At 43.4% G+C, this 72,089-nt stretch overlaps 1 protein-coding gene across 1 annotated transcript; it reads right to left on the bottom strand.

Annotated features, from left to right (window-relative positions):
• Positions 1-40,435: 40,435 nt before the first annotated feature.
• On the bottom strand, positions 40,436-70,557 carry LOC122922922 (G-protein coupled receptor family C group 6 member A-like). The gene is made up of 6 exons (XM_044273691.1): positions 70,460-70,557; positions 61,412-61,709; positions 47,715-48,572; positions 47,277-47,489; positions 44,732-44,849; positions 40,436-41,469 (listed from the first exon to the last, which is right to left on the bottom strand). The coding sequence occupies exons 1-6, from the start codon at positions 70,540-70,542 to the stop codon at positions 40,436-40,438; spliced, it is 2,604 nt and encodes an 867-aa protein (XP_044129626.1). The 5' UTR covers positions 70,543-70,557.
• Positions 70,558-72,089: the final 1,532 nt, after the last annotated feature.

The following is a 72,089-nucleotide window of genomic DNA, read 5'->3' as shown; positions in this document are numbered from 1 at the left end:
GCAAAACTCCATCCTCTGTCAGCCCAAACTCCCTTCTACCTCAGCCAAAACTCCCTCCTCCCTCATCCAAAACTCCCTCCTCCGTCAGGCAAAACTCCATCAGTCCTCCTCCCTCAGACCAAACTCCCTCCTCCGTCAGGCAAAACTCCATCAGTCCTCCTCCCTCAGACCAAACTCCCTCCTCCGTCAGGCTAAACTCCCTCCTACCTCAGACGTCAGCCAAAACTCCCTTGTCCCTCAGACGTCAGACAAAAAATACCTACTCCATCAGCCCTCAGTTGTCATCCCTCAGCCTAAACTCCATCAGCCACCAGGGGTCAGACATCAGGTGTCAGCCCTCAGCCTAAACTCCCTCAGCCGTCAGGGGTCAGACATCAGATGTCAGCCCTCAGCCTAAACTCCCTCAGCCGTCAGGGGTCAGACATCAGGTGTCAGCCCTCAGCCTAAACTCCATCAGTCGTAGTAATAGAATGTAAAATATGTTTACAGCAAGCGCTGGCACCACAGACCATTGTCTTCACACATTATATATATATATATATATATATATATATATATATTATGGACACTAATACCAGGCACCAGTACTGAACACAAGTTTCCTTGGTGTGTATGGAGGAATGCGGTGTTCAGCCACTGACATACACGGGCTTCTCTCCAGCACACGTTACATCAGGCAATAGGTCAGTGCAGGTGGCAAAGGTACAGGTCAGGCAATCTGGATCGGCAACAGGAGAGTCAAGGCAAGCAGGCAGGGATCAAACAGGTAGCAGAGTCCAGGAATACAAGTACGAGTCAGGAATATAAGCGGATATCCGGAACCTTAGCAGGACACAAGGACCTTGACACTGAGGGATCTGGGAAAGGGGCTGAGCCACTTATATATGTGCAGGCGGGGTCACATGATCCAACGCATAAAACACAAGAAGTGATGCGCGCTGGGCTTAAGGAAATGCTGCAGGAAGCAAGCAGCAAGCATGCTATGGCCAGGGCTGAAAGGAAACACTGGCAGCAGATCACAGCTGAACACGGCACCCGGGACCGCGTCGGTAAGCAGGGGAACAGCGGAACAAGCCCCTGAACATCTATATTTACAATAACATAATGGGGGAGATATATCAAGGCTGGCGGATCCATCTGCCAGTCTTGATCTCCCTGCACTGGCGTGAGATGTGACTGATTTGTTAAGAGGCAGAAGCCTCTTAATAAATCAGGCGCACCTCTGCCCGGCTGTGCACCAGAAAGTGAAGTCTATGCCAGCTACAGGCTGGTGAAGACTTCAGCTATAACCTCCACACATGTTATATAACTATAACTGGTAAAGTGCAGAGAACCACAAAAAGCCGCAAAATTATGGTGCACAGACTCTGTGCGCCTTAATTTGCAACTTTTTTACGCCACAATTGTGGCGTAGAAACAATGATAAATGCCCCCCTATGTCTCTTGGAATACAATAATGAAAACTTACATTAGATTAATTGTAGGAGGGAGCTCACCAAACTAAGTCTTGGCACTAAGTACAGAAAAGCCTAGCTATGGTATATGCTAAATATGTTCCAGTGGTTGTGATATGAATTGCAGCCTGTGAATGATTTGGCTAGCATGCTAACATGAACGGACAGGGAAGGGGGTGTGGTTATCTTGACTGCCCCCTTGACTTCAAGCATGACTAGAGAAGCGCATTGGCAGGGGATAAAAGACGGTTTTCTGAGCTTTAGCCGTATCAGCCTTCAGGAAGAAAATTATCATCGGAAACACGCTGCTGGCTACTGTCAGGTACTGCTGGCGGCTTGGGATGGTTTTTTGGAGGTGACAGGTTCCCTTTAATACAGTACCAGCAAAGTCAATGAGGTTAGACAGATATTATGTACATGATCTCATTAGCTTTTTTCCTTAGGTGGGGAAATTGACTTGCTGTGCGAATTTTAAAATCTGTAGTATGGCATATTTTGTACGGTTTTTGTGCCAATTTCAGCAGATTTTCAGCACATAAATCTGCACTGTTTGCAGCCATCCTTAATAACATAACTAATTTTAGTCTTAAGGGTACTTTTGCACTTGCGTCAAAGTTTTCCGGTATTGAGTTCCGTCCTAGGGGCTCAATACCGGAAAAAAAACGGATCACTTTTATCCTAATGCATTCTGAATGGAAAGAAATTTGTTCAGGATACATCAGGATGTCCTCAGTTCAGTCCTTTTACAGTATTTGGACAGAGAAAAAAACGCAGCATTCTGCATTTTTCTCTCTGGCCAAAAATCCTGAACACTTGCCGGAATGCCGGATCTGGATTTTTTTTCCACTGGAATGTATTAGTGCCGATTGCTGCATTGACGGATCTGGTCTTCCGGTCTGCGCATGCACATAGCTTTAAAAATATAAAAAAATAAATAAATACTGGATCAATTTTTCCAGATGACACCGGAGAGATGGATCCGGTATTGCAATGCATTTGTTATACGGATCCGCATCCAGATCCATCTACAAATGGTTTCCGTTTGCATACAGATTGCCGGAATCCAGCAACGCAAGTATGAAAGTACCCTTAAGGAACAATAACATTTTCCCCCCTCTGTGTTTCAGCAGCCAAGTTGTGCAGAATGAGTTTAACCTTTTTTTAAATTAATTTTGGAGTACATATGTTGTATTAAATGACTTTTATTAATTTATTTTTAGGGGAAGATAATAAAAACTATTTTATCATTATTTTGTGGGATTTCTTTTTACAGCATTCACTGTGTGGTATAAGTAATATGATACCTTTATTTTGTGGGTCACTACCATTATGATGATGCCAAATGTATACAGTTTAATATCCAATTTTACTTACGGATGAAACCTCTTGGAACCGAACCCGAGTTCGGAAAATGTTTTTTTACAGTACAAATAAATGTATGAAGCTATTACGCGAAGCCTAACGAGACTTTGCGAAGCAATAACTTCGGCTCATCGGAGCCAATACATTCTAATCCTGTACGGAGCTCCTGCTCCGTACAGTATTAGAGCAAAGTTTTATGCAAATCGACTTTGGATATTTCATCCGAAGTCAATTCGCTCATCCCTAATAATAATCTGTTCTTATATCATTGCAATCCAAGACCCAGAACATTTTTATTTTTCCAACAACATAACCATATGAGGGCTAATATATTAGATATTCCTCTCTAGTGATAATCATTATCACTATTACTGTAGTGTGTAATGGGTATCATTAAGGGGCATTTCTAAAGGCTTACGGACCTTGGTGCAGGAGTTCAACTTAGGTCCCCCATGCCTCTTGACTTCGTTGCAAGGGGCAGGGGAGCTCCTAGCGTTTCTGCTGCTTGAGGCAAAAATTGAAACAGTACCCCACAGGCCTAATTCTGAACCCAACCCCTTCTCTCCATCCTTACTGTTAAAGACATACTTGAAAAACATCACATACAATGCTACAAAACATACAGGTTAATACAGTGGCACATAACTTTTACATCCAGTGATGTCTCCTCTGATATAGACATTCTCTTTCCTCATCTTCTCCATTTGGGCCAGACTGCCATGATGATTTCTTCCAGCCATCTCTTGTCTCTGCAGAGTTTGACAAATAGACATCTTGGTTTCCTACTTTTATATCATCCTCCCCACCTTCTCAACACCCCATCCTACCAATCCCAATGCTGTGTCCGCTGTGCTCCCCAACACTATATAACAGATAATCCCTTTGAAAATGCTAGTACAATGCAGATAGTGCCCCCTTCAATAATTATTGGCACACAGTGCCCTAAAAAATAACTGTACCCAGCAAATAGTGTCCCTGACAAGGGTTGAGCGAACCCGTGGAAGTTCGGGTTCGCCGGGTTCGGTCGAACTTTAGGTCAAAGTTTGCGTTCGGGACCCGAGCTTGACCCGAACTTCACCCAGAACCCAGGCCCCATTTAGGTCAATGGGGACCCGAACTTCACTTTATTATATTCTTAAAACAGAATGCTAAATAAAAAGTCTATTGAGGGGTTAAAAATAAAAATAAAAACTCACCTTATCCACTTGATCGCGCAGCCGGTATGTTCTGTTCTTCAGGACCTGCAAAAGGACCTTGACGTTGACGTACCCGCAGGTCCTGCTGAATGAACGTGAGCGAGGTGATGTACCCGCAGGTCCTGCTGAATGAAGCCAGACCTGCGGTGACATCACTGCACTCACCACATGGTGAGCACAGTGACGTCACCGCAAGTCCTTTTGCAGGTCCTGAAGAAAAGAAGATACTGTCTGAGCGATCAAGTGGATGAGGTGAGTTTTTTATTTTTATTTTTAACCCCTAAATAGACATTTTATTTAGCATTCTGTTTTAAGAATGCTATTATTTACCGTTATAAGCATGTTATAATGGATAATAATAAAATCACCCGCTCACCAGACCCGAACTTCAGTGAAAAAGTCCGGGTTCGGGTCCAGGTAGCAGAACTTGCAAAGTTCGGTACAAACCCGAACTTTGCAGTTTGTGTTCTCTCAACTCTATCCCTGACACTAATAGTGTAAACATAATGTCCCCCAAAAATTATTGTGCCAAGCTGATACTATGCTAGGGTGTCAAGTCAGATGGAATGTTAAAATGTAACTCGTTTCTATTAAGAGTCAACTTGTGTGAACACCAAAATAAATCAGTAATCAACATCTTGGTATGCACATATTTTGTCTGCACATCTTAGCTACATACACTTCAAAATGTAACACCATGGTATGGAACATTCGCAACATTCTGCTTCAGGGAATTTCCATCAGCCAACTTGGTCAGGGGACGCGCTTAATAGGTCTCTATGGCAACATTACGCTGTTCCCTAACGTAAGACATGCGGGGCGTGCTGCAGCTGACAGGGGAATTCCCTCCCAGTGGTCTTGCCTTGGCAGCTGAGCATGGTGTCATGTCATTGAGAGAGAGTGACACTAGCCCCACCCCAAAATGCCCCTATGTGTAATTTAATGTAGGAAGGAGTAAAGAAGGGTGGATTTGTGTAATTTAATGTAGGGAATTTAATGTAGGGAAGGAGTAAAGAAGGGTTATCCCATTTCCTCCCAATTGGTCTGTCAGTGGCCTGGGATAGTTATTGGGAGGCTTCTGATCCGCCCATCTTCTCACAAGTGGTTCACTAGGGGGTGTGATGTAGTGGCAGACGGGCTTGGCCTTTAAAAGAGAGAGAGGAAAACCAGTAATCGCAAAAGTCCCACTAATAGAAAAAAATTATCTGCCAGAATGCGCTTAGTGTTAACAGTGCTCCCAATTGTAATAATGTCACTCATTGTGCCCCAGACGTAATAGTCAGAGTTGAGCCACGCATGACTTTGTTGAATAACTTTGGTAGTTGATTTTTAATGTGGAAAATCACTTTAAAACTTGAAACCGAAACCAATCAGTTCCGCGTGAGTTTGTGTAGTGTCCCACTAGGTAAAGGTGGGCACTGCACAGGTTAATGTGTTCCATTGCATTAAATGTCATGCGTTTGTTTTCCCTGTATTATCTGGGTGTCAGACCTGTCAGGGTGTAGTTTAGCCTCCCAGACGTTAGAGGGAGCTAGAGAGCCCTAGTTATATATAGGAAGGCCCAGACAGGGAAGTGTTAGTTCATTCCAGGGGACTAGAGGAGTCACTTCGTCCACCTGAAGCTCCTGAGGCTAGGATTAGCTCAGTAGAGACACCACAGTTGCAGGACCCAACCTCCTGGGAGAAACCCACAGTCATCCACCTAACAAGAAAGGGCGATCCAGGGTAAGCTAAGTGACCCTGATGGGCAGATGAAACTAGAAAGTGCAGCAAGAATCTAATACCTGAGGAAGACAGTAACCAAGGATTTAAGCCACCCTTTAGGCATCCGGGCGTTGGGAGATAAAGCCAGAGCAGGAGTTCTAGAAAGGACAGTGTACATTGATTCTGAGGAAAGGTACAACCTGCTGCTGAGTGCTTGTGAAGTTACCCTCTGCGTATCTTGCATGACTATTACCTGCCAATTTGTGAATAAGCCTCCTTGTGGAACTGTGATTGAAAGACTGTACTACTACCTGCTGTACAAAGTTGGATTGTTCAGTAAAGTTACGTTTGGTTCACTATTCTACTTGTGTACCTCCATCATTCCAACTACCAACCGGCGTGCCACCGTCCAAAGGCACTGGCGTCACGAATCCAACAGGGACCTTGCCCCAGGCACTCAAAATACCTGTAACATCCAGGGCACCTCATCCACCATCAGGCCTGGTCCCTATATACAGAGTGTGCCCCAGAGGAACCGTGTCTACCTCTCCTTCACTGCCACGCGCCTGCCCAGGGTTCTTCAAAAATAGTGAGTACCCTCGATTGCCCATAACCGTGACCTCACTTCGTCATACCCTGCAGGTCTGGCGTGTTGCATAAATTGGCGTCACGAACAGGATCCGAATATTCCTGCGCCATTGCGGATTTAAAAACTGTGTGCTGAAAATTGTCTTAAAGGAACATGCCCCAATTGTTTTATTGAAAATTGCTGGGCCAAAGTGAACTGTAATAATTGTGGTGTGAAGATTGCATTGTATGGACTATTTTCTGCCGATTTGAGTCACCGCTTGCTGTCAGTGAAAAGACAACCATATTGCCCATTTAACCTGATCGGATTACAAGTGCGCCTCGTGGAGCTGTTTGGCGCGAAAAAGAGGACTTTGGCGCGAAAAGAATCAAGCGGAGCCATCGCCCAGCCGACCAGGAAGAAGAACCCCGCCTACCTGAGTCCCGGAGCTACGAGAGGCCGCGCCTACCTGCTGACGCGGTACGCAGGACATCCGACACCCGTAGCTGCGCATCTCGCGAGACTTGGAGTGAGCACCACCGGAGTAAGTACCGATTTCAAAAACTTTTGCCGGCTTCTCCGCTTACCTTACCGAGAGCTTCCCGACCCCTGCCAGGGCACCGGAGGGACCCCCGCTAGTCACCAACGACTTGTCTGAAAAAAAAAGAGTTAAAGTTACTGCCATAGCCGCTCCGGTCCGCTCCGCTACATTTAAAGGGCCATACCCACCTAGCAACGCCATGTCCGCGGTCGAGGAAATCGCACAGGCAGCCCCAGTCGTGCCTGCCGAAGCACCCGCAGCCGACTCTAGGGCCCCTAGCCTACCGCCCAGCCTGATGCCACTAACCATGCCGTACTATTTCGGGGCCCCCTGGTTCCCACGTTATTCAGGGGAAGCCCACAAGTTAAAAGACTTCAGGGAGCAGATACTGGCCTTGTTCCGGCTTTATCCCATAAATGCTGAGCAGCAAATGGAGATCCTCTTAGCTCAGTTAGAAGGGGCCGCCCGCAGGGAAGTAACGTCATGGCCCTGTTCTGAGAAAAATAGCCTGGAACAGATCTTTGAACGTTTGGGCACCACATTTGAAGCCAGAACGGTGTCAGAAGTTAAAATGCGTTTCTTCAGCAGAAAGCAGCAGCCTGGAGAGTCGCTCCGTGATTTTGCCCTGTCCTTACAGGAGACGCTGAGAGCTGTAGTCCAAGTGGATCCTAAAGAAGCTGAGGACCAGGACCGGACTCTTAGAGAGCAATTCATTGCAGGCATAAGTACTGAGCATTTAAAGGGCCAGCTACGGATGTTGTCAGCTCAACACCCTCACTGTACATTCTTGGATTTTAAAGAATTGGCCATCAGCATACTAGGCCAGAATCCTGCTCCAGGGCCAGCAACCTTCCCTGAACCCCAGGCTTGTCAGCCAAAGACTGTTAATGTGGGGTCTGCAGGAGTCTGTCAAGCCACCCAAGCTCCGGTCACGGATGTGGTGGCCGCATTAATGGAGCAGGTGAACCATCTTACTCTAAGCTTAGAGAAGGTGTGCAAGAAAATAGAGGAGTGGGAGAGACCATTGTTACTAGAAGATGAAGGTCCTTTTCCTCCAAGACTCCCACCTGCATATGGAGATGTATATCCAAAAGAGCCTGATGGGCGACCGAAGTACCGGCCCAGAAGCAGGAAGCAGCCTGTCTGCCACCACTGCAAGAAATATGGACATACTGAATCAATGTGCTGGCAGTTACAACGGGCAACTCCTGAGGCAGAGGACCGCCCCTCGGGAGGTAGAACAGTAGGTCCAAAGGATCCAAGCTGGATGCCTAAGTATGTAGGATCCCGTCCGAAAATTAATATATGTATCAACGGGATACCCTTTGAAGCCCTGTTGGACACTGGGTCACAGGTCACCACCATTCAACGGCCTGCCTTTGACAAGTTCTGGGATCCAAGTCTCCTCACCCAGCCACCAGAGTCCTGGCTAGATATCATCGCTAGCAACGGTAAGCCAGTGAAAGTGCTTGGGTATTGGGAACCTACTCTTCAGGTGGGAGAAGCCACCCTGCCACAGCAAGGCGTCATCGTGGTACAAGCCGGAGATAAACCCTAACCCTAACCCTGTGATCTTAGGGACTAATGTTCTTAAAAAATTGTTACTCCGAAGTGCTTGAAGCATTGAATCAAACCATATCGTCCGCCTCACCTGCTTCCAGAAAACTATTAGCGTGCTGTGCGCTCAACAAAGGTTTGCCAACAAGAAAGGAGAAATTTGCACTGTCCGGATCCGGGATAACCGGCCGGTGATTTTGCCTCCAAATTCCCAGATCATCCTGTGGTGCCGTGCTGTGTTAGGGATCCAGGACCAGGACTATCAAGCCCTAGTGGAACCTATTCCTATTAAGGATCATCCTTTCGTACGAACAGCCAAGAGCATGGTGACCGTGTCTCAAGGTAAAGTGCCTGTTCGTTTAATCAACTTTGGTGATCATCCCGTTACTCTCTTTAAACACTACCCCGTTGCTCAGCTTTTCCAGGTGTCTTTCCAGGATGTGATCCGTCTGCCTGCCGCGGAGGCGTTCCAGACCGCGCAGAACAGCAGCACCCCTACGGCATCCTGGTGGGAAGAACTACATGTGGGGGACGAATCCACCCCAAAGGAGCAAATAGAGGGAGTCCTGAAGCTGGTGAAGGAGCATCACCAGGCTTTCAGCAAACACTCCACAGACTATGGAGAGGTCAGTGTAATCCAACACACCATACCCACTGGCTCTCACCCTCCTATTAAGGAGAGGCACAGACCCATACCACCTACTACCTATCAGTCTGTGAAAGAGATGATACAAGAGATGAAAGACTCTAATATAATCCGGGACAGCCATAGTCCCTGGGCTGCGCCCCTAGTACTTGTGCGGAAAAAAGATGGCAGCATAAGGTTCTGCGTGGATTACAGGAAAATTAATCAAATCACCCACAAAGATGTATATCCATTGCCACGCATTGAAGAGTCCTTGACTGCCCTGGGGTCATCAGCCTATTTCTCCACCTTGGACTTAACCAGTGGGTACTGGCAGGTACCCATGGCCCCGGAAGATCGAGAAAAGACTGCTTTCACTACACCTATGGGCCTGTTTGAATTCAATTATATGCCATTTGGACTGTGTAATGCTCCAGGAACGTTCCAGAGGCTGATGGAACGTTGTTTAGGCCATAGGAATTTTGAGACGGTGCTATTATACCTGGATGACATCATTATATACTCCAAGACGTATTAGGACCATCTAAAGCACCTGGGTGAGGTGTTTCAAGTTCTTACTAAATATGGCCTCAAAATCAAGCCATCCAAGTGCCACCTGCTGAAACCAGCCGTCAAATATCTCGGGCACATTGTCAGTGCCGAAGGAGTACAGCCTGATCCTGACAAACTTGCTGCTGTCCGTAACTGGCCTACTCCCACGACCGTGAAAGATGTGAGAAGCTTTCTCAGTTTTGCAGGGTACTATAGGCGATTCATCCCGCATTTCGCACAAATTGCGGACCCCATCCAGGAACTCTTGAGGGGGCATCTGAAAAAGAGCCCAAAGACTCCTATTCCTGTTGAGTGGAATGAAGAGTGGGAAATTGCCTTCCAACTCCTAAAGAAGAAGTTGACTGAACCCCCTGTTCTGGGTTACCCAGATTATCAAAAACCATTCCACCTCTACACAGATGCCAGTAAAAGAGGCCTGGGGGCCGTGTTGGCTCAAGTGCAAGATAACAAAGAAAGGGTGATTGCCTACGCCAGCAGATCCCTGAAGGGAGCTGCGAAGAACGACCAGAATTACAGTTCTTTTAAGCTGGAGTTTCTTGCCTTAGTGTAGGCTGTGACCGAAAAGTTTAGGGACTATCTTGCTGCCACACCGTTTGTTGCCTTCACAGATAATAATCCCCTGGCGCATCTGAATACAGCCAAATTAGGGGCACTGGAGCAGAGATGGGCCTCCCGCCTGGCCAACTATGATTTTACTGTGAAGTACCGGGCAGGCCGCTCCAATGATAACGCTGATGCTCTGTCACGACTCCCCACTACCGAAGCCCCAGATGAACCGAAAGATGCCTGGGAAGAGGTGGAGATGCCAGCGTTTTATAATAAGTTTACCCAGCAGGATAATATACGTACTGAAGATTCCCCTGCTGCTGATCCTTCCTCATCAGATGGTCCTGAGTCCAGAGGCGATCAAGAAAGATGGTTTAAGCTCCAGTCCGAAAGTAGAGTCCTCGGTGAACTGCTCGACTTCCTTACCAGTGGAAAAGTCCCTGAGAGGATCCGCAGGAAGAGTGCAGACCCAGAGCTAGTGAGACTGTGGAGACATCGCCTTCAACTATTCCTTCAAAAGGGCCTGTTGCTCAGAAGGAGTCTGGATCCAGTGTCCTATGATAGAGTGTATCAAATCCTCCTGCCACGTCGGGATGCCAGCCTGGTGCTGGATATGTATCACAATCAGTCCGGACACTTCGGTGTGCAAAAGACTGAGGCCACCATTCGCAGAAGTTTCTATTGGATCGGGATGAGAGAAGATATTGAGAAATGGTGCCGAGAATGCACTGCCTGTGCTGTGGGGCGGACTGAACGCCATGACCAGAGGGCGCCTCTCCATCCCATCATAAGTAAGGCTCCTTTAGAACTTGTGGCCATTGAGCCGAGTCGCTCAGGGTATACATATGCCATGACTATAATTGATCATTTCACTAAGTTTGTCGTAGCAGTGCCTGTGAAAGACCTGACAGCCAAGACCACAGCGGAGGCATTCTGGAAGCATTTCCTGCTGCCCTACGGTTGCCCAGAAAGGATCCTCACCGATCAAGGGTCTGCGTTTGAGTCACAGCTGTTCCATGAGATGTGCCTGCTACACAACTGCCAGAAGGTCCGGACCACCGCTTATCATCCGCAAGGTAACGGACTCTGTGAGAAGATGAATCATTGAAATGCTGAGAGCAGTACCCCCTGAGACGAGGGGAGATTGGCCTACTCTGTTGCCGCAGCTTATGTACACGTACAACAACAACATCCATTGTTCCACCGGCTACACCCCGTTCTATTTGATGTTCGGCCGACAAGGGAGATTGCCTGCGGACCACTCCCTAGGGGTACAGGTGCCGGATGAGATCAACCCACTGCCCAAGACTGATTGGGTAGTGGAGCACCAAAGGCGTCTTCTTAATGCTAAGGAGATTGTCCAGGAACGGATGGAGATTGTTCGAGAAAGGCAGCAGAAGGACTTTGACCAGACTGCCCATGTGGGACCCCTGGCTCTGGGAGACAAGGTATGGTTGAAAAACAACCACCGGACCAGCAAGTTGGACAGCAAATGGGAAAGGATTCCCTACCTTATTACTGCCATACCCAATGCTGCGGCCCACATTTACCAGGTATCCAGGGAAGGAAAAGGTCCCCAAGTTGTTCACAGGAACCGCCTCAACCCCTGAATAGAAGGAGAACCAGCGGCGGAGGAGATGGAACCTGAGCCTACTGAGGAAGAGTTGCCGGCTCCACCTATGGACGCTATGCAGGCTGTGGAGAACTTAATCCATGATAAAGAGCCGCTCCACTGGGCCCTCACGCCTTGGTTGAATTTATTGGTTCCTGCTCCTGTTCCTGTTAGCCCTCAGCCTCCTGAAGAAGCTCCAGAGGCAATGGGCTCCTCTGACATTCCTGAAGCCAGGCAGGAAGAATCCCTGCCAGTAAGGAGGTCTACCTGTTCTACCAGGGGACATCGACCTGTGAGGTTTGTGGACTACATCATGGGCCCAGGTAGCCCCTCACGGGAAACCCCTGTTTAACCATTACAAGCCTGGGTACGGACTCATGTTGTTCTTTGAGCCTCCAAGGACTTATGTTTATTTATTTTTACATGGACTATCCTGGTTTATTGATACGCTGTGCCAGGTCAGCGCCCCCGTTCCCTTACATTATCCTGAGAGAAGAGAACGACGCCCCTTGTCATCACTCCTTTCAGTGCATTTATTAACTGTTATATTGTTAATGTGGTGAATATTGTATATGCATGTTCTCTGCTGTCTTTCAGGTTGCCGCTCCAGATGGGCGGACCCTCCATGTTGCGCCGAGGACGGGCAACGTTATAGCGTGGGGGTATGTAGTGTCCCACTAGGTAAAGGTGGGCACTGCACAGGTTAATGTGTTCCATTGCATTAAATGTCATGCGTTTGTTTTCCCTGTATTATCTGGGTGTCAGGCCTGTCAGGGTGTAGTTTAGCCTCCCAGACGTTAGAGGGAGCTAGAGAGCCCTAGTTCTACCTCTCCTTCACTGCCACGCGCCTGCCCAGGGTTCTTCAAAAATAGTGAGTACCCTTGATTGCCCATAACCGTGACCTCACTTCGTCATACCCTGCAGGTCTGGCGTGTTGCATTTGTGAATAACTAACTTCGGCTCATCGGGGCCAATATATAATACTGTACGGAGACGAATTTCCGTACAGTATTATTCTGAAGTTTTGAACGAAGCGACTTTGGATTAAGCATCCGAAGCTCACTTTGCTCAACTCTAGTAATAATGCCCTCATACAAGTGCTCATACAAGTAATCAAGTTCTCCCTGACGAAGGAGGGAGTTCTGGATGATGTCTGAGGATGTCCTAAAATGTATGCCGTAGTATTCATATACTGGTAAGGTTAAAGGCACACTTGGTAGCATTGCTGTACTTTTTTTTTAACACAGACAGCAAAGAGTGCCTTTGCTTTATGTTTCACACAGAGCTGGTACATTTTCATGCTTGAGGGAAGTTTTGCTATGAGACCCAGCCATAAAGGCATCTAGTTAGACAGGTATTTCCACAAATTTTCTGTAACAGGTGTGTCAGCAAACTATTTTGAAGAGTGATTATATTCTTATTCAGCATATTTCTTCAAAAGCTATTAGAGGAGAAAGTACGGTACTGTACACATTTCTGTTTTTGCTGAAAGTGATTAAATATTGACCTCAAGTCAGCTCCATATATAACACCCAAGAGTGGTGTTACCACTTCTGCACCCTGCTACTGTCTTTATTGGGCTAACAAAACGTCATATGTATTTCTGCCCAGGTCCTCCACAATGTGCATTCCTAATCTTGTTATTCAACTGTTTTATTACAGGCTTTGTCTTGGTTCCAGCAGGCTTTAGCATTACACTGGCAGGCAAACACAACTCTGCAATATCTTTCTCTTCACTCTGCTGTACCCACAAGCTGACTGGATAACTTGGCTTCTTGTTTACGCTGCACTTCACTTTTTAGTCTGACTTATCTTCAGCCATGGAATAGGTTAGAATCTCGGCAGCTCCAACATGGCGTCTCAACTAGCACAAACCAGAACTGCCCCATCTCCTTCTAGTAGCAAGCAGGACTGGACAACTTCTGACCAAAGGGGGGGGGGGGGGAGAATGGAATCTAAGATAGCTCTGACAGAAACTCTGCCACCTGCTGGTGAACCAGGCATATTACATCTATTAAAACAGTTGCATAAAGATATCAGGAATGCACAGTTTATAGGACCTGGACAGAAATACATAAGATGACACTGTGTTAGCCCATTAAAGACAGTAGCAGGGTGCAGAAGTGTTAACACCACTCTGGGGTGTTACACATATTAATACTCTATCTCAGGACTCAGAGATGGCGTTTTTAGTGAATAGGGACAATATTAGGACATGTTCTATTTTATTGCGGAATGGACATACGGAAACGGAATGCACACTGAATTGAAATGAATTGTTCCGCATACAGTCTGCAAAAAAATGGAACAGACACAGAAAGAAAATACGGTCGTTTGCATGAGCCCTTAAGCTGCCTATACACCATGCGGCCTGGTTGCACCTGTATTGTATATTCCAAGCCATTGTACATGATATATGAAACAAATGTCATCTGCAGGTAAAGCACGGAAAGTACCGGTGCATTGTGTACAGGCAGCCTAAAGCTTCCCCTAAAAACATTGTAGATAAAAAATTTAAAAAATCATTAATCACATAATAACTAAACTACATTAAAGCTATACATTTTATTTCATGTGGCTATTCAAGTAATTGTGTCTCTATTTTCTTTTTGTTTATTGTACTTGTAATTGGAATTGACATTAGCCCCAATTACAGGGGGATAACAGCCTGTGGAGACTCACTGCAAAGCTGTTCTGGGTCTTGTGAGACCCAGGAGCTCCCGCAGTTTCTTGGCAACCAGTAATCATGTGATTACCAGGATAGAAGCAGGAAACCTCATGGCTGATTAAGGTACCTTTACACGAGGCGATTATCATATAAATGATTGTTAAATTGAGAAAAACTGCAAGATTAAAAGCAATGAACGATAGAGTGACAACCAACAATTGGTAGATTTCTCTTTGGTTGGATCGTTTGTGTGGGCACAAAAGTCATTGTTGGACATTAACGATTTCATACGTGTAAACAGGAATCGATCACTGCACGCACCATTACAGACGATTACACCATGGGTGTGTTTAACCACGCCACTCAATGTTTCGCTTTGTGTAAATGCAACAGCCTGCTTTACAAACAATGGAATATGCGATCGAAATTACGATTTTGTGAATGATAATCAGCGAGTCTAAAAGGTCATTGTTGAAACGTTCCCTATATCAAGAAACGACTCATTCGTTGCTCAATCGTACCGATCATCGCCTCATGTAAAAATACCATGACAGACTTGTATACATTGTATAAATGTAAACAGCAATTACTGTAGGAAGGCAGGGCTGGTAAAAAAAATAAAAAATGGAGTCTGACGGTGCCTGACAACCAGCTGCAGTATTAGGATACAGACTCGGCAAGGACATTCAAGAACGTCCTTGCAATTTTACATGTGGTGCACAAGTAGTAGTTATGGATTGTATGACATAAGGGGCAGATCTGTATTGAAATCAATGAATCAGAAAAAAGTGGAATGCAACAAAGACAAATTACACTGTTAACAAGCGGGATGTTAAGATTAAGAACAGCCAGATGGCCAGAAAATAGATGCACAAAAAGGTTTAAAAAAAAATATGGCCATAAAAAACTGATGGTGTGTCTGTTTTTAACAGCCTATTTTTTTATTTTTTTACATTGATTTGCATGTAGCTTTTATATGGCACTGTCTGATTGAGGCGACTCAGGGTGGAAGTGAAGTCATAATATTTACATGGGACTGTGTGTTGAATGAGGCTGAAGGGAGGGAGCAATGTTTTGTACATGTCACGCTTCTGTGTGAGAGGGAAACGCCACACCGAGCATAGGAGGGAAGGGGGAAACAGGGCATTGCAGAGCAGGATTATAAACAATTTGGGTGTTACAGGACGAGCAGTCAGGGGCGTACATACAGGGGTCGCAGTTGCGACCGGACCCGGCACTCCAGGGGGCCCGGCCGTCTGTGGACCCCTGGCCCCGCCCTGCAGTAGTGCTGTGCCTGCCTGTTTAACCCGGACGGCCGACCCGGGGCCCGCCGCCCAGTGTTGCGTTTCTGCGCTGCACAGTCAGTGCCAAGCTAGGCCAGCCCTACCCTCCTTGAGTCTCCACCCCCTGATTCTCCTCCCCGTGCGGGTGCGGCGTGCCTCGTCATTTCCTGTTGGGCGGCCGCACCGGACATGATGCCGAGACGCAGCAGGGAGAAGGCGCTTTCGGAAGAGCGCGAAGAAGCCGGTGCCGGTCCGGAAGATAAGATAAGATTAGATTTGTAAAAAAAAGGTCTTCCTAATTGCTCACCACATTTATGAGTGAGTGAGTGAGTTCAGAGTAGGGTCTGCTGGGGGCTGGCAGGGGCTGGCTTTATAACTAGCTCTGCTATATTTCTGTAGCCTGCAACCTCTGACCTCTGGGCTACTAGTCTATATAATACATATGTAGGCTACATATGTATTATATAGACTAATAGCTCAGAATTGCACCAATATCCATTTACTATTACTGCCAAAACATGTTGGGTGTAGTAGTTTCAGCCCAACTGGGCAGTTAGAGGTTGCAGGCTACAGAAATATAGCAGAGTTAGGCTACTTAGCCAGTTTCACACTGGCGTTTCTGGGTCCGCTTGTGAGATCTGTTTCAGGGCTCTCACAAACAGTGCAAAACGGATCAGTACAGCCCCAATGCATTCTGAATGGATAAGGATCCGTTCAGAATGCATCAGTTTGCCTCCGTTCAGCCTTCATTCCGCTCTGAGGGCGGACACCAAAACGCTGCTTGCAGCCAAACGGATCCGTTCTGAACGGATACAAGCATTTGCATTACAGGTGCGGATCCGTCTGTGCAGATTCGTTTTGGTGTCCGCCTGGCGATGCAGAGCCAAACGGATCCGTCCTGACTTACAATGTAAGTCTATGGGGACGGATCCGTTTTCACTGACACAATATGGTGCAATTGAAAACGGATCTGCCTCCCATTGACTTTTAGTGTAAGTCAAAACGGATCCGTTTGCATTATCTTTATTTTTTTTTCGTGGTAATGCAAACGGATCCATTCAGAACGGATACAAGCGTTTGCATTATAGGTGCGGATCCGTCTGTGCAGATGCCAGACGAATCCGCACCTAACGCAGGTGTGAAAGTAGCCTAACTCTTCTGCTGGTGGAGGGAGGTTGGGGGGGGTGGCGACAGGGAGGGGGGCCCCCATGATTCAGTTTTGCACCGGGACCCCATGGATTGTGTGTACGCCACTGCGAGCAGTATAACAGTAGGGGACAATATAAATACTAGGGCTACTGCAGAGAACATTATAAATACTAGGGGCCTTTTTACTAGTGTTGGTCGTGCACCAAAGTGCTCGTGTAGAACACTTACCAATGCTCGGATGGTCTACAGAGCAGAACATTTTCACAAATAGAGGCCAAATTTTATTTAAACATATATATAAGTTTTTAGCCATAATATATTTACATATATTATTATATATTTAGAATATATATTATAATACATGTAAATATATTATGGCTAAAACATCAGTAGTAGTTTCCCACATATTATGCATGATTTTTTTTTTATATACATATATATATATATATACATATACACTGTATACACTGACTCGAGCACATATGATATTCGGCGATGTGCTGCTGAGCATAGCGATGCTCGACCCGAACTGGTGTTTGGCCAAGCATGCTCGCCCAACATTACTTAATACTACTGGGGGTTTCATAGGAATGCCTTATAGATCTGTCTTATTTCTGTTGAGGGAACTATTGGGTGCCTTATTACTACTGAAGGAGCTATAGGGAGCCTTATTACCACAGGAGCACAATGGTAGGGCATCATTTGCAGTGGGGGCTCTGTGGGGCATTATTAATACTGGAGGGCTCTTCTACCAATAACAAAATTCTTGGGGATCATTATCTCTACTGGGGCCACTGTATGGGGGAACTATTACTTATAAGGGTACTGTAGGAGTGAATTATTATTGGTGGGATTTTGAGGAACACTATTAATATGGGGGGAACTATCTGCATGGCACTATTATTTCTTCAAGATAGTATTTGTAGGCATTGGGGAGCACACTGTTGGGGCAGGAGGGGGAGAATGCTAGAAAATTGAGGAACTAAGATGTCTGTGTGGTAAACTCTGCAGAAATGAGATGTGGCTGAAAAAAGTCATCATGCTGGTCTGGGCCGAATGGAGAAGATAGGAAAGAAATGAATGTTTACATCAGAGGAGCAGACATCACTGGATGTAAGAGGTAATTAATGCAGAATTTTCCTGGCTGGGGGTGACTTGTTGGATTGAGAATGTGACACGGGAAGGAGGGGAGCCATTCAATTTTTACCTCAGGCAGCAGAAAAGCTAGAATTGGCCCTGGCAGCAGTATCAACAAGGTGGAAGAAGAGGAGAGAAAAGAGTGATTCTCCTCCCTCTCCTCTGCACTGCTGTGTTAAGCTGATCAGTGGTGCAGCAGTGAGGGGGAATTGCTGCTCCACCAATCACCTCAGTTGCACTCAGTGACAGACACCAGAGCCGCCAAAGGAAACAGGAAGCAGGAGCCGCTGTGTGATATGGCATCACTAAGATGCCCTCAGTGAGAAGAGAGTTCTATAGACTGCTGCAAGAGGCGCCTAATTTATTAAGAGGTGAACACTTTTTAATAAATTAGGGGCACCTAACTCCAGTGGGCTTCTTAGTTACACTGGCATAGGAAACTTTTATTTTTGTCGCAGCATGGCTTTCAGTTAACTCTGCGTGCATATGGGGGAGTTTCGAGGGATAGTTTGAAGGCCTAGGAAGCGTTTGTTTATCATTAAGCTAACTTGTATGGACATCAATAGGGATTGGGGAGCAGCATTAAAGTGCCTAGGACAGAATGAACTCTAAATACAGCCCAGGCTGGGGGTGATGTGTTATACCATATACTGCATGGGGCTGGGGGTGTTATACTATATACTGTGAGGGGCTGGGGGTGCTATACTATATACTGTATGGGGCTGGGGGTGCTATACTATATACAGGTTGGGGCTGGGGCATTATACTATATACCAGCGGTGGCGAACCTATGGCATGGGTGGCAGAGGCAGCACTCATCGCCCTCTCTGCGGGCAACCGCACCATGGAAAATGTTTATGGTGTACCAATATGCCTTAGATATTTCCTGCCATTCACCAGTGCAGGGCACACCATGAAGGGTGCAAGCAGCGCATTGAATGTAGGCAGGCTATTATAGCTAAATTATAAACTACATGGAAGATATACTATACTGGACTGTAGTATTCAGGTTAAATTGCTGTGTTGGCACTTTGCGATAAATAAGTGGGTTGCAGTTTGGGCACTTGGTTGGTAAAAGGTTTGACATCGCTGATACATACTATTTCTTTAGTGTAATTAAAATTATTTCATGTGATTATATTTGTTTTAATATACTTCAGATTTTGGGGCCCCACTTAAAATTTTGCCCAGGGCTCCATTTTCTCTAAAAACTGCACTATCAGTGTCTAATACTCAGCAGTTCCACTCCTTGTCGCACGGAGATTAACATCCGCCGACATGGAGAAATGTGACCTCTGAAGCCAATCGCAGGCCGCAGTGGAAACCTGCTTCCCTTGCATCACATGACTAGTTGTCTAAGAACCATTCGTAGGATTGGCATAAATTAAAAAAGAAAGCTTAGGCTGGTTTCACATGAGCGACTTTCACGTTCCAGACACGCAGCGTGATTATGCAGGAGCACCAGTCCTGAACTTCCAGCACTGCTGGGGTCACATAGCAGTATATTGATTTATGATGCTATGTAACCTTTACAGTTCTGGAATGTATTGGATGAGTCTGACAGCATTATGTTAGTGTTACCCAATACATTTCAGAACTCGAAGGCCTCTTTCACATGACATGGCTTTTTCAGTTTTTTGCAGTCCGTTTTTCACGGATCCGTTTTTTGTTTCCGCTGTGTTTCCATTTCTGTTCCATTTTTTCGTTCCGTTTTTCCGTATGGCATATACAGTATACAGTAATTACATAGAAAAAATTGGGCTGGGCGTAAAATTTTCAATAGATGGTTCCGCATAAACGGAACGGATACGAAAGACATACGGATGGATTTCCGTATTTGTTCCTTTTTTTGCGGACCCATTGACTTGAATGGAGCCACGGAACGTGATTTGAGGGCAATAATAGGACATGTTCTATCTTTCACAAAAACTTGCACAAAGAGGACCGGCACTCGTTCTAGTAGTAATTATAAAATATTTTAATGGTCACATACAGGAGGCAAGTGACGCGTTTCGGCTACTATGAGTCTTTCTCAAACATAATGATGGCAAAGAATAAACACATTTAAATAGCCCGCGATGGGGCCGGAAGTGACGTAGGTTACCATGACAACACCATAAACAAAGGGCACAATAATGCAGGAATTGCAAGCTTGCACAAAAATGTTACCTATTGACAAGATAATACTACTGAATAGTGCATTATACTTAATACTATTATACTTGATACATAATACTTAATACTATATGCTTAATAGTAAACTTACGCCCTGACAAGGCAAAAATACTAGATGACGGGGGTATTTGATGTGTATCAAGTTCTCTGTGGAAAAAACAAAGAGAAGCATGTTCAAAGGGTGACTACAAAACTAAAAAGACTCATTACACATTAAAGAAAGCTATTTAAGTCATAATCACGATTTAACCCTTTAGGTTCTGTAGAATGTGCTCTGTTTTGCTGGTGCCTTAAATTACTGAAGAACAACTGTATCTTAACTCAGTGTTGGATTTATTTACAAATAGGGATATACCTACATTCTAAATACAATTAAGGGAATGGGAGAGGGGATTGGAGGGGGTCAGGATCCTTGAGCTAGCTACACCATTCTCTCTCTCAGTCACACATGCCATGGGCTTTTCTTCTGTACTCAGAACACTCCTCTCCAGCAGGTCTCAGCGAATCACATTCTTGATTGTAGAGTCCAGGAAGACTTGTCTTGTCCCAGAGGTCACCATTGCTCTTACTTGTAAGTTAGGTTAGTGCAGGTAATTACACAGGAAGAAAGTTGTATCATATACCCCTGCCCCCATCCCAGCATACAGTCATGTGAAAAAATTAGGACACCCTTTGAAAGCATGTGGTTTTTTGTAACATTTTTAATAAAAGGTTATTTCATCTCCGTTTCAACAATACAGAGAGATTAAAGTAATCCGACTAAACAAAGAAAACTGAAGAAAAGTCTTTTCAAGATCTTCTGTAAATGTCATTCTACAAAAATGCCTATTCTAACTGAGGAAAAAGATAGGACACCCTTGCCCCTAATAGCGAGTGTTACCTCCTTTGGCTGAAATAACTGCAGTGAGACGGTTCTTGTAGCCATCTACCAGTCTTCGACATCGGTCTGAGGAAATTTTACCCCACTCCTCAATGCAGAACTTTTTCAGCTGTGAGATGTTTGAGGGGTTTCTTGCACGTACAGCCCTTTTCAAGTCACCCCACAGCATCTCAATGGGATTCAAATCTGGACTTTGACTTGGTCATTCCAGGACTCTCCATTTCTTCTTTTTCAGCCAATCTTTGGTTGATTTACTAGTATGTTTTGGGTCATTGTCATGTTGCATGGTCCAGTTCCGCTTCAGCTTTAATTTTCTAACTGATGGTCTCACATGTTCTTCAAGCACCTTCTGATACACAGTAGAATTCATCGTGGATTCTATGATGGTGAGCTGACCAGGTCCTGCTGCAGCAAAGCAGCCCCAAACCATGACACTTCCACCTCCATGCTTCACAGTTGGTATGAGGTTCTTTTCTTGGAATGCTGTGTTTGGTTTACGCCAAACATGTCCTCTGCTGTTGTGTCCAAATAATTCAATTTTGGACTCATCTGTCCAAAGAACATTATTCCAGAAGTCCTGGTCTTTGTCAACTTTATCTCTGGCAAATGTCAGTCTGGCCTCGATGTTTCTCTTGGAAAGCAAAGGTTTCCTCCTTGCACACCTCCCATGCAAGTTAAACTTGTACAGTCTCTTTCTGATTGTAGAGGCATGTACTTCTACATCAACAGTAGCCAGAGCCTGCTGTAGTTCTCGAGATGACACTTTAGGGTTTTTGGAGACCTCTTTTAGCATCTTGCGGTCTGCTCTTGGGGTGAACTTGCTGGGTCGACCAGTCCTGGGCATGTTGGCAGTTGTTTTGAAAGCCCTCCACTTGTAGACTATCTTCCGGACAGTGGAATGGCTGATTTCAAAATCTTTTGAGATCTTTTTAAATCCCTTCCCAGACTCATAGGCTGCTACAATCTTTTTTCTGAAGTCCTCTGACAGCTCTTTTGCTCTCACCATGGTGCTCACTCTCACTTCAACAGTCAGGAGCACACCAAACTAAATGTCTGAGGTTTAAATAGGGCAAGCCTCATTCAACATGCAGAGTAACGATCTACTAATTATGTGCACCTGGTGTGATATACCTGTGTGAGATCTGAGCCAATTTAAGAGGGAATACATGTGAGGGTGTCCTATCTTTTTCCTCAGTTAGAATAGGCATTTTTGTAGAATGACATTTACAGAAGATCTTGAAAAGACTTTTCTTCAGTTTTCTTTGTTTAGTTGGATTACTTTAATCTCTCTGTATTGTTGAAACGGAGATGAAATAACCTTTTATTAAAAATGTTACAAAAAACCACATGCTTTCAAAGGGTGTCCTAATTTTTTCACATGACTGTATATGTCTTTGCTGACACAGGTGTGGGCAGTAAATACCAGCAGGGGGTCGGGCTTTCCCCAGAATGTGACAGTCCTGGCAGATCTTCCTTTCATCAGTGTCCTGCCACAAGAACCCTTTGATTGTCCTCATTTGCATATCAAGCAGACCCGGGCTGATTCAGTTCAAAATATCAAGGAACATCTTTGCATTAAAGCTGTATCATAGATGTCAATTTTATCAGTTCCAACAGGTTCTAGGACTTGTAAGCGATGCATCCAGTAGGCTTCTCTTCTTTTGAGCATTTTATCCCTGTCACCACCTCTCCTAGGCAAAGGTAAGTGCTCTATTATCTGGAAGCGCAGCTGGGAGATGGCATGTTGGTGTTTCTCAAAATGAATTGGGATGGGAAGTAACAAATTTTTCTTTCTAATTGTAGATTTGTGCTTGCAAAAGCGATCCTTCATCCTGGTAGAAGTCTCACTGACATACACAAGTCCACAGGGACACTTCAAGATATAGACCACGAAGTTGCTATTGCATGTGAAGAAACCATTTATTTTGAATTTCTCTCCTGTATACGGGTGAGTGAAATGTTAAATCTGTCACTACATACGTCAGCTCTAACTGGAATGTCACAAATATTCTTTGACCTTTTGTAACACAACATAGGGGGAGACTGAAATTCTGTAATGTTAGGGTAGACTCTGCTAATGATGTTCCAATATTTATTAATGATGGTTCTACATTTATTTACCCAAGGGTGATATTTCACCACAAAAGGAACTCGTGATTGTTTGTTACTAATAATAGCAGTGTCATTGGATTGTTTTGCCCGTTGAAGATTCAGTAGGTCATTGGGATAGCCTCTGCTGCGAAACTTTCCTAACATTTCTTCCTCACGTATTGTCCTGGTGTCAGTGTCAGAAACTATCCTACTCACCCTCTGTAGTTGTGAATAGGGTAATGATTTTTTGACCGCAGGTGGATGATTGCTTGAAAAGTGTAACAAGCTGTTTACGGTCTGTGCTCTTAGTGTATAGGTCTGTGTGTATCTGACCCATCTCATCCTTAATGACCCATATGTCCCAAAAATTAATCTTCGACACGTCTGAATGTACAGTAAATTGCAGTTCTGTCCAGATATATTGCATGAATTGTTCGAGGGTTCGAATGTCGCCCCGCCACACGCAGAATATGTCATCGATAAAGCGACGCCAAAAAATACTCTTTCTCAAACCATGACATATAACAATTAGCATAAGGGGGTGCGGCATTCGAACCCATCGCGGTACCCCGCTGCTGACGGTAAAAGGTATCCTGAAATAAGAAATAATAATTCATACAAGATAGTTGTGAACAGACTCAGGAAAAAAATCCTCTCATTCTCATTATATGTAGATGATGCCAGTAGCCATTCTACAGCTCGAATGCCCTTGTGATGTTCTATATCTATAAATGTATATAAACTACATACATCAAATGTAGCCAATATGTTACTATCTCTTAGCTCTAGGTCACGTATTTGTGTCAAGAAATCGTTAGTATCAAGGAGATATGATGGTGCCTTTTTAGTTAATGGAGTAAGAGCCCTTTCAAAGATGATGATGGCTGGAGCTGACAATATGGAATCGGTGAGTGCAACAATGGGGCGTCCAGGAGGACTGGTAAGGGATTTATGTACCTTAGGCAATGTATAAAATACAGGTTGTGGGGTGTTGGTGTATAATATACTCTCCCAATTTAATATCAATGGTGTTGTTTTTTATATATTCATTTGTAATTTCATGTAATTTAGCCTTAATAGTATATACAGGGTCTGTTGTCTGTTATGTTCTATCTTTCAAGGGAACGGAAATATGGAAATGGAATGCATACGGAGTACATTCCGTTTTTTTTGGGCGGAACCAAGTGACCACATTTTAGAAACTATACCCCTCAAATTATTTAAAACTCATGTTACAAACTTTGGTAACCCTTGAGGTATTCCACAAGAATTAAAGGAAAATGGAGGTGAAATTTCATCATTTTTTTTTTTTTTTTTTGATGTTAATCAATTTTTTCTTGCAACACGGCAAGGGTTAACAGCAAAATAAACCTCAATATACATTACCCTGATTCTGCAGCTCACAGAAATACCCCATATGTGGTGGTAAACAGTTCTATGGGCACGTGGCAGTGGTCAGCGCCATATGGATATTGGAGGCAGATTTTGCTAGAATGTTTTTTAGGCACCATTTTGTATTTGAAGAGACCCTGACGTAACCCTACAGTTGAAATCCTCAAAAAGTGAGCCAATTTTGGAAACTACACCCCTTAAAGAATATATTAAGGGGGGGTACTGACCACTTTGACCCCCTAAGCGTTTTACGCAATTTGGAAACACTTGGCTGTGAAAATGAAAGGTTTCATTTCTTCCAATAACATGTTGCTTTTGCCGTAAATTTTTCATTTTCACAAGGGGTAACAGGAGAAAAAGCACCCCATGATTTGTTACCTATTTTTTCCTGAATACGGCAACACCTCATATGTAGTGGTAAACTGCTGTGGGGGCACATGGCAGGACTCAGAACGGAAGGAGCGCCATATGGCTTTTGCAGCACAGATTCTGATGGATTGGTTTACGGCACCATTGGTTTTAATTTTTTGAGTGATTGTCTTATGTGGGTTTTTATTTTTTGCTGGATGAGGTGATGGTTTCATTGGTACCATTTTGGGGTACATAAGCCTTTTTGATCGCTTGGTATTACACTTTTTGTGAGGCAAGGTGACCAGAGAATGGCTGTTTTGGCACAGTTTTTATTTATTTAATTTTTTTCACCTGACCGGGTGGATCATGTGATATTTTTATAGAGGTGGTTGATATGGATGCAGCAATACCTAATATGTCTACTTTTCTTTTTTTCCCCTATTCTTTACAATTTATTTTTAAATAAATTTGGGGAAAGGACGATATATTTTTTACTTAAAACTTTTAATTTTTTATTGCGTAAAAACTTTTTTTTTGTCCCACTCTGGGACTTCAACTTTTGGGGGTCTGATCCCCTGTACAATGCATTACAATACATCTGTATTGTAACGCATTGACTGTAAGTGTATTACACACTGTAATACACTTCAGTCTGCTTGCCTTTGAGATCCAGGGGACTGGATCTCACAGGCTGACAGGGAAGGCAGCCACGATGCCTAAGGAAGGCATCGGGCTGCCTTCCCAGCCATCGGGTCATTGCAAGGGTTAATGTGCCGGCATCAGTGTTTTCACCAATGCCAGTGCATACAGCAGGCGTCCGGCTATCAGTGAATGTCGGACCCCTGCAGCTGATCGGTCTGGCGTAGCTTCTCCGCCCACCCAATCAGGGTGCCGTAGCTGTATGGTGCTAATATTTTAAACACAGTCTGTCCGCAGTGCCGTACAGTTACAGAGCTGGTACTGTACGAGTTAATGGATCAGAACAATGGAAATAAGTACCAATGGTGTTTTAGTAACTCCCCCTTACTCATTTGCTCAATCCTCCACCATTCCAGTGTCATTACTCCTATGCTCCACATTGGGAAGGCTAGGAGAATTTGACACTGGATGGACTTTCAAACTCCAGTCACTGAAACTGTGCACATTAACAACTATACATCATATGCCTGTTTCCTCGAATAAAGCAATCCTATATACAATCAGATTCATAGTCTGATATATTTTTGCACCTATGTCAACCACCCAGTTAATAAGAGGTGTAGTATGTACAGTGACCCAGAGCATCACTGCTAAATGCTTAATTCTATGCTAAAGAATCTATATTGTGATTTTTTTTGCCAAAGTACTTAAACAGTTAAAATATAATTTTTCTTGTGCCCTGTAAATCCTATAGGGTTTTCTATAGGTTAACTGGTAGTCTTAGGTTGCCTAGAGAAAAGCTGGTCATGCTTGAATCCAGTGAGGCCGGACTGGAGGCATAGCCTTACGGGGAGGCCGACATGACGGGGGGTGGTTCAGGGAAGCAGGTATGGGGATTGGGCAGTTTAAGTTGCGGGGGTGGGGGTCAATAAATTGGGGGGGGTCATGGCTTTAAAAGGGGGCTGTGGGGGAAGAAATGGTGCCATTTTATAGGAGAAGGTAGCGAACCTACTTAGCTCTGCTACATCTAGCCACCTACCTTCTCCATGGCTGAAGTGGAAGCTATTCTTCAGCAGTTGAGGGCAGCAGCGGAGTCCCAGGGGCCTGAGTGGCTCCAAGGGCAGATGCAGAGTTTGCTGGGGGCTGCTGAGGTGGATGCCACACCGCAGCGTGGGGCGCGATGGCCGCGGAGGTTGGGTTTATGGGGCGCAAGCCGGGTCGCGTTATGACAAGCAATTTAGGCAACGGAAGGCAGTGCACCCGAGTATCAGGTGGGACCATAAGGATATCACTTTATGGCTCGAGGTGACGGCACCTGTTAGGTATGGGCAGTACTTTCAGGGGGACATTGGGGGGGTCGCGCCAGGCAGGGGGTTGAGCCAGTGCAGCTTTGCTGCAGCGTCAGCAAAAGGACTTTGCTTCTTGTTTAATGAGGGGGATGCAAGTTTGGATCTAAGTGCAAATTCAAGCAAAACAGGCCCCCTAAAGCCTGTTGTGGACTACTGGAGGCAGAACTGCCAGCAAGGTGACTTGTGTTATTTGAACTTTTCATTGTGTGTGTATTAACACCAAGACTGCAAAGTTACGTGCTGTTTTGTGCAATTGCCTTAAAGGGGTTGTCCGGGTTCAGAACTGAACCCAGACATCCCTCCATTTTCACCCCGGCAGCCGCCCTGACAGGAGCATCGGAGCAGTTCATGCTCCAATGCTCTCCTTTGCCCTGCACTAAATTGCGCAGGGCAAAGGCATTTTTAGGAGTTTCCGGTGACGTACCAGGGCTCTTCATGGGGCTGACAGGAACCCCGGTGACGTCACGGGCACTGATGGGCGGGATTTAGCTCTGCCCTAGCCAGTAAAACGGCTAGGGCAGAGCTAAAGCCTGCCCCTCAGAGCCAGTGACGTCACCGAACACACTGCCAGGCAGAAGTTACCAGCCGGCAGTGTGTTATTGAAAACAAAAAAGCCTGTGCCCTGCGCGATTTAGCACAGAGCACGAGAGCGCATCGGAGCATGAGATGCTCCAATGCTAGCCTCAGGGGGGCTGTCTGGGTGAAAATAAGGGTATGTCCGGGTTCATGTCTGAAACCGGACAACCCCTTCAAGTGTGAATAAACACTGACGTTTTGAGTTAAGAACTTGTATTTTGCTTCTGAACTTCGCCCGCTTACCCTATCTACCAGAGCGAAACCTCACAATTTTTGTAAACTTTTAGTATGTTTCTGGTGTGGGTGGTGATTGACATTTCAGGTTACCGGTCCATCATCCATTATTTGGATGATTTTTTGTGTTTGGGCCCTTCAGGTTCAGGGGTCTGTTCGTTATTGTTACACACTCTTGAGTCAGTATTTGCAGGTTTGGCGGCAGAAAAAACGGTGGGCCCATTGTGGAACTTAGTTTTTTTAGGTATTGTCATAGATACAGTGTCGTTTGGTGGAGGAGAAGCTGTTGGGGTTGCAGCGGGAAGTAGCCAGGGTGGGTCAGAAGAGGAAAATTCGGCTGCGGGAGTTGCAGTCTCTTTTGGATTATGCAGTTTCCACGGATTATGGCGATGGGTAGGATTTTTTGCAGAAGACTGGCAGTAGCTACTGCAGTTATGGCTTCCCCCTGTCACTTTGTTTGGTTGAGTCGGGAGTTGCGGGGGGGGGCTTGAAGGTTTGTGTGGCAGGCGCAGCACTATGACATTAGAAGAATTTTGGTATCTCTTACTTTTTAGTCTAACCAGACTGTCTATTGATCTGTAATTCCTCTAGCACCGTTCTATGGAAACAGTAGGTTTAAAGAGCACACCAAATGCTTAAAATAACTTTATTAACTTTATGCTTTATTAACTTCAACTTTTCTTCATATAACACTGCCGCAGATAGTCCATGTACAAAACACGTGCTGCATAAAGATTCATAAAATGGCAGTATGCAAGAGATGGTGGTTCAACTGTTCAATCTTGTCATTCAACATAACATTATGGATATATTCAGGCATGGGATCCAGCCGGTTCTCTCCGGTTCTGCCGAACCGTTTGTTAAAATTACAGGCGGTTCGCAGGACCGGTGAGAAGCAGGGATCCCGACCCGGTCCTGCAGCTGCGCCTGCACCAGTGGCGTAGCTATAGGGGTGGGGGGGGCGGAGCGGAAGCCGAGAGGAGAGGCCCTGTGTGACGCGCACTGTGCAGGGCAGCTGGGCAGGCGAAGTGAGGAGGGGCCGGGGGAGCGGCTTCAGTTGAGGTGCGACGCAGGACTTAGTCACGTACCTCACTGTGACCTCCTGCGGCGGATCTCGCGAGATGACGCGATGACGCGGCGCGGGAAGGCACAGTGAGCGAGGCATTGGTGACCGCCTGTACCAGGATGCCACAAGCTGTGAAGGAAAGAGAGGTAAGTATTAATTATTTCTCCTAAGCAGGTGCCTACTCCACCTTCCCCTCATCCTGACCCAATGTTTAGATTCTTTTAGCCAAACAAGAGTTATGGATGGGGTTGATGACAATATTTAAGGTGGCCACACACAGGGAAACACATCTATTTTGCCCACAGAGTAAGAGCAGCTTTTTTAAGCGGTACTCCACTATGTAATGGCCCCCTCTTTATTATTAATGTAATGGCCCCCTCTTTATTATTAAAGTGGGGGCCATTATATTAATAATAAAGAGTGGGCCATTATAATAATAATAAAGAGGGGGCCATTATATTAATAATAAAGAGGGGGCCATTATATTAATAAAAAAGAGGGGCCATTATATTAATAATAAAGAGGGGACCATTATACTAATAATAAAGTGGGGGCCATTAAATTAATAACAAAGAGGGGGCCATTATATTAATAATAAAATGGGGGCCATTATAATATACAGGGGGAATAATATTATGGGGGACTATCTGTCTGGCTCTAGCCCAGTATTGGGGGGCAGCAGGATGAGTTGTTGAGACACCAGGAAGGAGAGGATGAGAGTAAAATGAGGAACCTAAATTTTTTTCTGTGAAACTCTGCAGAGACGAGAAGCGGTTGAAAGAAGGTATCATGGCGGTCTTATCTCTGGATGAAGATGTTGAGAAAAGTCTACATCACAGGAGACGTCACTGGATGTAACAGGTATGGTGCGGCATTCTCCTGTAATAATATTATCCATGCACATATCTGTTTCTTGGTAGGGTAAGGGGTATATAGAATTTGGCCCATACTGCCTCAGCCCGGCCCCAGACTTCAGGTCACACTGTCCGTGTTCTGAATTCTGGGGCCTCACACCCATCTACAACATTATCTGTACTCAGAGAGTTATCACTGTGTTACATAGGACTGCTACTGATCTACTACAGTATTTGTTAAAAGAGGCGTGCCCGGGGTAGGGGGGGGCACCATTTTTGGCTTGCCCCGGGTGCAGGCAACCCACGCTACGCCACTGATACTGGTCAAGTTGCCGGCCGGATAAAAGGGGTTAGGTCAGGAATTTGGCATGGTGGGGAGGGAGGTGCCGTTTAAATTTTTGCCTCAAGCAGCATAAAGGCTATGTGCTTCCCGGCCCCTGGCCACAAAGCACTGAGGGAAGGGGGGCCCAAGCTGAACTCTTGCACCGGGGCCCATGAGCCTTTAGCTACGCCCCTGGCCTGCACCCCTGTATTTTTCAGCCTGCGGCTGTTACTTACAGTCAGTCAGCGTGAGCGTGGCTGTGTGTGTGTCAGCCAGTCTTCCACAGTGCTGCCGCCCTGCCCCCAGCCTCGCAGTCATGGCAACAAAGGGGAGTGTCTTGAGAGTGAGCAGCGCCGCGAAGCTGCCAGCCCAGAACAGAGAAGGAGAGAGGAGTCCTCTCACTGTCTGCAGAGTGCCCTAGTTGCTGACAGTCCACACCCCACACACAGCCATGAAAGATTGAAGAGCCGGCCCCTAGCCTAACAGAAAGGAGTCTGGACAGGTCAGGACTCAGGACAGCCTGGTTGGTTGAGTGTGATTTGTGTGACACTGACAAGTTGGCATTAAGGAGGGGACCACCGACCAGGGGCTGAAATTGAAATGTGACAACATAACAAAAATGGAGGGGGCCATGAATCTGTGGGGAGAAGCTATATGAGAAGTTTGAGAACATGGAGGGAGCCATGAATCTGTGGGGAGAAGCTATGTGAGAATATGGAGGGGGCCATGTGGGGAGAAGCAATGTGAGAACATGGAGGGGGCCATGAATCTGTGGGGAGAAGCAATGTGAGAACATGGAGGGGGCCATGTGGGGAGAAGCAATGTGAGATGTATGTAAATATGTCGTGACTGTGTTGCATATATATGGTGTATGTAAATATGTGTCGTGACTCGTGACGCGCTGCGTATCCACCGCTGAGTAGGGAACCTGTTGTTAAAAATTTGAATCCCACCCCTGGATATATTGCTCTCTTCTGTATCTGTATTCTCACTTTAAGTTATTTAAGCACTTTATGATCTCTCTGAGAGGTATATCTGAGGTCTAACTAATAGTTTACTTGCTGAATTTGGTCGCAATTTGCAGTATGCAGTGTAATGCAAGGCACCAATGAGGGGTTTATTAACAAAATAAACAAAGTCCAGGTAAACTTTACTGGGCAAATATCAGGAAAACAAAAAACAAATGAAAGCCAGGAGTAGACACGATCCGTGCACAAGTCTCTGTGCAACTTGCCAGGTAAACGGGTCCGGGGTCCCACTGGAACGGATGGAGTCCCAGCAAACTTCAGTCAGTAGCTAGCAGTACTGACCTACACCTGAATAAGGAAGGATAACAGTGGGCACTGACTGACCTGGGAGGCCACCAGGTGCCTTCTAACAAATCCCAGGGCGCCAAGTGTCCACTCACCTTAGGTCATGATCCTGCCCTACACCTATGTACAAGGCTTTGGTCGGTCATTAGTAAATTAGACCAATGCCGGCCCCCTAATCTGCTTTGAACTAGCGGCCAGGTGCTATTCCCTTCGCTGGTCGGCGAAGCGCATAAGAAGCACGTATGCGCGACCGCGTATCCCCTTGCGAACCCATTTTCGAGCATAAATGCGGATGCATGACAGGATCTGTGAGAGTGCACAAACGCGTCGACATGGACACCTGAATGGAATCCGCGATAGGCACCGGAGACAAGCTCGGCCCCAGCGTACTGCCACTAGCCCGGCCAAGCTGTCCCCGAATGCCATGCGGTATTTCCCTCCGGCGCACATGCGAACGCATCAACGCGTCAGTTAGCAAAGGGGTCGGAGCTGGTGTATCAATGGAGACATGTGTAACCTGTCCCGCAGCTCCACGAGGACCCTTTTTGGTCACACCAGAGTGCGAGAAAGGTGAGGATCTTACATTACCCCCCCTCGAGGAGGCGGCTCAGAAGACTCCAGGCGAGCTTTCCACGGATTATCCTAGTGGAAGGCTGCCACCAACTCATCCGCATGCACCTGACGAGCAGGTACCCAACATCTCTCCTCTGGACCAAAACCCTTCCAGTCTACCAAGTATTGGAGAGACCTCTGGACAAAACAAGAGTCCAAAATCCTGTTCATGTCGAACTCTGGCACCCCTTGGACCTCCAACGGGTGTGGAGTCTAAATGAAGGGGGCGGAGTTGGCTGCTGATTTGAGAAGTGATACATGAAAGGTGTTCACTCCTCGAATCGACGGTGGAAGAGCAACCTTGTACGTAACTCGCTTGATCTTCTGCATCACCGGGTATGGACCAGTGAATCGAGGACCCAACTTGGAAAATGGCTGACACAGCGGAATGTTCCGGGTGGAGACCTACACCTGATCTCCCACCTTAAACTTTTGCTCTACAGTGTGATGACGATCAGCAAATTTCTTCTGTTACGCCACCGCACTGCAGAGATTCCGCTGAACCGACGACCAAATGGGACGCCTATCGTCGAACCATTGATCCACCACCGGTGAATCAGTGGAGGGCCCGGCCAGAGAAGAGAGCCTTGGATCTCTGCCCCCCACGCACCTGAATGGAGACATCTTAGTGGAAGCATGCTCAGAGTTGTTATAAGCCACCTCCGCGAAGGGTAAATGCGCGGCCCATTCCTCCTGGCAGTACAGTGCTGGAAGCGCAGAGTGAGAAAAGGGATTAGTATGGCTTCTTTTGATATTTTAGCAAATGCGCAGTGCTCCCACTCCCTCTCCCTCCTATTACATGTGTAAAGTCAAGAGTGGCCATGCAGTATTAGAGCTGATCAGGGGTGTAGCAATGGGGGGCAAAACTACTGTGAAGGGGCCACACGGAGGACATAAATTTTGTGAAGGGGCTGCAAGGAGGTCATAACTACTGTGAGGGGGTGCAATGTAGGAAAAACTGCAGTGAGGGGGCATAATGTGGGCATTTTTGCTGCAAAGGAGGCACAGTGTGGGCATTAGTACTGTGAGAGGATACATTGTGGGCATAACTATTGTGAAGGAGGCACACTGTGGGTATTACTACTGTGAAGGGGAACAATGTGGGCATAACTATTGTGAGGGGGCACAATGTGGACATTAGTACTGGGTGGTAGCATTAAGAGGAAAGCAATGCCCTAGATTACTCTGTTATACATTGGGATGGCTGAGTCTTACAGGGCCAACACAGCACCCTTGCTAGGGATTTACTAGAGACCGTTGCCATACTGAACCTGGGGGAAATAACATATGATCCCATTTTTAAAAAGTACACTGGTATGTGTAAGGTGATGACAATATCCAGGAAACCGTCCTCACATTTCAGCCATTCTTATGTGGTAGGAACACCTTCCTGGGCTTCCAGTAACACAACAGTATAATGTTTCATTGCTTATTCTGCAATCTTCCAACCTGCTGGGATTTAATTTTGCACATGCTAGAGCGTCTGTACAAGCAGTGTAAAGCCGTGAATGATTTTGTCATGCACCAGATCACCTCAGCAGAGAGCATGTGTGTTTCGAGGTCAGACAGAGGAAGCTCATCAAAAACACGTGTAGCGTGCTGAAGCCCTTCATCTTAGAACAGACCCTCATACTCATGCAACAGGAGACGAAGGCGAAAATATAACAGCTAATGCATCTTGCCCTGTAGCTGTTGGGGTCTCAAAAGGAGAGAATCACATGATGAGGATGAGGAGCTGTCCCTGGAGGAGGAGTCAGAGGTGATGGAGCAGGAGGATGATGACAATGACACTGGCCACAACACCCAATCATCTCAATGGGGAACAGAGACAGAAAAAACTGGCTCCTCTGGCACGCTGGCCATAATGGCAATGGCATAATGACAGGAGTATCATTCACATGAAGCAGTAGGGTGATTACTGAAGAGTCATGCTTTTAGACACTCGCAATCACAGCAAAATGGGGGAATGTTTTCCTACTGCCAAAAATGAAGCCAAATTACTTTATTACCAGGAAACACTGTGTATGCAACTTGAAGCAGCTTTCGTCGAGCAGATGCCTGTCGCCAGCTTGTCTGAAATGAAGGTCACTCATCGCCCCCACAGAGCCGCCTACTTACTGCTGCAACAAGCAGCAGAAGCCAACAGCCAGTTCAGTCTCGTGAACAGGATGGAGCAGTTTTTTCAAGTGCCTCCAGGTTGATGCAAAACAGCAAACAGAGACATGCCACCTGAACACCCAGGTTCAGTCCTACCTGGACTCTGGCCTTTCTCCAGCGTATACCCTATTCCCTGACCCTATGGACGTCTGGGCAGGCAGACTAGAAAAGTGGCCCAAAGTGGCCCAGTATGCTCACTGTTCTTTCATTCCCAGCCGCCAGTGTCATACTGGAGAGGGTATTCAGTGCCTCAGGGGGCATAGTGACACCTAATCAGACCAAGTTGTCCCCTGCCAGTGTCCAAAACATCACCTTTGTCAAAAGGAACCAGGCATAGATTTGGGAGGATTTTCACACTCCTCTGGTTGAGGCCAATGCACAGATCTGTCTTTGCTGACAATGCCCCATCATGTCACTGCTGCTGTCTGCCTGTCTACTATCATGTTGCTTGCCTACTATCATGTTCCATACAGCTGCTGCTGCCATCCAGTCTGCCTGCCAACATGTACCATGTGGCTGCTGCTGCCACTAACGCAGCTGCTGCTCCTCACTGCAAATCCACTACTGCTACCACTATTAAAGCCACACAGCCACCTCTACTACTACTACTTCTAACACTAAACAGAAGATCTACTACCTTGTGTGTTCCATTCTATATTGCTACTGCTGTAGCTACTGTTGCAGCCACATGACACTGTTAGCTTACCCTTTCCACACTGTACTCCTGCTGATCCCAATCAAAAGGGAGAATTTTTGCAGGCTCGTTAAGAATGAGCCACTATTATCACTTGTGAGTGTATGAATGCGGGCAAGCATTCTGCCCCCATTAACGCATCATTTTTGAAAGTTTGGTCCCCCAATAAGCCACTGTTCATTTCCCCATAACACAGTGTGTGTTTAAACACCATCTGCCCCTGATAACAGACAATTTTTGGAGGCATAACATATGCAACGGTGCACTATGTTTTAACCCCTTCGCTACCGGCCACTTTTCTCCTTATATGTGTCACTTGTTATGTGGTAATAACTTTGGAATTCTTTTACTTATCCAAGCCATTCTGAGAATGTTTTCTCATGACACATTGTACTTCATGATGGTGATAAATTTGAGTCGATATATTTCACCTTTATTTATAAAACATTTGGAAAAATTCACAATTTTCTAAATTTGAATTTCTTTACTTTTAAGACAGATAGTAATACTTCATAAAACGGTTATCAATCAACATTCCCCTTATGTCGGCTTTATGTTGGCATAATTTTGTAACTGTCATTTTATTTTTTAGGACGTTAGAAAGCTTAGAAGTTTAGAAGCTATGTTTTTACATTTTCAACAAAATTTCCCAAACCATTTTTTAAGCACCAATTTAATTATAAAGTGATTTTGAGGGGCTTATGTAATGGAAAACACCCATAAATGACCCAATTTTAGAAACTACACCCCTCAAATTTTTTAAAACTGATGTTACAAACTTTGTTAACCCTTGAGGTGTTCCACAAGAATTAAAGGAAAATGGAGGTGAAATTTCAAAATTTCACTTTTTTGGTAGATTTTTTATGTTAATCAATTTTTCTTGCAACACAGCGAGGGTTAACAGCAAAATAAACCATAATATTTATTACTCTGATTCTGCAGTTTACAGAAATACCCCATATGTGGCGGTAAACTGCTCTATGGGCACGTGGCAGTGGTCAGAAGCAAATGATCTACATATTGATTTTGGAGGCAGATTTTGCTAAAATTGTATTTAGGCACCATTCTGTATTTGAAGAGACCCAGACTTACCCCTACAGTGGAAACCCTTAAACAGTGACCCCATTTTGGAAACTACACCCTTCAAAGAATATATTAAGGGGGTACTGACCACTTTGACCCCCTAAACGTTTTACGGAAGTTGGAAACACGCTGTGAAAATGAAAAGTTAAATTTCTTCCAATAAAGTGTTGCTTTAGCTCCAAAAAGGGGTAACAGGAGAAAAAGCACTTGATAATCTGTTACCCATTTTCTCCTGAATACGGCAACACCCCATATGTGTTGGTAAACTGCTGTAGGAGCACATGGCAGGGTTCAGAACGGAAGAAGAGCCATATGGCTTTTGCAGCGCAGATTTTGATGGATTGGTTTGCGTCTGCCATTCGTTTTTTTTTTTTAAGTGATTGTCTTAGGTAGGGTCTCATTTTTTTGCAGGATGAGATGACGGTTTAATTGGTACCATTTTGGGGTACTTAAGACTTTTTGATCACTTGGTATTACACTTTTTGTGAGGCAAGGTTAAAAAAATGGCTGTTTCGGCATATTTTTTTTTTTTTTTTTTTTTTACAGCATTCACCTGAAGAGGCATATAATATGATATGGTTATAGAGCAGGTTGCTACAGACACGACGATACCAAATATGTCTATCATTTTTATTTTTGTTAAGTTTTACACAAGGAAAGCATTTTTGAACAGAATAAAATCTTGTTTTTGTGTTGGCATTTTCTGAGAGCCCTATTTATTTTGTTTTTTGGGCAATTATCTTAGGTGAGGGCTCATTTCTTGCGGGATGAGATGACAATTTGATTGGTACTAATTTTGTCTAAATATGCCTTTTTGATTGCTTGATATTAGACTTTTTGTGAGGCAAGGTGACCAGAAAATTGCTTTTTTTAAGCAGTTTTTATTTATTTTTTACGGCATTCATCTGACGGGGTGGATCATGTGATTTTTTTTTTATAGATCCAGTCGATACAGATGCGGCGATACCTAATATGTCTACTTTTCTTTTTATCCCTTTTTTTTTTACTTTATTTTGGGAAAAGGATGCTTTTTTATTTTAAATTTTAAATTTTTTTGTAAAGCTTTATTTTTTAACTTCTTTTTTCACTTTATTTTTCGTCCCACTCTAGGATTTCAACTTTTTGTGGTCCCCTTTAAAATGTATTACAATACTTCTGTATTGTAATGCATTGGCTGTAAGTGTATTACACACTGTAATACACTTACAGCTTCCTGCCTGTGAGATCCAGGCGGCTGTATCTCACAGACTCACATTGAAGGCAGCCACAATGTCTAAGATAGGCATTGGGCTGCCTTCCATGCCATCAGGTTCCCATCACAGGAGCGCGGGGACCCGATGGCTACCCGCACCCAGCAGGATACCGCACGTCAGCACTGACCGCAGCAGTGCAAAGATTAATGCACTGGTATCTGTGTTTTCACCTATGCCGATGCATACAGCAGGGGTACGGCTATTAGTGACTGCTGGACCCCTGCAGCTGCCTGCATAAAGGATCCGTCGGGTTTACATTATGCTAAAATCCACTCCTGCATAATGTAAACCAGACGGGTCCGTTATGCAGGCCATAGACTTCTATTATGATGGAATGAATATGCATATGAATTATGCATTCCATCATGGAATTGCGTTGTGGTCCGTGGTAACGGAATCCGTAACGCAATTCAGTAAATACCACAACATAAACCCGCACACGAACCTCAAAATATGAAATTCGCTCGCCCCTAATTGCATTCAAGAGCTTAGGAAAGGAGGAGGGGAAAGAGAATATGCAAAAATTTGTAAAAAAAAATATTGAAAAGAGACATTTTCCTAAAAAATTGGGAGTCCTAAGAGACTAGAGGGAGTTATATACCAATTTTCAGGGCAGTTGGAGCAACTTTGGCTTTGGTAAAATTGATATGAGTCAAATCGAACTTTTTGAAAAATACGGTGAACCTGAAACAAACTGAATCTCAAACAATTCGCTCATCTCTATGCTATAGCCTATTATATTCCAGCAGACCCCCAGAAAGAATAAATTATGTAAACTGTAGGTAAATTATTTTATACAGTATATTTCATAAATGATACTTACAAATTATTACATACTTACAAATTATGATTTTTGTAATGCGAAGAAAGAACATACTTATGCATGTTCATAGGCATTATCATGAATTGAGAAATGGGGACAAAAACAAACTAGGAAGCCATCCTCAAGCTAGTTTAATATATGACATTACTCCAACTTATTTTGGTTCACACATAACTATTGTGTGTTGTATAGTTTTGGTAGTTAACCCTGTTTAATGATATTTAGTTGGGGCTACTTGTACACTGGCTTTTCTGGGTCCGCTTGTGAGATCCGTTTCAGGGCTTTCACAAGCATCCCAAAACGGATCAGTTCAGCCCCAATGCATTCTGAATGGATAAGGATCCATTTAGAATGCATAAATTTGGCTGTGTTTGGTCTCTGTTGCGTTTTTTAGACGGTCACTAAAACGCAGTTTGCAGCATTTTGGTGACCGTCTGACTATGCAGAGCCAAACTGATCCGTCCTGACTTACAATGTAAGTAAAAGGGGATGGATCCGTTTTTCACTGACACAATATGGTGCAATTGAAAACGGATCCGTCCCCCATTGACTTTCAATGTAAGTCAAGACGGATCCTTTTTTACTTAGACTTTTTTCTTTTATGAATAATGAAAACGGATCCGTTATTAACGGATACAAGATTTTGAATTATTGGTTCAGATCCGTCTGTGCAGATACAAGACTGATCCGCACCAAACGCGAGTGTGAAAGTAGCCTTATTTGTGATCAAATATAGTACTAAATACAGTTATTACATACACACCAATATTTATATAATACAGAAAACAATCTCCAAGATTATTCTAAAACATTCATTTCTTATTGTGTATTACGTTATTTTAGCTAAAAAAAATATTTTTATTGTGCATTCTAGAATTATTTTTGTCTAAAACATTATTTTTTATAGCTTGTTCTAGCATCAATACATCTCCAAGTATTTCAATAAGAAGTTAGAGTGGATACAAAGAAAAAGTAACTGACGTAATGCATTTATATCACATTATATGAAAGTATACAATACCGGTGGAAGAAAGATCATTTTACTACTACTTACCCTTCCATCATGCCACCGATTCGGCAGAATATGGACTGAATCTGCTTCTGCCTGTTAAGTTGCAATGTACAAGCATCAGTGATAATGTTTCTACATTAGAAGACACAGGAGCAGATTCGGTCAACACATCAATTGAAGAGCCCACAGCCAGAATGAAGCGGTCATGTGACCACAACCCAGATCATGGGACCAGCAGAACAATAGAGAAGTAGGTAGTGATGAAATGATCTTCCTTCCACAGGTTGCCTGCAAGCTAGGGTTCAGTCACTGTCCCGGAGAAAACCTTTAATTTTTGCTAAATACTGTATGTACGGTTGGCATTCTGTTAAAAAGAACTGTGTTTCGTTATGCGTAGGTTCACATCTGCTGGGACAAACTACCGGAGTTTAATAGTGCACATGTGAACGTACCCTTAGACATATTTACTGTCAAAACATATTGGAACAGGATACAAAAATGATGCAGGCCTCTTCTTTTTAGGCTTGTACAATAGAAGTCAATCAGGATAGGCAGCCGGTTACACAGAGTTATAAAGCTAACTTGTTTTTGATCTTCCAAAAATGCCTTTCAACAGGATGTAGAAAAGTGGAATGCATCAAGTCATATATTTATTGAAAAGTTCCATGATGTCGTGTCTACAAAGTGGCAGTGGTGGCATTCACAGTGGTTTTATCCTGGCAGCATCACTATAAAATCACTTAAAGAATTTAAATTGAACTTGAACTTGATGGACTTACGTCTTTTTGTTTTAACCGTATTACCTATGTAACAATGAAAATAACTTTGCGATCTTTTGAATATGTCCCATCTTGTTACCCTTTGAAACTATGGTGATCACAGCTAAGATTTCTGCATCCATAGCTATGATCAAAGGCCAACTTTACATCTGACATCTTATTTGTCCCTACACAGTTTGCATCAAGGAGTTTAAAAATCCCTTTAAATGAGCGCAGATCGAATGCCAATCGACTTGTTATATTGTCTATCTCATTTGGTCCTGCATCATCCCTTGTAAAAGGACTGTGTAGACACATGCCCCATTGACAAGGGAATAGTAAAATCCAGTTTGCAGTTATACATTTAAAGGGAACCTGTCACCGGAATTTTGTGTATAATGCTGAGGACATGGGTTGCTAGATGGCCGCTAGCACATCCGCAATACCCAGCCCCCATAGCTCTGTGTGCTTTTATTGTGTAAAAAAAAAGATTTGATACATATGCAAATTAACCTGAGATGAGTCCTGTAGGTGAGATGAGTCAGGGACAGGACTCATCTCAGGTTAATTTGCATATGTATAAAATCGTTTTTTTTACACAATAAAAGCACACAGAGCTATGGGGACTGGGTATTGCGGATGTGCTAGCGGCCATCTAGCAACCAATGTCCTCAGCTCCATGCACAAATCCCGGTGACAGGTTCCCTTTAAGGGATGATTAACATAAGCATGACACAATGTAGGATTCTCCAAAAAGATTTTCCAGAATTATTTCATGGGGCATAAAACAATTTACTAATACTGACAGATCCTCTTTAGTATAGCACTAGAAGCTGTTGCTCCTTTTTCTTGCCTCTGAAGAGGGTGACGGAGTGCATGCAATGATGTGATTAGCTGGAATTACTTTGATTGTATGATTGGACTTCTTTTTGTGATTCGATAGTATCCTTCTCTTTGCTCTGTAAAATGCACAGATGCTTTCTACGTATCTTTGTCTATTATTATTTTTCTTCTTGAACAATATAATATATCCAGCCGGTAGAAGGTGACAGGATATAATTCCATATATAGAAGCCAATATGGCAAGAGTTTGCACAGCAGAGGTATAGATTCGAGTGGAATTTATATAGATTGGGATAAAGAGGATCCACACAAACATATAGACCAGCATGCTGAAGGTGATGCATCGAGCCTCATTGTACTTCTCAGGAAGCTTTCTGCCTCTGTAAGCTAGAATGAAACAGATCAATGCAAGGAACCCAATGTAGCCAAGCATGATACTGAATGCTGCATATGAACCTTCATTACATTGGTACAGTAAAACCTGAGGTATTGTAGAAATTTCATTAAAAAAGGGGGCTTTAAAAATAAGCCACATTGTACAAATACAAATCTGGATGCCAGTTAATACACTGATAATAACCACCGGCTGGTAGGTTAATGTTACAACTTTTTGTGCTTTTGAGGCTGACTCAAATGCCCGAAGGATTCGTATAGACTTGAACAAGATACAAGAAACCGAAATGGTGAAGCTGATACCAAAAAGAGGTTGTCTGACTTTACAGAGAGTTTCAGTAGGTTCTCCTATGAAAAACCCAATGCTCACCAGGCTGACCAGTAATGATATCATCATTAGGAACGTGTAGTGGCCCCCCGCTGCTTTAACTGCTGGGGTATCTAAGTGATGAATAAACAAAACCCCTGTGATTAGCACAAGTAGAAACGCAATGGCTGCAAGAGTCATCAGAGAAATCGCAAAAGGATCTTTCCAGTCAAAGTATTCAATTGTCCTGTTTGTACATTGATCACTTCCATTTCTTGACCATTGCCAGGAAGGACACTTTTTACATTCTGTTGCATCTGTAAGAAATTGCATAAATCAGAAATAAATAATGCAGCGCACAGTTTACAATCAGCCAGATAGATAAACTATCAGTTTCTTCACCGCTGCCAGGAAGGATACTTTTTACATATATAGTATATTATAAAATTATATAATTCAGAAATAACTGACAGAACACAGATAGCATAGGTAATGGCAAGTATGGTGGATAGCAGACTGCTGTCTTCATAGAGAGAGAGCTAGATAGAAGTATAGAGAGGAATAGATAAAGAGATAGTGTATAAGACAGTTAGATAGATTTACATAGAGAAACAAATTACTGGTCTAGAAGTAGTTAATTTTAATTTTAAAATTAAGTGGGGGATTTTTTACAACTGGTGCAATGGAAAACTGGCTTAGTTGCTCATGGCAACTAGAGATGAGCGAATCAAAGTTGACGAGGTGGAATTTGATCTGAATTTCACAAAAAATTGAATTCACACCAAATCTGAATTTCCTCATGCTTCATGGTAACAAATCAAATTTTTTCCTAAAATGGCTGCTGCACGTGTTAGGACATGGAGCAAGGAACTCTGGGAACGTGGGATCACCCACAATGCTATGCAGGCAGCCAATCAGCAGCCAGCCAGACCTGTGATGTCACAGCCCTATAAATAGCCTTAGCCATCTTGGAGTCAGCCATTTTCCAGTGTACTTAGTGCATGGAGAGACGTCAGCAGGCGCTAGGGAAAGTGCTAGGAAAGACTTTATTCTGCTGAAAGTTCAGGGAAAGATTATTCAAAATGTAGGGAAAGCATAGGGAGGCATCATCTACACTATAAAAGGAGAACAGGGTGCAATAGGAGAGTGTACATACTTGCTCTGCTCTTCTAAGAACTCTCATAGAAATGAATGGAGCATGCTGGGAATTGTAGTTTTACAACAGCTGGGAGCCGGAGGTTGCCTACCCCTGGCCTAGGTAATAGGAGTGATTCTATTACACCTTGCTGCATTGACTGGGGATCCAAATTGCTATTATACTGCTGCTTTTAGGTTTGCACTAGATGATACCTCTGTAATTCCAGCAAACCTTGTTTGTTAACGGGGTGCAAGTGCTGTGTTGCAGGGTGTATTTATAGGAAATATACATACGTCATATTAACCGTTCTGCGGTGCATTTAAATTGTCCTTTATTAGTGCAAAAAAAAAAAAAGGATGCTTATATTATAGTGCATTATTTTCTGTAATAATTATTTTGGCGTTCGGCGGTGCAGTTACTTGGTACTACAGCCTTTTCGGGGTGTATTAGTGTTAAAAAAAGTGCGTCTTATTTGCCATTCTGCGCTGCAGTTTCTTTGTACTAAAACCTTTTTTGGGGTGTATAAGTTTAAAAAAAGTACTTCTTATTTTCCGTCCTGCGCTGCAGTTACTTTGTACTACAGCTTTTTTGGGCTGTATAAGTGTAAAAAGAAAGTATGTCTTATTTGCCATTCTGCTATACAGTTACATTGTACTACACACTTTTTTGGGGTGTTGTAATGGTATAAAAAGTACTTCTTATTTGCCATTCTGCGGTGCAGTTACATTGTGCTGCAACCTTTTTTGGGGTGTATTAGAGGAAAAAACAAGTACGGTTTATTTGCCGCTCTGTAGTCAAGTTACATTGTTCTATAGCTTTTTTGGGGTTTATTAATTTACTTTTAATTTAATTATTTTTTTCTAACAGTATGTCAGACAGACAAGTGACAGGCCCTTCAAATGTTTCTGTCACAGGCAGCAGAAGAAGGGGAGTGGCAGCAGGAATCAGAGCGAGAGGCCTGAGCTCCCGGTGTCTTGACCAGCAATCTAGCGGTGCTTGAATGGTTGACTCGGTCTTCGACTTCGTCCCAAGTGACATCAGACACCCCCAGCCAAGAGTTAGTGGGTTCCTCTGACACAACGCTTAGTTGGCATGGCCCGAGAGCAGGCCCTGTGCCCCCACCTGTCCTGAACTTTCCTCTGTCATTTTTAGTTCCCTCAGCGCTAGAAGTATTATATGCTGTAGGCTCAGCTCCACTTTTCAGCGAGGACGAGCTACTAGAGACAGTCAGCAGCTACTGCCCAACAAAGAAGTGGAGGAGACATCCACAGAAGACATTCAAAGATTCCATTCACATGTCATTCCTGTTTTTGATCCACTCCTGTTTTCTTTTGGCTTTAGCAATGTTTTTTTTTGGGGCTTTAGCAATACTGATGGAATACTCACCAAATGCTGGCCGAGTAAAGGCGGATACTCCACAGACAGGATCCGTTTTTTGGGGGGTTATTGTTCTGACGGATCAGAGGAAGGGCAAAATAATCAGTGACATCAACACCAACTTACTGCTGACACCCTCTCCACTCTGTTGGGGGGCTCTACTTGTGTTTAATAGAACAGGTTCTGTAGACATCTATGTGGAATCAGCTGATGAGGGTGTAAAAGGAGTGCGCTTCTTCTTGGCGCTAACATCGACCTGTAAGGCTGATTTCACACTTGAGTTATTTGGTCAGTTTTGGCCCCGTGACTGCCCAAATAAGTGAAGTGTGCAGTGATTCTAAGAGTGACGCCTGTCATCTGCATGTCATACTGACTCACAGTATTGTTTCACTACCACAGCCGACTCCCTATGCGTGTTACTGCAAGGCACAGTGTTCTACACCACTATACAGGCTCTCTGCAGCCAGGAAATAGCTGTTTTTTAACACGATTGGCCATGAATGAATTTGGTTTGAATCGAATCTTTTTGGAAAATTTGGCGAACCAACTCAATCGAATATTTGATAAATTCGCTCATCTCTTATGGCAACCAATTAGATTCTACCTTTCATATATTAAAGGATCACAGAAAAATGAAAGGTGGGATATGATTGGTTGCTATGGGCAACTGAGTTTTCTTTTGCACTCATTTTGATAACCCCCCCCCCCCCATAAATTCACATCTTTAACAAAATAATCTAAATATGACAAGTTTTTACTGTACCTGGTACATGTTTAGTACATAGAGTTAGTATATTGTATTAGAAATGCTGTAATGCATTTTATGCTATTGTGTACCATATAGTAGTAGCTATTAGATGTTAGTTCTACAGAAATCAATGTTAAATATATTGAGCACAATAGCATTCACCCAGTAGTCTCTCCTTTGTTGTTTTTGAGTCATAACAGTAATTAGAAAAATTACATTTGCTGCTGTATGGGATCTATATACATTTTCCGTCATATACATGGGGAGAATTGCATCGCTTGCTGCGTTATTCTTGTCATCAGATACATATACATACCAGCCATGGAGGAGTAGTAATCTTCTGCACATGGAAGACATTTATAACAACAAGAAATTAATGAATGTTCTTTATAATATCCGGGACTGCATATCGGTGTGCAATTAGAAAATGGAACCTAAGGATTAAAAAATAAAAAAATAAAAAGTGTATTCAATTAACATGATTATAATTTAGGCTTTCTAAATATTAACCCCTTCCTGACCAGAGCCATAATAGTACGGACGCTGGCCGGGTCTTTAAAGATGGCACCTGATCCTGAGCATGGGTGGCCACCTGCTTCTTATAGCAGACACCCACGGATCATGTCCGCAACCGGCAGTAATACCGATTGCAGACATTTAACCTCTCAGATGCCATGGTGAATCCTAACCACGGCATCTGAGTGCGCTGAAAACCGAAAGATTGCGCTTCCGGTGGTGCTCCGGCTCCCCCATGTGGCGATAGGAGGAGCCGGAGCTTGTGTGCAGCATCCCCTGTCTTTATGAATGACAGGAAGCTGCTGCATAGTATTTCCTATGGAGCCCTTGTCTGTAATAGGGCTCCATAGGAAACAAGCAATTTTCTCATAGACTCCAATGCTGGTGCATTGGAGTCTATGAGAATAGCAATCTAATGATTGCATGTTATAGTTCCCTATGGGAACTATAAAATAGTGTAAAAAAAATATAAAAAATAAAAAAACTATTTTTTTTATAAAAATTCTAATCACCTCTTACCTAAATAAAAATAAAAGAACTAAAAAAATAAAAAAAATACACATCATGGGTGTTGCGATGTGCAAAAATGCCCATAGTACAAAAATATAAAAATATATTTCCCATACGGCAAACAGGAAAACAGAAAAAAGCGTACAAATTGCCGATTTGCCGTTTTTCGTCGCTTCATTTTCTACAAAAAATGTATTAAAAAGTGATCAAAAAGTCATACACATCCCGGAATGGTATCAATGAAAATTAAGATCACCCCTCAAAAAATGAGCCCCCATACAGCTTCGTACACATAATTACAAAAAACTTATAGGGGTCAAAATATGGCGACAAAAAAATCAAACAGATTTTTTTCCCACTTTTTTATTTTTTTATCAATATCAAAACGCAAGACAAACTAAACATAAAAGGTATATCCGGATTCGTACTGACCTGTAGAATAAAAGTAACTGGCCAGTTTTATCGTAAAACCAACGTCATAAATAAAAAACCCTTAAAACTGTGGTGGAATTCCTTTTTTATTTTGAAATTTCACCCCATTTGGAATTTCCCACTACATCAAATGCAATATTAAATGGTGGCGTTGGAAAGTACAACTTGTCCCGCAGAAATCAAGCCCTCATATGGCTAATGTGAACAGACAAATAAAAAAGTTATGGCTCTGGGAAGGCAGGGAGCACAAAATGAAAAAAAACGCATTTTTTTTTATTGAATTGTTCATTTTTACAAAAAAAAAGATACTGATATTCTTTTTTTCCGTTTTTTATTTTCGAATTATAGATTTTTTTTCATTCTGTTTCTTTGTGCTATCTTGACAAAGCCACTAAAAGCATACAGAAATATGCTTTACAGCACATAGGTTATAGGAAACTGTGGGCTACAGATAAGGGCTCATGCACAAGAACATGTGCTGCCCATTCCGTGCATTTGGGATAGCAAGTTGTGGTTCCCAATGCACGGACACCGTCCATGTAGCTGTTGCAGTGGAATGCAGACCTATTCAACTTGAATGGGTCAGTGATCCATCTGCACCGCAAAGAAAGTTCAAATGAATGAGTCTGCATCTGTTATGTGGTGCACAAACGGCCGCTGTCCGTATATTGCAGACCCGCAATATGGGCACCGGCCAACAACGGTCGTGTGCATGAGCCCTAATTAATTGACTCATATTGGACTCTGAGTGTATACTGTAACATTATTGTATTATTCTTTTATTTAGTAAGGACATGGTAGGGGTTCCCCTAGAACCCCCTGTGGGAAGAACCCCCCACTACCCAGTCCTGAAGCAAGATTCTGGTGGAGACATCCCATCTTGAGAGAAGTTTAATTGAATAAGCCAAAACTTTACCTAGCATTGAGAATGTGGGTGAAAGACGGGTGGCTCAGAAAGCAAGAAGCATTACTGGGCATGGATCACACCCTTGCCACAGTCTATTTAATCTTTTGCCATCAGGAAGAATGTATAAGAGTTTACAATTTAACACAAATCATAATTTACATTGTTTTTATCTTTCAGCAATTAGATTTTGAAATAATAAGATGAATAGTTAGGGCTTTTATTATTTATTTCTTAATGTATTGTTTTAGTGTGCTGTCTCTTGATAGCACATGCCCATACTATCAAGAGTTGCATGCCAGTATTTTTTTTTTCCTGTGCTTTTTCTACAGTAAAATGACTCATCTCACACATGCATGGGTGAATAAAATACATTACTTTTTCCATCATTTCTGTCTCGGAGTACCGCCTTTTTTTTTTAGCCTTTTTTCTATTATTGAGACTCTTGTTCAGTGTCTGGTATGCACTATTTTGGCTGATTTTTCATAGTAGTACATACCAAATTCTCGACAGTGTTCCATGAAAGAAGACTTCTGTTCAGCTGTAGTCTTTGATTCAAAGTATCATAATCCCCAATTATCTTAAAGTCTGTAGAATTGGCTGATGCATGCCAATTGATTAAGTTATATCCAAGCAAGACCTCACCAGAGCTTTCAAAGTGGAACCTGTCATCATTGTAGAAAAAGTTGGTTTTCTTTAGTTCACTGAGGAGCTGTAAAATAAGATAAATATTACATAATGTATAATACAGTCACTATGAAATAGGAGTGAATCGATTCTAAAATTTGTAAATTTGGTCTGAATTTTTCAGAAAGATTTATTCTAACAATCCCAAATTTTGTGTTATTCGAATCAGGAGAACTAAATGGAGAGAGACAGAGAGAGGCCCCTTTATAATATGCTGCCAGTGATATTCCATACGGGCATGGTACTTTACCTGACGTGGTGAGATTTGCAGATTCTTGTCACATATTCCATTTTTGCATATCATATTTTTCAGTGCCCCAACTATGGCGGCAACAGCTAGGGATGTTGAGTATAATGTACCATTTTCTATGTTCTTCGCCAGGTAGTCATCATTGACTACAGAATTATTCTCTTTGCTGCATGCCATAGGTGACTTATATTGCACTGAAACAGGAACATTGCAGTTCGTAGAAGATGAATTCTTGCATTGCAGATATTGTCTGTATTCATCTGTACAACCAAATCTTAACTCTTTATATTCTTCAAGGAATTCATTGGTTGCTTCAGGGTTAATGGGAAAAATGTTATTTACATATTCCACAAATCCGGGAACTGAACCTCCTTTGAAAGTAAATCCCATTATTGCCCCCACATTTTCTATGTTCTCAACAGTCGAAACTAGTCCTGATACAATCCAGGCATCACTTGCAATCCATGTACGAGATATGTTATTTCTGAGAGCTTCTGCAAGAATGCTACTAACGATTTGAGGTTTGGCAAACACAACAACAACGTTAGTTGTTTTACTGGTAAGGTCACTAATTATATTCCTTAAGCTATTCTGAAAACCCGGGTCCCCTGTGTACGTTGGAATAGTATCGCTAAATGCAGTGCATATTCCATAGTCCAGGAAATTTCGGCTAAGAAAATCTAGAGCAGATCGTCCATAATCATCATTACTAGTAATAATTCCAACCCAATTCCACTTAAATGTCCTGATCAGCTCCACCACCGCACGTGTCTGGTGTTGGTCACTTGGAACAGTCCGTAGAAATGAAAGGTATCTCATTGGATCACTAAGAGTATCAACGGTTGAGGCAGCACTTATCTGAAAGCAACATTTCATAGAATCATTAGTAAAATGCAGTATTCTTGAAAGATTCAGTTATACTGAATAATGTACAGTTCATAAATTAATTCATAAGTGAATGTTTCTTCTCACTTATTTCACATGCTAAGGCTACTTTCACACTAGCGTTTTTACTGGATCCGGCAATGCTTCCGTCACTGATAATACAACTATCTGCATCTGTTATGAACGGATCCGGTGGTATTATCTTTAACATACCTAATACCGTTTTCTATTGTGCCAGATTGTGTCAGAGAAAACAGATCAGTCCCCATTGACTAGCATGCTGCGTTTTGCTCTCCGGTATGAGAACGTAACGGAATGCATTTTGGAGCATTCCGTTCTGGTCAGTTACGTTTTGTCCCCATTGACAATGAATGGATACAAAACGGAAGCATTTTTTTCCAGTATTGAAACCCTATGACGGATCTCAATACCGGAAAATATTAACGCTAGTGTGAAAGTAGCCCAATAAAGCAAGTGGTCTGGAGCTAATTCTTTATCTGTAACCAAATTTGGTTTATGCGGGGAAAAGACTCTCAAAAAATGCCACAGCAAGAGCATAACACAGTGGTGAAAAATTCCAAAAATGACAACCAAAGTGCATTCAGGGAGACTTACTTAGCTAATTATGCTAGAATTATGTGATAAAAAGGTGTCAGATTTATTACAGTCTCGAGCCATTATTATGGATAATGCTAGAGATGAGTGAATTGAATCCAATGAAGTGGAATTCGATCCAAATTTCAGGATAAATTCGATTTGCCTAGATGCCGAATTTCCTCGTGCTTCGTGTCAGCTTAAATAGTATAAAAAACAAAAAATTCTAACTTACCTCCTCCATTTGATCACGATGGGCCATCAGCCTCCATCTTGCTTGAAGATCTCGGCCGAAATCCCGTGAGGTGCGAGATTACATCATCACACCAGCCGGCGTGATGATGTCATAGGTCACCATGCCAGTCGGCATGATGACGTAATCTCACGCCGCACAGGATTTCGGCAGAGATCTTCAAGCAAGATGGCGGCGGCCGGCCCGTCATGAGCGAAAGGAGGCGGTAAGTTTGATGTAATTTTTACACGGCATCTGAGGGGTACAATGACGGAGGCGACGCTATCGCAGCTACCTGTCATTGCACCCGCTACGTACAAAAAAATGCGCTTCGTGGCAAAGTAATTAGTCACAAAGCAAATTTTTGGGTGAAATTCGGTGAATCAGCCGAATGAAACTTTTAAGAAATTCGCTCATCTCTAGATAATACCTATCGGACCTCATTCATCAAAATGAACCTACAATAAAGCTATCCATGTTGTTCATAGCATGTAAAAAAAGTTTGTAAATTATTATTTTTTTTACAAATTTCACAAAAACTTTTCCCAAAACATTTATGAAAAAGGTACAAATTATACCTAATCTTTGCCACAAAACTATGTATTATTCTGTTCAGTTTCTTCTGCTATTTATCATGCTGCAGGGCTGGACTGGGACTAAAAAGCACCCCTGGCACACAAACCTCCCCAGGCCACATATGTTATCAAAAACAACATCAACCTCAGTGCAGCTCTCAGTTTCAGACAAAGTGCTCACTGCCCACAAGTGTCAGCCAAAATGCTCTCCCTTAGGCTGCTTTCACACTAGCGTTCGGGTGTCCGCTCGTGAGCTTCGTTTGAAGGGGCTCACGAGCGGACCCGAACGCAGCCGTCCAGCCCTGATGCAGTCTGAATGGATGCGGATCCGCTCAGACTGCATCAGTCTGGCGGCGTTCAGCCTCCGCTCCGCTCGCCTCCGCACGGACAGGCGGACAGCTGAACGCTGCTTGCAGCGTTCGGGTGTCCGCCTGGCCGTGCGGAGGCGTGCGGATCCGTCCAGACTTAGAATGTAAGTCAATGGGGACGGATCCGTTTGAAGATGCCACAATATGGCTCAATCTTCAAGCGGATCCGTCCCCCATTGACTTTACATTGAAAGTCTGGACGGATCCGTCCGAGGCTATTTTCACACTTAGCTTTTTTTTGCTATTTTAATGCAGACGGATCCGTTCTGAACGGAGCCTCCGTCTGCATTAATATGATCGGATCCGTTCAGAACGGAATTCCCCATTACAAGTGTCCTGTCTGACCCAGGAAGAAGTGCAGCGGCATCCTAAAAAGATTAAAATAGACAAATCGCCAGGACTAGATGGCATACACCCCCGTATCCTAAGAGAATTAAGTAATGTCATAACCCTTATTTCTGATATTTAAGGACTCTAAGTCTCCCCCTCCCCCCACACATCGCATTTTGCTGTACTTGCCATACAGCAGCACATACTTGTCACATCCAGGGCCTCTCAGGTGACGTCTCCTCTGATGTAGAGCTTCTCGGTCATCATCTTCTCCATTTGGTCCGTACATCTTAGGTTCCTCACATTTCTATCATCATCCCCCAACCTGGAGTCCCCACAGTGTTATCCTGCTGCTCTCTGTTCTCTCCAATACCCCCAAATACTATCCTGAAGAATTAATAGTGCCCCCATAGTAATAGTTCTCCTCATAGTCACTCCAATTGTAATTCCCTTCTTGTAGCTGGCTAGCTTAGACCTGTCCTAGGTTGCTAGTATAGCTTATATGTATATACAGCTGGACCTGCCAATAGCCTTAATACAGTTCCTATGTTTATGTGTTAAAGACAAAAGCAGAGTTATTTACTGTGACATCATGTTTTGGATGTCATATAACTGTCATATTTTGTGTTCACAGAAGCAGAAACAGGGAATATGCCTTTAAAGGGCTTCTGTCAAATTATTATTTTTTGGGCTTGTTAAAATCCTTATTTAACGACTATTCCCTATATAGGGCCCTAACCTTTGACGCCCTACTTGCTGGTAGTGAAGTGATTTGCATATTTCAAAAGATCGATTTTTAAGGAAACGAAGCCACAGACAAAGGTAAGAGCCCTATACACTCACCTAAAGAATTATTAGGAACACCTGTTCTATTTCTCATTAATGCGATTATCTAGTCAACCAATCACATGGCAGTTGCTTCAATGCATGTAGGGTTGTGGTCCTGGTCAAGACAATCTCCTGAACTCCAAACTGAATGTCAGAATGGGAAAGAAAGGTGGGCTACAACAGCAGAAGACCCCACCGGGTACCACTCATCTCCACTACAAATAGGAAAAAGAGGCTACAATTTGCACAAGCTCAGCAAAATTTGACTGTTGAAGACTGGAAAAATGTTGCCTGGTCTGATGAGTCTCAATTTCAGTTGAGACATTCAAATGATAGAGTCCAAATTTGGCGTAAACAGAATGAGAACATGTATCCATCATGCCTTGTTACCACTGTGCAGGCTGGTGGAGGTGGTGTAATGGTGTGGGCGATGTTTTCTGGGCACACTTTAGGCCCCTTAGTGCCAATTGGCCATCGTTTAAATGCCATAGGCTACCTGAGCATTGTTTCTGACCATGTCCATCCCTTCATGACCAACATGTACTTTGAGGAGGATAATGCACCATGTCACAAAGCTCGAATCATTTCAAATTGGTTTCTTGAACATGACAATGAGTTCACTGTACTAAAATGGCCCCCACAGTCACCAGATATCAACCCAATAGAGCATCTTTGGGATGTGGTGGAACGGGAGCTTCGTGCCCTGGATGTGCATCCCTCAAATCTCCATCAACTGCAAGATGCTATCCTATCACTATGGGCCAACATTTCTAAAGAATGCTATCAGCACCTTGTTGAATCAATGCCACGTAGAATTAAGGCAGTTTTGAAGGCAAAATGGGGTCCAACACCATATTAGTATGGTGTTCCTAATAATTCTTTAGGTGAGTGTATAGGGAATAGTCGTTAAATAAGGATTTTAACAAGGCCCCCCCCCCCCCCAAAATAAATAAATTGTGTTTTGGGGATGACAGAAGCGCTTTAAGATTCATTATATTAATGTAAGGTAAGTTCAGAACAGAAACACCAGAAAGCATAGTGTTAATCTGTTGTTGCTGGGCAGAAATCTAGACCAATCACAGCCAGCTTCTCACACAGCAAGAGTTTTCATCAATCACAGCCAGTCTGTGGGGAATTCCCCTAGCTGGAATCATTACTCACCAGAGAGAGGAGCTTAACAGACCAAAATACCTCTCTACTTACAGCCCCCTCCAAAATACAGTCCCATGTAAATAACAGCACCTCCTCCCCAGCTGACTCCAACATGCAATCCCATGTAAACATCACCCCCTCAAAATTCAGTCCCATGTAAATAACATAATTACCCCCACCAGCCACCTTTAACATACAGTCCCATGTAAATAACATTGCTCTCTCAATATTCAGTCCTATTTAAATAACATAACTCCCTCCTTCAGACCCCTGTAACATTCAGTCCTATATAAAAACATCACTCCCTCCCACAGTAGCCATCAACATACAGTCCCATGTAAATAACATAATCCCCTCCCACAGCCGACTCCAACATACAGTCCCATGTAAATAACATAATCCCCTCCCACAGCCGCCTCCAACATATAGTCCCATGTAAATAACATAATCCCCTCCCACAGCCGCCTTCAACATACAGTCCCATGTAAATAACATCACTCTGCCCCAGCCCCCTCCAAAATACAGTCCCATGTAAGTTATATCACTCCCTCCTTCAGTCACCATCAACATACAGTCCCATGTAAATAACATCCCTCCCTTCAGCCCTAACATACAGTCCCAGTTAATAACCACAACTCCCAGCATTGCTCTGCCTCTCCCTTCACTTACCTCTCCTCATGTACAGACATCACCACAGCTACGTCTCCTCTTCATTGCTGTCATCTCCTGCACTGGTCACATGATAGTGACATCATCGCAGGTCCTTCTCAACCACTGCCTGTTTTGCTGGTCCCATGACCTGTGATGTCACCACAAGTCCTTCAGCTCTTCAGTGCATTAGATTCTGTTGTAATGCTGCGCCCACCCAATCAGCAGTACGGACCCGGCAGTCACTGACAGCCAGGTCCCTGCTGCATACGCTGGCATGGGTGAAAACACTGATGCCGGAGTATTAACCCTTTGTATGCCGCAGTCAATGCTGACCATGGCATGCAGAGAGTTTGCGGAGGGTACGAGTGCCCTTCGCATCAACATCGGGTGCCGGCTCTGCAGTGACGGGGATCCGATGGCAGAGAAGTCAGTCCGATGCCTTTCATAGGCATCAGGGCTTGCCTTCTATGGAAGCCTGTGATACCCAGCCCCAGGCTGGGTCTCACAGGCAGGCTGTCAGCATAAAAGCTGACAGCCAATGCATTACAATACAGGTCGTATTGTAATGGATTGCAGAGGGGATCAGACCCCCAGAAGTTGAAGTCCCATAGTGGGAAAAAAAGTGTTTTTGATAATTAAAAAATAATTAAGTTTCAAGTAAAAAAAAGCCCCTTTCCCAAAATGAAAAACTAAATTGCAAAAAAAAAAAAGACATATTGAGTATTGCTGCATCAGTAACGACCGGCTCTATAAACATTTCACATGATCCACCACCTCACCTGAACGCCGTAGAAAAATAAAATAAAAACTGTGCTAAAACAACCATTTTTTTGTCACCTTGCATCACAAAAAGTGTAATACAAAGCGGTCAAAAAGTCATATGCATCCTGAAATAGTACCCATTAAGCCATCATCTTATCCTGCAAAATGAGACCCTACATCAGACAGTTGCCCAAAAAATAAAAAAAAACTATGGCTTTCAGAATATGGAGACACTAAAAAATATATTTTTTTAAATGCTTTATTATGTAAAATTGAAACAAACAACCCGAAAAAAGTTGTCAAATTTGGTATTGTCACGTCCTTAAGGTGAAAAATGTCAGGGTCCTGAAGTGGTTAACCTCTGTTGTGGGTAAACTGTATGAAGGTTTTCTAAGAGATGCTATCTTGGAAATTAAAATAAGCGAAAAATGCAGTATCAGCATAGCTTCATGAAGGATCTGTCATGTCAAACTAATTTAAATCAGTTTCTATCAGGAGGTAAGTTCTAGACTTGACCGGAGTGAGTCAATGAATGTCATATTTCTTATCTTCTCCAAAGCATGCTGATAAAAAGTTAGCATATAAAATGAGAATGCTTGGACTGGGAGAAAATGTTTGTATGTGGTTAAGGCTACTTTCACACCAGTGAAATCTATCATGGATCAGCAAAAACGCTTCCGTCATAATAATACAACCATCTGCATCCGTTCTGAACGGATCCGGTTGTATTATCTCTAAAATAGCCATGATGGATCAGTCTCTAAAACCATTGTAAGTCAATGGGGGCGGAATCCGTTTTCTCCTGTCTGAGGAGGGGGTGATGGTGAATTCACTAAAAGGGTTTAAGAGGGGCCTGGATGTATTTCTGGAGTGTAATAATATTACAGGCTATAGCTACTAGAGGTGTTGTTGATCCATGGACTTGTTCTGATTCCCTGATTGGAGTTGGGAAGGAATTTTTTCCCCTAAAATGAGGAAAATTGTCTTATACCTCAGAGTTTTTTTTTTTTTTGCCTTCCTCTGGATTAACTTGCAGGATAACAGCCTGAACTGGATGGACAGATGTCTTTTTTTAAGCCTTACAAACTATGTTACTATTTTACTATGTACTTTACAATAGACAGTGTACTTCTCTGGTAAAACGGAGAAGCGACTCCTTCCCCTTGGACCATTTGGGCTGTATTAACTGCTACTGGAATGTGGATAACCAGGTTTGAGCAAACAACTACATGCATCAACAACCTAACATGGCAGACAATCTTTCTCAGACCTTCACACAACCTCCCTGCATTACCCCACAGGCTCTGTTGTACTATGTCAGTATGACATCCATTTGAAATCAGATGCATACGAAGCTACATTAGAGGCCTTGTTCTGTAGCAGTGCTAATATGATGGCATAACTGTACATAGAGGACTGATTCCAGTTGGATGAAGGTTTTTGGTTAGAGACTCACATAGGGTGCCTCGTTTCTACTCCATCCTTGGTTTTCAAGTGTAGAACATGTTTATCTGGATCACTGTGTGGGCCCCAAGCCCTCTTTGTCTGTTATTTGCACAAATGTATCTAACATCAACCTTGTGTACATGCTCATTGTGGGAGGCATGACCACAAATCAATGAACATGCCATACATTCAAGGGTCCCTATTAATGAATTCAGGGTCTCAGTTTTTTCATTTATTTTTTATTGAATGAGCCATCTCTCCTAGTTTACCCAATGTGCAACCGCGGTGTGGCGTTTTAGTTTTTTTCCATGATCTTTGCAAGACACTGCAGTTTTGCCACACTTGCTAAAACCACAGCAAAAACACCACCACAGGCACATGTAAACCCAGGCTGATACCCAATAAAAATAAAATTAAAATAAAGTTCCAAGCTGTGCCAGTTCATTTTATATGTTGCATGCATCAAAACTTTAACATAAAGCAAAGTATTAGACCAAAAGAAATATTATAGTTATATAGTTAATACGGTTGAAAAAAAACTAAGTCCATCAAGTTTAACCAAGGAATAGGTGGGGATGCGAATCCCAGAAGGAAGTGAGACTCGGATATCTACATGTTTTCATAAGCATTAATGTCATTTACTTTTAAGAATTCATCTAAACCCCATTTGTGTTCCTGCTGTGACCACGTCCTGAGGAAGTCTAATCCACAGATTCACAGTTCTTACAGTAAAGAAGCTTTGATACTTCTGGAGACTGAACTTTTTCTTCTCCAGTCGGAGGCAGTGCCCCCTTGTCTTTTGAGCACATTTTACATGGAACAGTTTTTCGCCATATTTTTGTATGGCCCATTTATATATTTGTAGAGGTTAATCATGTCCCCCGATAGACGTCTCTTCTCAAGACTAAATAAATGTAATTATTTTAATCTTTCTTCATAACTAAGACCCTCCATGCCCCTTATCAGTTTAGTCGCTCTCCTCTGTACTTTTGCCAGCAGCAGTGCATCCTTTCTATGTACTGGTGCCCAGAACTGGACTGCATATTCCAGATGAGGCCGCACCAGCGCTTTGTAAAGTGGTAATATTACATCCCTGCCCTGTGAATCCATGCCTCGTTTAATGCATGAAATATCCTGGTAGCGTTAGAAGCAGCTGATTGACAGTGTATGCTGTAATTTAATCTACCATCTACAAGGACACCCAAATCCTTCTCTATAAGTGACTCTCCCAGTGTTACATCCCCTAAGACATATGATCCACTCAGATAGTTCAAGTCAGCTTGTAGTTTAATGGACATCTTCCATAGACTGCACAGTGCTACAGAGCTTAGTGTCATATGCAAAAATAGATATGGTGCTATTAATCCCGTCATCAATATCATTAATAAATAAATTCAATAATAGAGGACCCAGCACTGAACCTTGGGGTACACCACTAATAACCCGGGACCATTCTGAATAGGAATCATTGACCACAACTCTTTGGACACGGTCCTTCAACTAGTTTTCAATCCAATTACCAACTATACTTTCCAAGCCTATAGACTTTGATATAATCACAAATTTACCAATGCTTTATTCACTAACTGAGCAAAAATCTGCAGCATGTACAGTATATGTGAAGAATGGCATATAAAGGAATATGCACATGCAGTACCCCAGACCTGGAGATATCTGCAATTGTTATGTTATGCATTGTTATGTATGTACATCAGCATGACAAGGTATGGTTATCAGGGACTGGGTTAACCACCCTGTTCCTCCCCTTTTGGTAGGAGTTGGCTGCAAAAACTCGAAAGATACAGCTTTCCTGAAAGGTGAGGGACTATAGTTCAGACACAGATCACTTAAATCTCATCCAAGCTTTACCAACCCCAAGTCTGCATTACACAGTGGACACCCAAAGCCCACAAGTGCCAGCATACAGCTGTTAGCCAGAAGTTCAAGGGAGCGTCTTCAGCAATATAGCACACCCGAGGTGCCATTAATTGAAATTTATCCAGCCACCATACATCATCATCTGGGGTAGAAATTGTACTTTATTCTAAAGTCTGCAGGATGTAATAGAAGTTATATTGCATTGAGTACAGACAGACATTTTTTCTTTTACTTCTGGTCTGAGTATTTAAAGGCTATGTGCATTTTTTATGATTGCATTTTACTCATATGGGGCTAAAAAAATCTTTTTTTCTATTAGTCTTTCTTAACCACTTTAATCCCGCTAGCTAAAACCCCCTTAATGACCAGGCCACTTTTTACACTTCTGCACTACACTACTTTCACCGTTTATTGCTCGGTCATGCAACTTACCACCCAAATTAATTTTACCTCCTTTTCTTCTCACTAATAGAGATTTCATTTGGTGGTATTTTATTGCTGCTGACATTTTTACTTTTTTTGTTATTAATGAAAATTTTACGATTTTTTTGCAAAAAAATGACATTTTTCACTTTCAGCTGTAAAATTTTGCCAAAAAAAACGACATCCATATATAAATTTTTCGCTAAATTTAATGTTCTACATGTCTTTGATAAAAAAAAAAATGTTTGGGCAAAAAAAAATGGTTTGGGTAAAAGTTATAGCGTTTACAAACTATGGTACAAAAATGTGAATTTCCGCTTTTTGAAGCAGCTCTGACTTTCTGAGCACCTGTCATGTTTCCTGAGGTTTTACAATGCCCAGACAGTAGAAAAACCCCACAAATGACCCCATTTCGGAAAGTAGACACCCTAAGGTATTCGCTGATGGGCATAGTGAGTTCATAGAACTTTTTATTTTTTGTCACAAGTTAGCGGAAAATGATGATTTTTTTATATTTTTTTTCTTACAAAGTCTCATATTCCACTAACTTGCGACAAAAAATAAAAAATTCTAGGAACTCGCCATGCCCCTCACGGAATACCTTGGGGTGTCTTCTTTCCAAAATGGGGTCACTTGTGGGGTAGTTATACTGCCCTGGCAATTTAGGGGCCTATATGTGTGAGAAGTACTTTGCAATCAAAATGTGTAAAAAATGGCCTGCGAAATCCGAAAGGTGCTCTTTGGAGTGTGTGCCCCTTTGCCCACCTTGGCTGCAATAAAGTGTCACACATGTGGTATCGCCGTACTCAGGAGAAGTTGGGGAATGTGTTTTGGGGTGTCATTTTACATATACCCATGCTGGGTGAGAGAAATATCTTGGCAAAAAACAACTTTTCCAAATTTCTTTATACAAAGTTGGCATTTGACCAAGATATTTATCTCACCCAGCATGGGTATATGTAAAATGACACCCCAAAACACATTCCCCAACTTCTCCTGAGTACAGCGATACGAGATGTGTCACACTTTTTTGCAGCCTAGGTGGGCAAAGGGGCACATATTCCAAAGTGCACCTTTCGGATTTCGCAGGCCATTTTTTACACATTTTGATTGCAAAGTACTTCTCACATATTTGGGCCCCTAAATTGCCAGGGCAGTATAACTACCCCACATGTGACCCCATTTTGGAAAGAAGACACCCTAAGGTATTCCGTGAGGGGCATGGCGAGTTCCTAGAATTTTTTTTTTTTGGCACAAGTTAGCGGAAATTGATTTTTTTTTTGTATTTTCTCACAAAGTCTCCCTTTCCGCTAACTTGGGACAAAAATTTCAATCTTTCATGGACTCAATATGCCCCTCACGGAATACCTTGGGGTGTCTTCTTTCCGAAATGGGGTCACATGTGGGGTATTTATACTGCCCTGGCATTTTAGGGGCCCTAAAGCGTGAGAAGAAGTCTGGAATATAAATGTATAAGAAATTTTACGCATTTGGATTCCGTGAGGGGTATGGTGAGTTCATGTGAGATTTTATTTTTTGACACAAGTTAGTGGAATATGAGACTTAGTAAGAAAAAACAAAAACAAACAAAAAAATTCCGCTAACTTGGGCCCCAAAAAATGTCTGAATGGAGCCTTACAGGGGGTGATCAATGACAGGGGGGTGATCAGGGAGTCTATATGGGGTGATCACCCCCCTGTCATTGATCACCCCCCTGTCATTGATCACCCCCCTGTAAGGCTCCATTCAGACGTCCGTATGATTTTTTACGGATCCACGGATACATGGATCGGATCCGCAAAACGCATACGGACGTCTGAATGGAGCCTTACAGGGGGTAATCAATGACAGGGGGGTGATCAGGGAGTCTATATGGGGTGATCACCCCCCTGTCATTGATCACCCCCCTGTAAGACTCAATTCAGACATCCGTATGATTTTTTACGGATCCACGGATACATGGATCGGATCCGCAAAACGCATACGGACGTCTGAATGGAGCCTTACAGGGGGGTGATCAATGACAGGGGGGTGATCAGGGAGTCTATATGGGTGATCACCCACCTGTAAGGCTCCATTCAGACGTCCGTATGATTTTTACGGATCCACTGATACATGGATCGGATCCGCAAAACACATGCGGACGTCTGAATGGAGCCTTACAGGGGGGTGATCAATGACAGGGGAGTGATCAATGACAGGGAAGTGATCAGGAAGTCTATATGCGTGATCACCCCCTTGTCATTGATCACCCCCCTGTAAGGCTCCATTCAGAGGTCCGCATGTGTTTTGCGGATCCGATCCATGTATCAGTGGATCCGTAAAAATCATACGGACGTCTGAATGGAGCCTTACAGGGGGGTCATCAATGACAGGGGGGTGATCAGGGAGTCTATATGGGGTGATCAGGGGTGATCAGTGGTTCATAAAGGGTTAATAAGTGACGGGGGGGGTGTAGTGTAGTGTAGTGTTTTGTGGTACTTTACAGAGCTGCCTGTGTCCTCTGGTGGTCGATCCAAACAAAAGGGACCACCAGAGGACCAGGTAGCAGGTATATTAGACGCTGTTATCAAAACAGTGTCTAATATACCTGTTAGGGGTTATAAAAATCACATCTCCAGCCTGCCAGCGAGCGATCGCCGCTGGCAGGCTGGAGATCCACTCGCTTACCTTCCGTTCCTGTGAGCGCGCGCGCCTGTGTGCGCGCGTACACAGGAAATCTCGGCTATCGCGAGATGACGCACGGATGCGTCCAGGAGGAATGAATCAACCACCTTCCGGACGCATCTGTGCGTTAGGCGGTCCGGAGGTGGTTAAAAATATTCAGCTGTGCTATCGCAAAGGGTTAACTGTCTACTTTAATGAATAGTACTTTCAGTTTGTGCCAGTCATCTAACTAACCATATCTCTAAATTACTAAAAAGTCGCGGAAATTTATTTAAGTCACGTTCTTACCAGTAGCTTAAGAATTGAGCTATTCAGAGATAAGGAGCCATCAGCTGAGCTGCCTGACAGAACACAGTAGAAATACAGAGCCTGCTTCTAGAGAATCTCAATTTACAGAGAAAAATACCCATTACAGAGAAAGGGACCCCTTTTTTATTATATTTTTACTAAAGACCAATTGAAAAAATAATTTAGCTCAAAATGAGTACAATGCAATAATTAAAAAATGACCCCCAAAGGTGTACATAGCCTTTAAATATTTTCCTCTTCACTGATCCCCAGGGACCAATTGCCTAAGGGAGTACACTGAAATAGAATATCTCATCAGGGCCACAACCACTCTCATCCTCTGCACCGGCTTCTCAGGGGCTCACTGCACACATCATAGAGGTGAATATCCATATCGGTACCCTGCTCTATTAGCTAAAAATCCCTAGGCCTTCTTTGGAGTACTCAGGCCATCAATTCATTAAATAGACGTTATGTGTGTACCATATTTCTCCTGCAGCTTCAACTCATTGTCCAGATGGAATGAACACTAAAACAGAAGTATTTAAAGTGACTAGAGCTTATAAAATGCTACACAGTTAAACATTACAACATTGTTATGATAGAAAAAAATCTTACTTGAGGAATAAAATAAGTGCTCAAAATTCTTGAAATTACAATAGAGATTTCTGAAAACTCCTCTCCGATAACAGCTTTGACAGTAGGTATAACGTCTGTGTAATTGCACTCCGTTGAGTTTTTCTTGGCAGAAAATTCTGGAATTAACTTCATTGTTGCTTGAATTGCTTTCATGCCATCTGCACATGAATCATAAATTTCATATCCCAGCTTTATCCCCTGCAAAGCAGTCGAATTATTAATTGTTTCTATAGCATAGATCATGCCAAGGGCATCGGAAATACTACGCAGATCCAGCCTGAAACAAAATTAGAAATATTGTAAAAGATTGAAAAACCATAAAAATATCTATTAACTTTCACAGGATTTATCTCAATATGTGTCTGGGTATGCAATCTCAATGTCATTTTATACATTTTTTCCAGGTCCCATATATTGTTCATTTCCTGTTATGCAAGTGCAATGTGCCTGGTTCACCAGCAGGTGGCAGCGAATATGGCAGAGCAGTAGATAGAATAGAGTGGAACATTCCATTCCATTATAACCCTCCTCCCTTCCCCCTGTGGAGGAGTGGGCGAGCCTCATGTCCTGCTGGAAGGGTGGGACCAGTGAGTTCCAGTTAGTTGAGTGCTAGCTGACCACTGCTAAGGGAGCAGGTCTGCCGTGCTGCATCCCTCCTGGACGTGTGCTGCCAGCCAGTTCTGCTGGAGCAGAGAGACCACTTCTAGAAGTCTCATTAGCCAGAAAGAAGTTTCCCTGTGCCTTGCCATAGAGTCACACAGAAAGAAAGAAGTTGCAGCAGAAAGCAAAAGGAAAAGTTCCTATTTAATCCTGACAGATGTAGCAGAGCCGAATGTGTTTGCATGCCATTTTTATGCTAAAACTTGCTGGAAACCAAGACCAAGTCTGTAAACTGTTTGAATAAACGTTTCTGCAAAGTAAAGCTGCAGTTGAACTATATACAAAGCCTGGACTCAATCTCTGTCACCCTCTCTACCATCTATTCACCCTATTTGCTCTGCTTCGTCCAGCAACGCCTGGGGTTACGGATATCCAGGTAGGAGCACCATGACAAGCCGCACCTAAAGGGACACTATAGGCAACCCTTACACCACTCTGACATTCCTACACCTGGGTCCCACCATCACCTTCTACATAGGGGGATCTTGTCCCTCGTTGCTGAAATGCAACTGGCATCACAAAAAATTACATTTACTACATACTAAAAAGACCCTAGTCGCACGTATGGGCATTGCATATACAACTAGTAAATTTAGATACATTATTTGAAAGTATCATTAACTCCATGGCACTGTACATCAAGAGGGGTTACACACACATAATATAAAAATACAATAAACAAGAAACTATTAACAGACTGGTACAGAGGGGAGAAGAACCTGCCTGAAGCAGTTTACAATCCACAAAGGAAGGGAGAAGAACACAGTAGGTGAGGGTAAAGACTGCTCATCTGGCTTTGTCGTAACACTTATTTCAGGTGGTAGGCTTTCTGAAGAGGTGGGTTTTCAGGTTACTTTCGAAGGTTTCGATGTTGGGGGAGAGTCTGATTTACTGTGGTAGTCAGTTCTGGAGTAGGGGAGAGGCTTGTGAGAAATCTTGTAGTCAATTGTGAGGAAAACAAAGAAGGAGGTCCTGTAAGGATTGGAGATTATGTGTAGGGATGTATTGGGAAAGCAGGTCAGAAATGTAAATGTAAGGAGGGACTGGTTGTGGATGGCCTTATATGTAGTTGTTAATATTTTAAAATGAATTCGCTGGGCAACGGGGAGTGAAGGGATTGGCAGAGGTGAAAGGCAGAGAGAAACGAGGGGAGAGGTTGATTAACTAACTGGGCAGCAGAGTTGAGAATGTATTGGATGGGAGCAGTGGCAACCCCCCCACCCCCGCTTCTAGTTGCCAGCGGCAGTGGGGGGGGCAGTAGGAGATTCCATTGTGGAAACGCTTATCTCCAAATTCATCTGTATCGCCATCCTCAGGACAGCGATACAGATGACTGTGCTGCGGCAGAGCAGGGGAGCGAGAGGCGTCTGCTTTCCCTGTTCTTCTGATAGGCCGCAGGCACTAATGCCTGCAGCCAATCAGAGGCCGGCTCAGGTGGCACGATGATGTCATTATCATCACGCCGCCTGAGCCGGGCAGCACACAGCAGGGACACAGGTAAAAGAATTGGCACAGCGCACTACACGTGCCACATTTTTTGCCTTTCGGACCCCCCTAGACAAAATTCCTGGATGCTCCCCTGGATGGGAGCGAGAGTGCTAGATGGGAGGCCACAGAGGAGAGTGTTGCAGTAGTCTAGGCAGGAGATGATGAGGATATGCACTAGCATTTTAGTTGATTTAGGAGTGAGGAAGGAGCGAATACGAGTGATCTTGAGTTGAAAATAGCAAGTGGCAGTGAGTGTGTGGAAGTGTGGCTTAGAGGACAGAGCAGAATCAAATGTTTTCCACAGGTAGTGGCCTGCGAGATCAGAGAAAGCGGCATGCTATTAACTGTAATGGATAGGTCAGGTAGGAGGACTGAATGACATAGGGAAAAGACGATGAATTTAGTTTTCTCCATGTTCAGTTTTAGGAAGTGAGAGGAGAAGAATGAAGATATAGTCGACCGACACACTGGGATTCTGGATAGCAGGAAAGTGACATCAGGGCCAGAGAGGTATATTTGAGTGTCATCAGCATAGAGGTGGTATTGGAAGCTATGGGACTCTATGAGCTAGGCCGAATATATAAATGGAGCAAAGTAGGGGACCCACCAGGACAGAGCATTGAGGGACACCAACAGAGAAGGGGGTGTGATGAGGAGGTGGTGTATAAATGGGAAATGCTAACAGTTCTTTTGGTGTGGTATGAGGAGATTCAGGAAAGGCCCTGGTCTTTGTTGCCAAGGGATGAGAGAGTTTGTAACAGGAGAGAGTGGTCGACAGTATCAAAGGCAGAGGACAGGTCAAGGAAGAGGAGCACAGAGTAATGACATTTGGCTTTGGAAGCTAGCATATCATTGGTGGCTTTGGTTAGGGCAGTTTTAGTAGAGTGATTGGGTCTGAAGCCACATTGCAACTGGTCAAAGAGTGAGTGGGATGAGAAGAGGTAGAACAATTTGAGATGGGCATGTTGTTCTAGGAGTTTTTATGTGAATGGGATAAGTGAGAAAGATTGATAGCTGGAGAAAGAGGATTAGTCCAAGAAAGGAGTCTTGAGTATGAACATGATGGTTGCATGTTTAAAAGAGGAAAGGAAGGTGCCAGTGGTTAGCAATAGGCTCCTTTTCCCCCATTCTCCATAGTGGCCCCCATGTGTGCCAGCACTAGGCCTGCAACCTATGAGAGGACTGGGGAAGAGAGACACCTCTTCCCTGCCCCGCCGCAGCATCCATCTGTATCGCCATCCTAAGGACAGCGATACGGATGGAGATGAGCGCTTCCACAATGGAAGCACTTGTCTCCCCCTGCCACCGGTAAGAAGGGGCCCCCTCCTGCTCTGGGTCCCTGTGCAAGGACTGCACATGCGGTATGTCCGCCCCTGGTGTCACGGACGTTCCCATGACAGGTGGCAAGAGATCGGTGAGACTGGCAACAGATGGTTTGATCTGACAGGTGTTCCCTGTGGATCAATAGGCATCTGTGTTTTTTCTGGTATGGCCAAACCCGTTGCCTCAGGTGTTGCTAATGTTGTCATTTAATCTTCCCTATTTATAGTTGCTTCTCCCACTATGCTGTGCAGTTTATAGCTTGAGTTTTCAATTGTGGATTGCTGGTGTGTAGATCTCGGCCAAGTTCCTAGTGCTTCCATAACTCCTTTGAAGTTAAGTCTTTCCTTTCCCTTCTTGTATTTTGTTTGGGTTCTGTGTTTTGCTTTTCCCTATTGTTTGTGTTAGGCCTGAATGAAACTCCTGAATATGCTTCAATTTGGAGGAACAGATCTCATCCCTGCCATTAGTACCATGGTCCTATAGGGCTAGATAGAACTCTAGGTATTCCTGTGTATGAACACACCTACCTCTGGGGTCTGTTCATACTGGTAGTCAGTCGGGATCTTGGCTAGGGTTTTACTAGGAGGTGTCCTTCTTCCTTCCCTAGTTCTTCCCTGTTTCCTCCTTCCCTCTTATGCCCGGTGTGGTGTATCCCTCCCAAACCAAAGTGTGACAGGTGGGATGGGATTGGGTCAAGGGCACAGGTGGTGAAAAGTGACTTTGAGATTAAGGTAGAGATCTTTTTTTCAGTGACAGTGGTAAACTGGATTATATAGATTTTATTTTTGAAGTATGAAGCAAAATCGAAGGCTGAGATAAGGAAGTGCGGGAGGGGGTACAGGGGATGTAGTAGAGAATTAAAGGTATTAAACTGTTGTTTGGGGATGTGGGAAAGATGATATGAGAATAGTGAAGTAGTCCTGTTTAGAAGAGGTGAATGCAGACTTGAACTGACAAACAGCTTGCAACTAGTGACGACGTTAGAGGTAGGTGGAGCATCCTTAAAATTGATTTTAAGAATTTCGGTCACAAGCCCAGGGCAAGGACCTCAAATGTACTATTTTCCAAAATACTACATGTACCGTGAGCCACACAAGAAAGGCAGAGAGAGGGAGATTAGGGAGATTAACAAGTGGCTCAAGAACTGATGTAGTAAGGAAAGGTTTGGGTTCCTGGAGAACTGGGCCGACTTCTATGTCATGCTCTATCGTAGGGATGAGCTGCACCTCAATGGAGAAGATGCAGCTGTTTTGGGGGAGAAGATAGCTAGAAAGTTGGATGAGTGTTTATAATTGCATTATAGGAGGGGAAGGTAGTGTAGATAGAGACCTGTGGTGAGGTAATGAAACGGGTAGAGGAATAGAAGCAGAAGCTCGAACAGTTCATAAGAAAAAGGGCAGGGTAGAAAATATACAAAAACCTCTTAATTGTATGTATACTAATGCCAGAAACTAGTGAACTGGAATTAGTTATGACTGAGGAGGACTATGACATAGTGTGAATAACTGAGACATGGCTGGATCTAGCTTTGACTGGTTGGTTAACATACAGGGTTACAGTCTGTTTAGAAAGGATCATCAAGAAAGGGGAGGGGTTTGCCTTTATGTAAGGTCCTGTCTAAAGCACACACTACAGGAAGATATAAGTGAAGTAAATAAACATGTGGATTCCCTGTGGGTAGAAATACATGAAGGGAAAAAATATAAATAAAATACTGAAAGGAGTTTGTTATAAGCCACTGAATATACCAGAGTCCACAGAAAATCTGAGGATCTGGATAGATTGGAGGTTTGGGCAGAGAAGTGGCAGATGAAGGTTATGCAGATGGGAAGGAATAATGCAAGTCACCCATACATACTAAATGGTAAAAGACCGGGTAACACTGACATGGAAAAGGACTTAGGAATTTTTGTGAACAAGCAAACTAAGCTGTAGAAACCAGTGTCAGGCAGCTGCTGCCAAGGCCAATAAGATAATGGGTTGTATCAGAAGGGGCATAGATAAACATGATGAGAACATAGTCCTGCCACTTTTTAAATCACTAGTTAGACCACACATGGAGTACTGTGTACAGTTCTGGGCTATTGTGTACAAGACAAACATAGCAGGGTTGGAGATTGTTCAGAGGAGGAAACTGAAGTAATAACTAGAATGGGTTGACTACAGTACTCAGAAACATTATCAAAATTAGGGTTATTCAGCTAAGAAAAAAAGACAACTGAGGGGAGGTCTAATAACTAGTTTTGGGCTGAATATTCGAATCGCAAATATTAATTGCGAATATCGGCACTTCGAGAATTTGGGAATATTTAGAATATAGTGATATATATTCGTAATTTCGAATATTCTGGATTTTTTTTTCATCAGTAACCTCCCTTCTTGCTTGTGGGCCAATGAGAAGTCTGCAATGTCTGTATCTGAGCTTAGCAACATCCCTAGCAACCAATAGGAAAGTTGCCTACCCCTTACTATATAAGAACCTCCCCAGCAGCCCATGTATGCAGTATTTTGCAGATCTGAGAGAGACAGCAGTGTCATTGCTGTGCTCTCTGCTTTCCTGTGTCATTACATTAGATAGTTAGTTAATATATATAATACAGATAGTGGGAGATAGTCAGTGTAGGTTAGATAGTGATATAGTGTAGCTGTAGCTGCTGTCCATACATACATACATAGTGCTGTGATGTCACAAGTTCACAACAATACTTAGTGCACCAATCAGTAATATGTATTCAGACCTGTTAAAATGTGAAGTTGCTCGTATTGCGCTAAAATATTTGCATCATTAGTGCCGATTTCGCAAGTCGCGGATATATTGGAGTACTCTATCTGCATATAAAGCTATTGTAATGTTCTGCCGTGCCAACCATTTTCTCTGGTCTCAGGAAACTTCTAGCAGCTTGAAAAATTTAGCTATAGTGACCCATGCCTGTATTTTGCTCACATTACACAAATATTACATTGTCGATTTTTCGCGATCAAGAAAATAATCTCAAATTTGCGAATATACTACCAAATATTCGCAAAATTCTAATATTGCCCCTGCCACTCATCACTACTAATAACCATGTTAAATATATCAGGGGTCAGTACAAAGCTCTCTCCCAGGATATATTTATACCCAGGACTGTGACTGTGACTGTGACGAGGGGACATCCTCTCCATCTAGAGGAAAGAAGGTTTCTACACAAACATAGAAGAGTATTCCTTACTGTAAGAGCAGTGAGACTATGGAACTCTCTGCCTGAGGAGGTGGTGATTGTGAATTTCCTAAAGGAGTTCAAGAGGGGCCTGGATGTATTTCTGGAGTGTAATAATATTACAGGTTATAGTTATTAGATTTCTGGAGAGGTTGTTGATCCAGGGAGTATTGTAACTGCCTGATTGGAGTCGGAAAGTAATTTTTCCCCCCTAAAATGAGTAAAATTGGCTTCTACCTCAGTTTTTTTTTTTGCCTTCCTCTGGATCAACTTGATAAACAGGCTGAACTGGATGGATAGGATGTATTTTTATAATGGATGTATTTTTTAAATCTTACAAACTATGTTACTATGTTACTATGTTTGTATAGGATGAAGTCTTCTTTAGGCTACATTCACACAAACGTATTTTGTTTCAGTGTCCGTTCCATATTTTTTGGGTGGATTGGATGAGGACCCATTCATGTCAATGGGCCCCGCAAAAAATATAGAGCATTTCCTATTATTGTCAGTTTTGCAGACAAGGACAGGCATTGTTACAGTGGATCTGCAAAACAAAAAACGGATGCAACACGGATGTCACACGGACGTCATTGTATGAATGTAGCCTTAGGGCTCATGCACACGACCGTATGTATTTTGCGGTCCGCAAAAACAGATCCGCAAAAAAGTAGAAAGGTGAAACATTTTCCTGCAAGTGCCAGTTTGCAACAATTTGCAAAGATATGCGACTTTTTAGCTTTTTTCAATACACTCTCCAATTTTCCAAAACAGTGGGCATGGTGTGGGTAGGAGGAGGCACGATGCAGGTGGTACCTCAGCAGCATGACCCATTTAACAATGTGTGTTCAAGAAAACTCTGATATTAAACTAATACAAATACACCTGGCTGGAGTAAATTTTAGTTGACAGACAGGCCGACATACGTCACAATTATTAAGAGGCATTTGGCAAGACGCATTATGTAACCTAAAAAGAAGAAGGGCAAAAAACTGGACCCAACAAAACTGGACCCAAGCAGAAGAGCTCCCATCCTGTGTGGAGTGCAGTGGAGACAGTGGCAACGGAGATGCAACAGAGCAGTATCTACTAACTAAACCATATTTTGTTAACTGGATGGAAAAAAAGGCCAGATTTCTTAAAAAGCCCAGAGGACAATTTTAATAATTCTTCCCTCTAAAGACAAGAAATTCTGCTTCCTAACTCTCTCACTCAAAATCACTCAGATGCAGCATATAGAACATTATAAAGAAGTAGTCAGCAGCATACAGTACATAAGATATAACACTTACTGTTAGCTGCTGAGTCATGGCTTTGCTTGTCTCTCTCACTGCACCTCACTCCTCCTCCTCTTCCCATAGACTCCTATGGGATGATGTCATTTGATCCTTCAGTGAGCAGGCAGCCAGTGAGAGAAAGTTAAGACCCTTTTACACTGACAGGTTTTCGGTCCACTTATCAAGAACAAGCATTCATGGGAAGGCTTGTTCCTGATAACTGGCCATATAACTATGCCACCAACAGCCTATAACTGAGAGAAAACACTTGTTTGCTGGCTGATTACATCTTTTGTCAGAATGAATCACCCAATTATCAGCAGCCATCTCCCTGTATGATCAGGGAAATGTTTCTGATAATCAATACAACTGAAAGGGGGAGGCATTATAATACATCCATTAGTTTAGGAAAGAGAGGGGGAGAAAACAGCTTATAAGAGGAGAACAAGATGTTTTTCTTCTAAGATTACAACGTTTCTTATATTCATCTGTACTATTGCTTTATCTATCTATCCATCAATACTACAAATACAATACTGTAGGTGATGTGTGTGGGGTTTCGCTCTGGTAGACAGGATTAGTGGACTCAGTATAGAGGCAACAACAAGTTCTTTGGATCAAACAGTTCAGTGTTTTATTCACACTTTAGGCAAGTGACAAAACAAGCAGTCATAATCAAACAAAAAATCACCTTGCGGTGTTGGTGGTAATTCACACCATGCAGCAATTCTGCCTCAAAGAGTCCTTGACCATAGCAGCACTAGCCTGTGTTCACGCCAAACAGGTAGCAAGCCTTTATCCAGACACAAGGCTCCCAGATCCCAACACAGAGACCTCACTTCTGAGACTAGCTGCCTATTTAAGGACAGCCAGGTGCTGCCAAAACCTGGATGGCACTTAAAATCTGGTCCGGTATTTGACCTCACCTGGCTGTAAATCAGCCCAGCAGCACATGCTGGGAGGAAAATACCTGTTTTTCCAGACAAAACCTCTCACTGTGTCACAGTGACTATATAAAAAAGAAGCTCCATATTAATATTAATACATAGTAGTTGTATTATGATTTTACAAGTACTTACCCTGTACAGTTAAACCCATCAGCATAAGGACGCTCTAATAAGTTAGTCACTCCTTCGTGAATTGGGAAAATCCCTCCAATCATTATGTCCCCAGGTAATCGAGCTACTGGATGTTCTTGCTCATCACATGGCATTAAGACTCCAAAGAATGAGAAGAAAATGAGTGCATGTATGTTGAGATACATGGTTATAAGATGTGTCTTTGCATGCAGAGCAAATGAGAAGTGGAAACAGTCTCCAGGTTGTATGCTTTTAAAGCACTAGTAGTGGAAATGAAGAGGAAATTTTCTGTGTAGGACTTTCTTTGCTGGGTGTGTCATTGTCTTCTGATTGATATGGAATTTTGTATGTGGAAAACACCTTCAAGCATGTGCTTTGAAAAGAAACCTACACTGGTTGTCTCGTTGCCAAAGCGTTAAGCCTTTATTCACACAGTGTTTTGGTCAGTGTTTCCATCAGTGACTCACCTCTCTACTTATCTTCACCCCCCCCCCCCCCCCACTTGTGCTGTCACATACAAACAATTTTAGCTATTTTGCTAGATATATTATTGATCTGCATATTCATTTATGTAATACCTATGTACTATTCTCGCTTTTATGTAACGTTGTACCTGGTTTTATTTTTCTATACTTTAACCGCTTGCCGCCACGCTAACGCCGAAAGGCGTCATCGCGGCGGCTCTCCCAGGTCACACTAACGCCAATAGGCGTCATCTCGCGTGAGCCGAGATTTCCTGTGAACGCGCGCACGCAGGCGCGCGCGTTCACAGGAACGGAAGGTAAGCGAGTGGATCTCCAGCCTGCCAGCGGCGATCGCTCGCTGGCAGGCTGGAGATGTGATTTTTTTAACCCCTAACAGGTATATTAGACGCTGTTTTGATAACAGCGTCTAATATACCTGCTACCTGGTCCTCTGGTGGTCCCTTTTGTTCGGATCGACCACCAGAGGACTCAGGTAGCTCACTAAAGTAGCACCAAACACCACTACACTACACTACACCCCCCTGTCACTTATTAACCCTTTATAAACCACTGATCAGCCCATATAGACTCCCTGATCACCCCCCCTGTCATTGATCACCCCCCTGTCATTGATCACCCCCCTGTAAGGCTCCATTCAGAGGTCCGTATGATTTTTACGGATCCACGGATACATGGATCGGATCCGCAAAACGCATACGGACGTCTGAATGGAGCCTTACAGGGGGGTGATCAATGACAAGGGGGTGATCACGCATATAGACTTCCTGATCACTTCCCTGTCATTGATCACCCCCCTGTCATTGATCACTCCCCTGTAAGGCTCCATTCAGACGTCCGTATGATTTTTACGGATCCACTGATACATGGATCGGATCCGCAAAACACATGCGGACGTCTGAATGGAGCCTTACAGGGGGGTGATGAATGACAGAGGAGTGATCACCCATATAGACTCCCTGATCACCTCCGTCATTGATCACCCCCCTGTAAGGCTCCATTCAGACGTCCGTATGATTTTTACGGATTCACGGATACATGGATCGGATCCGCAAAACGCATACGGACGTCTGAATGGAGCCTTACAGGGGGGTGATCAATGACAAGGGGGTGATCACGCATATAGACTTCCTGATCACTTCCCTGTC

The sequence above is a fragment of the Bufo gargarizans genome, unplaced genomic scaffold (assembly GCF_014858855.1).
Source record: "Bufo gargarizans isolate SCDJY-AF-19 unplaced genomic scaffold, ASM1485885v1 original_scaffold_1059_pilon, whole genome shotgun sequence".
In the NCBI taxonomy this organism is placed as follows: Eukaryota; Metazoa; Chordata; class Amphibia; order Anura; family Bufonidae; genus Bufo; species Bufo gargarizans.
Note: the sequence above shows the minus strand (reverse complement) of the source record. Positions and strands in the feature narration are given on the sequence as shown.

Coding starts and splice junctions, on each gene's coding strand:
- LOC122922922 (XM_044273691.1), bottom strand. CDS start 70,542: ATGATTGGAGGGATTTTCCCAATTCACGAAGGAGTGACTAACTTATTA. Junction 61,710..70,459: donor GATGGGTTTAACTGTACAGG/GTAAGTACTTGT, acceptor ATTTTGTTTCAG/GCTGGATCTGCGTAGTATTT. Junction 41,470..44,731: donor TTACTACTCCTCCATGGCTG/GTATGTATATGT, acceptor AATTTCTTACAG/ATGCAACAGAATGTAAAAAG.